The 70,366-nt window shown below is 32.2% G+C and overlaps 9 protein-coding genes across 13 annotated transcripts; 7 read left to right on the forward strand and 2 right to left on the reverse strand.

Annotated features, from left to right (window-relative positions):
* The first annotated feature begins 9,724 nt into the window (after positions 1 to 9,724).
* On the forward strand, positions 9,725 to 12,807 carry LOC107916908 (putative anthocyanidin reductase). 2 transcript variants are annotated; one of them, XM_016846280.2, is made up of 6 exons: positions 9,725 to 9,960; positions 11,121 to 11,288; positions 11,377 to 11,594; positions 11,701 to 11,860; positions 11,959 to 12,081; positions 12,255 to 12,807. In XM_016846280.2, the coding sequence occupies exons 1-6, from the start codon at positions 9,804 to 9,806 to the stop codon at positions 12,308 to 12,310; spliced, it is 882 nt and encodes a 293-aa protein (XP_016701769.1). In that variant the 5' UTR covers positions 9,725 to 9,803; the 3' UTR covers positions 12,311 to 12,807. The 2 variants fall into 2 exon arrangements, with proteins under 2 accessions (XP_016701769.1, XP_016701768.1); XM_016846279.2 differs by having other exon boundaries at positions 9,732 to 9,960; positions 11,959 to 12,169.
* A 1,694-nt stretch (positions 12,808 to 14,501) lies between these two features.
* On the reverse strand, positions 14,502 to 16,918 carry LOC107917940 (uncharacterized). Of its 4 annotated transcripts, none has more exons than XM_016847369.2 (3): positions 16,774 to 16,918; positions 15,777 to 16,637; positions 14,502 to 15,366 (listed from the first exon to the last, which is right to left on the reverse strand). In XM_016847369.2, the coding sequence occupies exons 2-3, from the start codon at positions 16,438 to 16,440 to the stop codon at positions 14,735 to 14,737; spliced, it is 1,296 nt and encodes a 431-aa protein (XP_016702858.1). In that variant the 5' UTR covers positions 16,441 to 16,637; positions 16,774 to 16,918; the 3' UTR covers positions 14,502 to 14,734. The 4 variants fall into 4 exon arrangements, with proteins under 4 accessions (XP_016702858.1, XP_016702860.1, XP_016702856.1 ...); XM_016847371.2 differs by having other exon boundaries at positions 15,777 to 16,668; positions 16,774 to 16,907; XM_016847367.2 differs by having other exon boundaries at positions 16,749 to 16,907.
* Positions 16,919 to 24,221: 7,303 nt separating this feature from the next.
* Positions 24,222 to 25,289, forward strand: LOC107917270 (uncharacterized). Its single transcript, XM_016846638.2, has 3 exons — positions 24,222 to 24,622; positions 24,710 to 24,876; positions 24,992 to 25,289. The coding sequence occupies exons 1-3, from the start codon at positions 24,527 to 24,529 to the stop codon at positions 25,185 to 25,187; spliced, it is 459 nt and encodes a 152-aa protein (XP_016702127.1). The 5' UTR covers positions 24,222 to 24,526; the 3' UTR covers positions 25,188 to 25,289.
* A 2,996-nt stretch (positions 25,290 to 28,285) lies between these two features.
* On the forward strand, positions 28,286 to 29,293 carry LOC107917271 (uncharacterized). The gene is made up of 2 exons (XM_016846639.1): positions 28,286 to 28,500; positions 28,843 to 29,293. Exons 1-2 carry the CDS (start codon positions 28,286 to 28,288, stop codon positions 29,291 to 29,293), a joined length of 666 nt encoding a protein of 221 aa, XP_016702128.1.
* Positions 29,294 to 34,505: 5,212 nt separating this feature from the next.
* On the forward strand, positions 34,506 to 35,084 carry LOC107917272 (secreted RxLR effector protein 161-like). The gene is made up of 2 exons (XM_016846641.1): positions 34,506 to 34,556; positions 34,617 to 35,084. The coding sequence occupies exons 1-2, from the start codon at positions 34,506 to 34,508 to the stop codon at positions 35,082 to 35,084; spliced, it is 519 nt and encodes a 172-aa protein (XP_016702130.1).
* A 6,039-nt stretch (positions 35,085 to 41,123) lies between these two features.
* Positions 41,124 to 42,278, forward strand: LOC107917627 (21.7 kDa class VI heat shock protein). The gene is made up of 2 exons (XM_016846939.2): positions 41,124 to 41,804; positions 41,902 to 42,278. Exons 1-2 carry the CDS (start codon positions 41,492 to 41,494, stop codon positions 42,183 to 42,185), a joined length of 597 nt encoding a protein of 198 aa, XP_016702428.2. The 5' UTR covers positions 41,124 to 41,491; the 3' UTR covers positions 42,186 to 42,278.
* A 4,248-nt stretch (positions 42,279 to 46,526) lies between these two features.
* On the forward strand, positions 46,527 to 52,164 carry LOC107916744 (kinesin-like protein KIN-14N). Its single transcript, XM_016846111.2, has 17 exons — positions 46,527 to 46,892; positions 47,539 to 47,790; positions 47,871 to 48,015; positions 48,105 to 48,214; positions 48,342 to 48,461; positions 48,563 to 48,766; positions 49,182 to 49,358; positions 49,442 to 49,516; positions 49,599 to 49,745; positions 49,821 to 49,959; positions 50,079 to 50,188; positions 50,304 to 50,465; positions 50,567 to 50,775; positions 50,995 to 51,076; positions 51,196 to 51,300; positions 51,389 to 51,493; positions 51,736 to 52,164. The coding sequence occupies exons 1-17, from the start codon at positions 46,806 to 46,808 to the stop codon at positions 51,913 to 51,915; spliced, it is 2,409 nt and encodes an 802-aa protein (XP_016701600.2). The 5' UTR covers positions 46,527 to 46,805; the 3' UTR covers positions 51,916 to 52,164.
* A 10,238-nt stretch (positions 52,165 to 62,402) lies between these two features.
* Positions 62,403 to 63,152, forward strand: LOC107917273 (uncharacterized mitochondrial protein AtMg00860-like). The gene is made up of 2 exons (XM_016846642.1): positions 62,403 to 62,694; positions 63,013 to 63,152. Exons 1-2 carry the CDS (start codon positions 62,403 to 62,405, stop codon positions 63,150 to 63,152), a joined length of 432 nt encoding a protein of 143 aa, XP_016702131.1.
* A 5,098-nt stretch (positions 63,153 to 68,250) lies between these two features.
* On the reverse strand, positions 68,251 to 69,233 carry LOC107916934 (uncharacterized). The gene is made up of 3 exons (XM_016846308.2): positions 69,063 to 69,233; positions 68,891 to 68,983; positions 68,251 to 68,621 (listed from the first exon to the last, which is right to left on the reverse strand). Exons 2-3 carry the CDS (start codon positions 68,966 to 68,968, stop codon positions 68,373 to 68,375), a joined length of 327 nt encoding a protein of 108 aa, XP_016701797.1. The 5' UTR covers positions 68,969 to 68,983; positions 69,063 to 69,233; the 3' UTR covers positions 68,251 to 68,372.
* Positions 69,234 to 70,366: the final 1,133 nt, after the last annotated feature.

A 70,366-nucleotide genomic window follows, 5' to 3' on the forward strand; every position in this document is an offset into this window, starting at 1 on the left:
CAACCATGGTCTTATCTATCAATTCGTCATTGGTCACGGATGATCTTACTCTATCCCGTGTCTTGCTCAATTTGAACTTTCGATCCGATTTTTATATTTTACAATATTTATAATTCAATAACTAAAATATGAAATAACACATTATATCATTCCTAAATTAACAATTAAACATGAAAATTCAACCATATAAACTTAGCTGGGTCAATTTGTAGAAGTTGTAGGAATTCAAGGACTAATAGACAATTTTCTCTTTTTCATGTTTATCTTCAGATTCTCGATCTATAATGTAAAATTTTCCATTCATTAGCATATAATTCAATTCTAATTCACTTCACAATTTATGCCCTTCAATATTTTTAAATGACACTTTACCCCAAATTTTATAATTTTTACAATTTAGTCCCTTCTTAATTTGCTCATAAATTGAGCTAAATTTTCTCAATTAACACTTTATCTAATTATTTTAAGCTACTATACAGCCTTTGGTACACAAAATTTCAACACCAAACCCTAATTCACAACTTTTTCACAATTAGGTCCTAAAATCATTTTCTATTAAAATCACTTAATAAAATCATCATATAATGAAATTAAAGCTTCAAATCCATGTTAATTCATCATAAAATTCCAGCACACATACATGGTAACTTTCAAAATCACTCATGGAGCCTAAAACAAATGAATTTAATAATTGGACCTAATTGTAAAAGTCACAACAACATAAAAATTTTAAAGAAAAAGCAAGAATTGAACTCACATGATGAAAAAATATAAAAAAACCTGCTTGTGAACTCTCCTATGGCATTTTGGCTAATGAAAGATGAAAAAAAATCTAGATTTTTCAATTTAATCTTTGTTTTATTTGATAAATTTACAAAATTTCTATTTTACCCTTATTTCACATTGATTTCTTGCTTATTTTCTTGTCCATACCGTCTAGCCCATATAATTTGGGTTTATTTTCCTTTTAAATCCTTCCATTTTAGACACTTAAGCTATTTAATCACTTTAGCAAGTTTTGCACCTTTTACAATTTAGTTCTTTTTAATTAATTAACTATCAAAACGTTAAAATTTCCTAACGAAACTTTAATACTAACTCATTAGCACTCCATTAATATTTCTAAAATTATTTATGACTCGATTTATGAATTCGAGGTCTCGATACCTCGTTTTCGACCCAATTTATCTTATAAATTCTTTTAAATCACAAAATTACTAATTCAAAAATACTTCTAATGCCATACTTAACTCAGAAATGTTAATTATTAAATTCTTCAAACTCACTCGTCGGATTTAGTGATCTCAAATCATTATTTCCGACATCACTGAAAATTAGGCTGTTAAATATGGGATGAGTGTTCGCCAAAGGTTTAGGACGCTTGATTTGTATGGAATATTGTGCTGGTTAGACTTTAAGTAATCTGGTTAGAAACCAACTGTATAGTTTAGCCTAATAAGTTTGATAAAGGAAACCTATTTATATTTTACTCGAAAACTGTAGGCTAATAAGAAGGCAAGTTCAGATACGTATGACACTTGTTAAATTCCACTAAGCAAGATGAGTCATATTTATATGTGAGAATGTGTTTTGAAAGGGGTTCTTCTTTCTTCTTTTTACCTCTTCTTTAAGTAGTATCTATTAAAACCTTCCTTAAATCTGAATGTATCCTACCTCGATGATTTAGAGGCTAAGGTTCTTTTATAACTAGTAGTTACTTTGAATCAGGGTACGTATTTCAGCTCTGCATGTTAAGTTCTAAATATGGAAATCTACATTTGGTAACTGAACAGTGAGATTGTAAGTATAAAGTTTCTGCATGGGATTGGCAACGATTGAAATAATAAGCAACTTGTATGTATAAGAGTAATGATGATATTCCTATGTTTTATAAATAGTGGTTGTTACGGTCTCACGATGGAAGTTTGAATTTGGAGTTCAAGCTATTGTACGTTGGTATCATGTGAGTGTTTACTCTATCTCTTGCATGAATACTATTCATACTGAAGTAGGCTGATAAAAAAGTGATCGAACTAGGAATCCTAAACCATGAAATATATAGTATGTACAAGATAGGAAGTATGTATATGTTTGAAAAATATGTTATGAGATATGTAAGTGTTCTGATTGGGTATAAGTTACTGATGTAAAAGGTCGAATCTAGATTATGTAAATGCATGAAGAGTCTATGTTTGTTCGCTGCGGTGTGTCTAATAGAGCCCGTCAAGACTAAAAACATGAATTCTGATATAAACTCTGAAGGAAAAATCTGTAGTTATGACGTCCTCTAAATAAGAATTAAGGAATGACGATTATCCAATGAGGTTTTCTTCATGTCCCAAGATGATGATGGGAAAACCTCACATAATGTGAGTTTAGACAAATCCATATAGTAAAAATGACAATTAAGAATAGCCTTTATGGTGAATTATGAAAAGAATATACTTTGTGGCGAACTCCGAAAAGAATAGCCTCTGTGGCGAACCATGAAAAGAATAGCCTATGTACCGAACTGTAAAAATAATAGCCTGTGAGGCAAACTCTGAAAAGAATAGCTTGTGTGGCGAACTCTGAAAGGGATGCCTTTGTGGCAAATTCTAAATGGATCGCCCTAGTAAAATGTTTTATTTGATTGTTTGTATGGTGTATTCTGCTCAGTCTATGTGGCGTGAACTGTCAAGAATATCTGGTAAGCTATGAATCTGAATGTTTGTTTCTATGGTAAGATATGAGTAAGTTCTAGTAGTTCTGTAACAAGTATAACCAAGATAAGGTATTGATATACTCTGGAATAAGAGTTGAAGAAAGTTTCAAGGGTTTTCCATGAAAAAGATATGTGTATTGGTTTGTCAAAAAGGGTATATATTCTGATGATCTATAAGTATAAAAAGTAAGAGGGTATCACATCTTCTTCTAAATTATTTTAAATCTGAGTTAATATAATTTTGAATTATGAAATTATGTTAAAGCATGATACAGAGTTCATCTGGATGTTATACGCAGTGAATTATCACTATGGATATGTGTACAGAACTAGATCAAGATATGTCTGAGTGTGAATCATTAGTAGGAATTTTCTTTGAATTTTGGGATGCGACACGGTCTGCACTCACCACGATAATTCACAGGCTGTTAGTGTTATAAGTAGATACATGGTTAGACCCAAAATATTACACTGGGAAGTAGTTAAGTGGATTCTCAAGTATTTGAGGGGCACATCCAATATTTGTTTGGAATTCGAGAGAAGTTCAGAGGGTTTAGTTTGTAACGCCCTCAACCCGACCCGATATTCCGGGTCTAAATCTTGAGTGTTTTTACACAATTCACTTAACAAAATTACTAAACATCCTTCTTATACTTTTAACTCAAGACATTTTCCTTAATATTTACCATAATTCATTATTAAAGAAACAAGGAAACATTTTTAAACATCATACATCATATCTATAAAAATTTATCACAATACATAAGTTTAATAAAATAGACTCATATGGCATAATCCTACAATATGCCACTTGTCCAAAAGGTCCGCTATATGCATAGTATTCCTCGTTTGCCATTTTTCTGGCATACTTCTAACTTATCCCTCTCGGTGAACAAACTTAAATAGCAACACCTGAAATATAAACTGTAACACCCCAAATCCAGCCTAGATGTTATGGTTAAATATGGAGAAGTTACATTAACTCGGTTAAAAAACTAAAAATCTAGCTTACAAATCTTGTGATCTGAAATCTTAATTTAGCTAAGCTCATACGAGTTTCAGGAAATTTTCAAGTTTGAAAACACCTATTTCACAGCATGATCTCTTAAACATTTACTTATAAAAATAACAGAAACTTTTAGAAATTTCACTCTAACTTTAGCAAAAAAATGATTTGAAAATATTAACTTTTGGCAAAACTTTTACATTGTGATTTAGAAAAAAAAAACCTCATAAGCAGAATTTACTCATTTTACAAAAAAACATTTAGTTTGATGCATAATTTTGCAGCGGTTATTTTAAGAGATTTTAAGTTTTGAAAACTGAATTCCAATTTTTCAAATTCATATAATTTTACAGTTTTATATTTAAGAACACCCAAAAAACGACGAACAAATCAAAACCCAAAAACAAAACCAAATCTAAAATTTAGTCCAAAAATCAAAAGTCCAAAAGTTTTAATTAAAATAACTCGAACCATCTGATGTGGAAAGCCAATCCAAGCTCCCGCAAGTCGTCTGATCCTAAGTATGAAGATCACCTGAAATGTATTAAACAAATGAGTGAGCTAGAAGCTCAATGTGTGACTCAGCCCATAAACAAAATTTTTATTTATAACATGCACATATACGAATATCATATCAGAATGTCATATTACCAGAAACATATATCATATCAAAATGTCGTATTTCCAGAAACATATGCTAGATTAGAATGTCATATTTTCATAAACATATATTTGATCAGAATGTCATATCAAATCAAAACAAATCCTACCTCCATCCACTACACACCAACTCCGTCAAACCAATCACACCAAATAGGACTACAAGAGTCCATCCATCCAATCACATTGGGTCTTGGTGGTATACCACTCATAATGGTGTTGCTGAGCTACCAAACAAATATTGGGGTTTAACCACTAGAATTGCAGTAATACTGCCAGAAAACACTTCCTCCATCATATCAACCCACCTAATGCACATGCATAATCGTAATAACATACATAAATATCACATTAAAGGTATGACATGCATACCTAAACATACTTTTTTACATATCATAACATATCATATTGCTTATACTAACAATTATTTTACATATAGGTGTCATTAATGTTCTTACACATAATTATGCTTTCAAAGTTATCAGAACATAGATCGTACATAAGTTTTTCACCTACCTTAACTACATCACAAATTGACACATATTGACAAATGTTACATTTCGAGTCTTATTGAAGTTAAATGGACCCCACGAATAGTCTAATTACAAATAGACTTGATCATGGGTCGGGCCGCCCGGCCCAACCCGAAGGCCCGTCCAAAATTTGGGAGGGTTTGGGCAAAATTATAGGCCCAAAAAATGGGCTTGGGCAAAAAAATAAGATCCGTTTAAAAAATGAGCCAGGCCTCGGGTAAGGCTTTTTTGGCCCGAGCCCAGCCCGGCCCGACCCGAATACACTAAAAGAAAAAATCTTCTTTTTTTAATATTATTTTCTTGTTGTTTTCTCCCTATTTTGCTACCATTTTACAATTATGTTGCTACCATTTTTAATAAAATTTATTTTATTGTTAATTTTGTTATTATTTTAAAGACATTTGTTAATTTTGTTATTATTTTAGATACATTTGATTGTTAAATTGCATCTATCTTAGTGTTATTTAAGTATATATTTTTTTAAATTTATTTTCAATTTGTTGGAAAATATTTATTTTGATATTTTAGTATTTTTGATGCATTATATATATTTTAAATTATATAAAAAATAGTATAAAAATTAATATGGGTGAACTCGGTCAGGCTTGGGCAAAATTTTATGCCCATTTTTTAGGTCGGGCTGAGCTAGGCCCGGGCCTAGAAAACAGGCCTAAAATTTTAGTTGAGCCCGGCCCGACTCGGTCCATACTCACCTTTAATTATAAATTTTAATGTCAAACGGGCCTAGGTGAAATTTCCCACACTGCCCAACAAGCTAGCCCGTATGGCCTATACGGCATGACAAGCCAACCTATGTTGCCCACAAGACCTATTTATTCAGACTGTTTAATCACATACGTCTGTGTACTCCACACAGCCTACCTAAATTGCCCGTGTAATCACACACGCCCATGTGATCCACATGACTGACCACATGCTCTTGTGGTGTACACGGACTGTCACATGGCCAGCCACACGGTCGTTTGACGTAATACAATTTTGAAACAACCATTATTTTTCAGTTTTTTTCGAGTTCTAGACGAGTTTTCGGGTTAGTTTCACACATCTGATGATAATTCTGATAACCCACAGAAATCGCACACCCCAAATCCTACATACGACATTAAATCACATCGATTAAAAACTAAGTATCAATATCGAAATAAGTATTTGACACAAAAGTAATTAATGAATAGCCCTCAACTTTGATGTTTGGTCACTTACTCTTGCAAATAAAAGTAGTTCTAAACCATACTTAGCTCGCTGACAAATTCTTAGCTCCATAATAGTCGCCTAACAAATTCATAGAAACTTATCAGAACCAATTCAATCCAAATAGTCAACTCTCCCTCTTACCTCATCACGAAAAGAGAACAATACCAAATCTTTACTAAACGAATACTAACACTTAGCTAAAATAGAACAGCAAATCGATGAAGAATTGACAACACGAATAGACAGAGAGGACCGTAAAGAAAACAAAAATCAATAGAAGGGTGACAACAAATAATAGAGGTGATTAGTAAAGATGTAAGAAAAATCTAAAAGAAAACAATAGGGGAAAAATTGGAAGAGAGGGAAAAAGGAAAAACTATGGCAACAAAAGAAAAAAATGGAAAACGTGAAAGCTATGGGGAAAATGGACGACAAAATTGGGAAAAAGAGAGAAAGAGAGTGGGAGAAATTTTAGGAGATAATCTCTCCTATACTTTGGTTTTAAAAACTACCCATTAACTTCCTCTAAGTCCTATAATTATCCAAATCAGATTATTTTATTTAGAGTTTAAAACAAAAATAAACTCCATAGAAGGAGAGCAAATATATAATGAGAAAAAAAGGGGAAATAATTGAGTGAAGAGATGAGAAGAGAAGAGAGAAAAAAGAGGTGGTAAAAGGTGATAGAGACGGTGGCTTTAAAAGGTGGTAGTGGCTAAGAGGGGCGGTGCAAGGGTGGTTCAAAGGTGGAGGAGTGGCGTATGGTGGTGGTATAGATGATGGACATACAACATAAAAGAAAAGAAGCAAAAAAGTGGTAGAGAACAACCAAATAGGGGCAACACAAAGTGGATGATAGGGAGGAGAAAAGAGAGAAAATATAGAGTTTTACAAAATGAAAACAAAAAAAAAAGTACATAGGCTACAAGAATTGGACGGGCTAGCTTACAATTGGAAAGAAAGGGAGACAAGGGAGTGAAAAGTGGATCAATGAGGGGGACAAAAGAAGTGGAAAAAGAAATAATAAGGGAAAGTGGATCAATATAAGGGAGGAAAGAATCTTCCTTATAATGCAACTAGGAAGGGACAATAATGGGGTGTTTGACCAAGAATTTAATTGCAAAAATCTGTAAAAAAAAATAAGGTGGAGTGTGAAATTAAACTTGGTCCACTTGGAAACTTAACTTCTTTTTCAAGCACTAGACTAAAATGCTCGCTTGATCAAGAATTGTCAATAATTAAATTTAAATTGGGTGTGACAACTCTACAGTCTTTAAAATAATTTTGTCCTTAAAATTTACATGATCAGAATAGATGGGGATATTGTCGACAAATTGAGTATTCAGGTTCCCAAGTATCTTCTTTAGTTCCATTATTTTTCCATAACATTTTTTCCATTAGAATCTATTTTTCCTTAATACCTTAACCTTATGATCCAAGATTTGGACTGGCTCCTCATCAAACGATAAATCTCGTCTCACCTCGATCTTCTCAATTGAAACCAACGAGATGATCAGATCGGTATTGCCTCAGTATAGAAACAGGGTACACGTAATGGATACAGTCCAGTTTCGGAGGTAACTCCAACTTATGGTCCAATACTCTTAAGGATTCTATAAGGTCCAATAAATATTGGCCTTAACTTGCCCTTCCGACCAAGTCTCTAAACCTTCTTTCACGATGATACCTTAAGGATTACCTGATCCCTAACACTGAACTCTATATATTTCCTCCTCAAATTAACGTAGGATTTTGTCGATCCGATGCCGCTCTCAATCTATCCTGAATCAACTTAACAATACTTTCAATCTCTTGAAGTAAATTTAGACTGAACACTTTTCTATCACCTAACTTGGTCCAACAAAGAGGTGTCCTACACCTATGACCATAAAATGCCTCATAAGGTGTCATTTGAATGCTCGATTGAAAGCTAGTATTATATGCAAACTCTAATAACGACAAATGCTCCTCCCAATTGTAACACCCCAAAATAGGGCATAGGAGTTTTATGCGTATTTTAGAAATATTAGCTTATATATGCTCGAAATTTTGTAAAGTTAGTATTCGATAATGTTTTCGACAATGGCTATTAGGAAATTAAGTCAATTTTTGAAAATGAGTTTTAAATACCTTTAATTTTGAAAATAGGACTGTGTAAAAGAGTTAAAATTGAGAGCTTTTTTGAAGCAATTTACCCAGAATTTTAAAATCAATCTAAAAACCATCCATTCTCCAAACTAGTTCATGATAGAAACTTTCCCCCATTGTGTTCTTGTCGTCCCTTTGTTTCCTTTACCCTCCCAATCAATTTTTACTTCCAAATCCAAATTACTTTTGATTTCCAATATCATTTGAAGTAAAAATCTCCATTGAAACCAAGAAAACATCCAAAAATCTATTTAATTTCATCATCTTCTTCAAGAATGGATTTTCCAGAATTTCGCCAAAGTTCGTTTTTCTTGCATTGAAGTTAACCAATCATCTTCCTAATAGTTTTAAATGTTATCTAGACTTTTAATTGCATTTCTAGCCATTAAAATGCATGTTTCAGATAAAAGCAAAAAATTGGGTTGTTAATAGTGAATTTCGGGTTTGTAGATTGAAACTTGGTTTTAAAGTGTTTTTCAACATATTTTAACATAATTAGAAGGTTTTTAAAGTTACTTTGAAGTTTCATTAAGAGTTTACCGTGTTTTTATTGAATTTTCATTATTATGGTTAAAACTTGTCGAGAAATTTAGATACCTTGAAAAGTGTAGTTTTGTGTAGTTTAAAGATTGGGAATTAGTCGTAGATGAATGTAACTCTTTTCTTACTAAAAGATTAAATGTAGACTGAGTTATTCGAATTTTAAGTTTGTCATGCTAAATGTTTCAGTTAGAAGAGAATGTAGCTTAAGGTTTATGTTTGTGATTGTTTAGGGTAAGTTATTAACATATTGTTAATTGAATATTTGTATGGTTTGTCTTGTTGAAGTGTTGGAGTCAATAAAACATTCGACGAGTAGAAACAAAGGGAAAGAAAAAAAAGCTTGCCTAAGCTTTCGGTTTTTAATGAGAGCTGATTTTCAATTAATGTTTTGGAAGAGTTGCTCATAGATAATTTATTAGGTAATTAAGAATTTAGAGGTAGCCTAAACCTCAAAACTTTTATTAAAAACCCATGTTTTGGTCCATTATTGAGTGACACGTCGAATACAAGCCTCGAAATTCAACTTTATTTCTCTTAGAGCTTCACCTTACAATTAGTGGTCCAAATCAAAATTGAATCCATCATTTTTCTATCGCAAGTTATTTTGGAATTCTGTTCTTCCCGTTTTGGAAAAGTCCATTATCGCAAGTACTTTTTCCCCAGTGCTAACCTTTTAGGTTAAAAAGTAACGAAAAACTCACATGCATGCTATTTTCAAGTAAAGAAAAAAAATAATTATTTGTATTATTTTGTTATTAAATAGTCATTTAGAGTTTTGCATCAATCAAGAAATATTTAAATACACGATGCTTTGTGAGTTTCTATACAGAAAAGGCACCACATTATGGCGATTTAATATAATAAACACATGGCAAGTTGTTACATTAACTCTTAATTATTATTTTAATATAAAGTCAAAGAAACAAAATAAAAATTTATAATTTTCCATAAATTGGTTTTCAGTGGGGGATGTTGGCTTTGATATAGAGGGAGGATGGAGGGTTATTTTAGTGCTCCGGCGGAGGAGAAGACGGAAGTGGCGGCGTCTCCTACGTGTTGCGTCACCGGCGCCACCGGTTACATCGGGTCATGGTTGGTGAAGCTTCTTCTTGAAAGAGGTTATAAAGTTCATGCCACAGTGAGAAATCCAGGTTTCTTACATCTTATTTCTTCAATATTTACATGCAATATTAAGAATTAAATCGAAGGCTATAAGAGAGAATTAAATTATTTGGAGAAAAATCTTAAACATGCATGCATGTTTATTTGTTATGAATCACTTTAAATATACATATAATTAGTAATCAAGTTATGTTATATATTTGTTTCCATTTAATGTAACAATAATTCACTTTCCAAGGTTTCATTTGGAATTGGATTTGAGCAATCTCTTATTACTCTTCAACTTGCTGGAGTAGTTTTTTTTTTTTTTTTTTATAAAAAAAAAGATATAAGTAAAAATTTAGACCCCTTAGTCTCCTAGTATGAACAGATCTAGCAAGCTAGTCAGCAATTAAGTTTTCTAATATACTGTATTTTGACTGCTCTATCTTCCTCAAGATAAGATGAATTTTCCTAATTAAGGAAGAGTTAGAACTCCCTGAAGAATCCTCCAAGATAACATTAATAGCTTCAATACTATCGGTTTGGATTAGGATTTTTTCAAAACGTCTATCCAGAATAAGGCTCAGCCCATCAAGGATTCCCCAAAGCTCTGCCTCCAAAACGGTACAATTGCCCAAATATATAGCAAATCTAATGATCCACTCACTATTATGGTCTCTTACACAACCACCATCAGCAGCGAAGCTTTCATCAAACCTCTCCGAACAATCTATGCTCAAATTCACCCAACTGTTAGGTTAAGGCCAACTGTAAAAATGGCTTCCTGCTTTATGAGATGAGATCCTCAAAGTGGAGGAATACTGCCCAATTGAATGAGATTTTGATAATCTCATCAACACTTCATGTGATGCCTTGAAAAATGAACAGATTCCGATTCTTCGATTAAGTCTGTTTATGCATGATTTTGTACTTTATTATTTTTTGAGTTACTTAAGTGTATCAAGACTTGATAAATTAAGCTATCCGAGTTTCACTTGACAAAAACTAAGATGATTTTAAGTATTTTTCTCTTTTTTTTTAATTTAACTTGAATAGATTATGAGCACAATTTTTTATTTTTTTTAAGACTTCTAAATCATCCATTACACCCCCAAAAAAAATGTAGTAATAGGATTAAATCAGAACCTGGCTTGTTTTGTTGATTGGTTTATAGTAAAACCTAAAATGAAGCCTAATTAAATCTCAGAAAAGGCTTTACATCTATTACAACTATGGAATGGAGGTGACCGACTGAGATTATTCAAAGCTGATTTGCTCGAAGAAGGGAGCTTTGATGAAGCTGTCAAGGGCTGCAACGGTGTATTTCATGTGGCAGCTTCAATGGAATTCGATGCCAATACAAACGAAAATATTGGTAAATTCTGCATTACCTTCAAGCATCATGTAACTTATATCAGTTATTTCAAAGCATTTTCATTCACAATTTTACTTGATTTTTGAAGAATCATACGTTAGATCAAACATTATTGACCCTGCAATCAAAGGCACTGAAAACCTCCTCAAATCTTGCTTGAAATCCAAGACAGTGAAAAGGGTTGTTTTCACATCCTCCATAAGTACTATCACTGCCAAAGACAGCAATGGAAATTGGAGATCTGTTGTGGATGAATCTTGCCAGACCACAATTGATCATGTCTTGAATGCAAAAGCAAGTGGATGGGTACAAAGCATTCTGCTTCATCTTCTATTCTACCTATGCTCCAACCAATTAGTTCGTTTTGCAATGGAACTTAAATATGTATATATATATTCCTGGTATTCAACAGGTTTATGTGCTCTCCAAGCTTTTGACTGAAGAAGCAGCATTCAAGTTTGCAAACGAGAATGCTATTGACCTTGTTTCAGTGATAACCACGACTGTAGCCGGTCCTTTCCTCACAACCACCATTCCCTCAAGCATTCAAGTGCTCTTGTCACCAATCACAGGTTACCAGCAAAATGCTAGCATATAGGCGACCTAAAATGTCATATCATATAGGTTATCTACACTTTGGTTTATTAGCTAAATGTTTGTTTTCATATAGGTGATCCCAAGTACTTGTCAATAGTGTCTGCTGTAAACGCAAGAATGGGGTCGATAGCTTTAGTCCACATTGAAGATATATGCAGTGCCCACATTTTTCTAATGGAGCATGACAAAGCAGAAGGTAAATATATATGCTGTGCCTGCAGCTCTCCCATGTATGAACTGATTAATCACCTTGCTCAAGAGAATCCGAGCTTAGATATTCAGAGGTAAGGTTGTACATGAAGGTATATTGGGTTGTTCTGAAATTCGGTAATCTGATTGGTTTCCCCTTTGGTTTTTCTATGTTCCTAGGTTGGAGGCTGGGGAAAAAAGTACAAAACTTCCAGAGATTTCTTCAAGGAAGTTAAAAGATTTAGGCTTCACTTACAAGAATGGAATAGAAGATATAATTCATCAAACAATCACCACATGTGTAGATTATGGGTTTCTGAAGATCTAGAGGCATATGTTTTGTTCCTACTTTCCTAGCATCCTAGTAATCAAAGTTCATAGCATTTATTAATGAAAGTGACAATGCAGACCTAGTTTACTGAAACATGACCGTGTCATGCGGCATTAAACAGATCGAACGGCGTCTATTGCGGCACCAAACTTGCCCTGTATTCTTATACCAGATTTAGTCTAACTTATTGTCAAAATGGCAATTAATTGAGATGCAAAGAAATCATACACATGGACTGATGAAGGCTAAGTAGTCTAAAACACAAATTTCTGAGGGAACTTGAGACTTGGGCCCCAAAAAATAAATATAGGGACATGTATTTGCTTCTTGGTACCATTCAACTTTCCATTGGATTGGAAATTGTTGCAGAATGTATACATAATCTACATATTTAATGCAAAAGCTAATTCTTCAACTAACTCAACCAACTTCTTTCCATTAATGGTCCAGGGTTGGTTATAAGATTATTCTATCCCACTTTGCTTGATTTGGGACCATTTCTAGGCTAACTTCAATTTTCTTACCAATGACAAAAGTAGCTTCAAGGGATCACATTTGTATCCAAATGGTATTATGAACTCAAAACACCCAGCTTGCCATAAAATGAACTCTAAAGTTGTGCATTTTTTTTAATCCTGTTGAGCCAATAACTAGCCATGCCATTGCAGTCAAACAAAAGAACGGCCACCTTTTAACATGGTTAGTTGATTCCTGGAAGCAGAAGCTAAGGGAGTAGTAATTAAACCTATGTAGCTTCGACTCTTTATCGATACTCATAATATTCGGATATGTATACAAGGATATAATCTTCTAATGATCCTGCAAATACATAGCATAACTTATTCTAAGTTTAAATGTTCATAGACTAAACTTGATTCTAGTAGGGCTATTTGGATTTTTCTTGAGTGATGATTTCAAAGTAGTTTTTCTAATAATTACTCCTGAAACAGAAAATATTGACAGTACAAAATCTGAATGAATAATAAATTTTAGTTTAACCTATCAAAAAATATTGACTTCAACTGCGAATAGCTCAGGAAGGTGACAGCCCACATGATGATGAAGAGTCTAAATCAGTTCTGGAATTGGAGTTCAATTTTAAAATGGAGGAAATAAATATCTTCCATTTGTTTTCATCTGCTTCCAAACTACCCCCAATCCAATATTTAAGACATTATTTAATGGAATTCGATGTCTAGAATTTATGTTCTTTCTCTTCTTTTCTTTTTTTAAGAGAAGAGAGAAGAGGGTTTGCATTCATTTATGAGATGCATGTGCCAGAGAGCTTTTAAAAGCTGTACTGATGTTGCAGTAAGAAGATGACATAATTAAAATCCATACTCATATAGAAGCTGTAAAAAAATGCTTCCAAGTAACCAGTAAAATTTATAGTTTCAAATTCAAGAGAGGGAAACAAAGAAGGGTGTTTATTTTTTTACAGACGGTGACATTCAAATCTTAAAACCAATGTAATTAAAATTAGGATTGCAAGACCATGTCTAAGATGCAGTCTTTTCAAGGTATTTGTCCTGTTGGAATGGATTAAAAAATTATTTGAGCCTTACCTTGTCCAGCCAGGACCACATGTCTATTCGTGTTTTGATGGTAGCTAGTGGACATTAACATTCATTATTATTTTTTGTTCATTGTTTTTCCTAAGAGAGCCATACCAGAAAACACTAAAACATGCTTAGAAGAGTTCCATGTTCTTAAATCACTAATTTCCATTGAGTTTGAATCTAAACATGGTCCATGCTTCATTAATTAATAAACTTGTCCCTTACATGTTTCTTGAGTGGATTTACAACTTTATAAAATGAAATCAACAAGACAACAATTTAACTTTATCTCTAACCCCTATGATATACACACACAGACATATGTAAGCAATCATGTAACTGGTTGGAATGCTTAATCAATAATCAAATTATTGTACCTTTTTCAAAAGAGAGGGAAAACAAAAAGATTCCATTGATTACAGAATTATATCTATCTTTCAAATCCTGGATTTGTCTCTATATATGTCCATATCTGGATCTCTTATCCAAAAGGCTGACAAAGGTATCATTAAGTGCATATATTTGAAAAAACTGTAATGAAGCTTGAAATATTCAATCATGGTTGATGAAATATAAATTTTTCCACACATTTTTCATCTACAATACAGTTCCTAAACACAAAAGAAGCAATATAATTGCATGAAAAACCAGAACATATCAGCAATTAACAAGAATATTGCAAGAAGAATGAGAATTCTTTCCAAAAAAGAAAAACTCTACCAAGGAAAAAGGGATTCACATAACTTTCATAAAGTCACAACTTGTGTCTTCTAAGGTTTGCAGATTACCACAAAACAAGGAAGTAGAGCTCTGGGATTGAGCAGATAAAGTTCTTCGATGTTCGAATACAGACCGACTTTCCCGGCCAATGAATCAAACCCGGTTTGGCCTGCCATTTCTTGTATATTCTCCAAAGGTCTATGAACTCGTCCAGCTATTACTCTGCAAACTATTAAAGCTTTCCTTATAGATGGATCGTCTTCGAGAATTTGAATGGACTCGAAAGCTCGTCCACTTGTGGAAGTTGTAAAAACACCAAGTCCTTCCTTGAGCTCTTTCTTGGCAGAGAAGCCATTCCTAATAATTCGACATACACAACATTTTTCGGATATACAAAGACTTGAGGAGCCATTTAGACCAAGAGAACATGCCACGGTTGTGCCATAGAACCTCAAGAGCTCATTTCCATCAGCAATGCACCGAGGATGTTTCTTGGGAAGTTTGCTTGCTTTAATCTTCACCATTTCTCTATAATCTTCGAATCGAGCCAGAGTCTTTTGCATGTTGTGGACCTTCAAAACCCTTTCAATCCGGCCACAATGGTTCTCAGACTTTAACCAACTTGTTCGGCATATGATTTCAACAATCTTCCTAGATGAGTCGCCTTCCACAAGTTCAGTAACTGCCAAAGATGGAGAATGTTTAACAACTGATAATGAAAAGTTAATTATGAAAACAAAACCCCACACTGGATCTTATCTGCTTGAATTTTTTTTGAAGAAAGTATGGCCATATCCAATCAAATTACCAACAACAAAAAAAGGGCATTTAAACTTGGATCTTGTAACCAAAATATGTGCAGAAAATTTAAACTATATCTGGGTTTTTCTCCAGGTTTGGATAAGTCTACAAACATGGCTAGAAAAATAAAGCTAGGATGTGTGGTCAGAGGAAAGTGGATGATAAAAAGTACCAAGAAGATAAGAAAACAATGGAGGAAAAGCAAAGAAGAGATTTTACGATAAATGGAAAGGTTGCATCTTTGAAGAAATTGAGAGAAAAAACAAAAATGGAATCCAAAAAAGAAATTACCAGCATGCTTAGATAGATGGTGAGTTTCAGCAGCTTCCCATTTGTTGAATTGTTCTCCACATTTGTGACAAGTGACTGTAGAACTTCCATTAGAGTCTGCGTCAAGTGGAACTCTATTGCTTGAATGCCCATTTCCACCACTACCTTTCCTTTCTGATACAAGGAAAGGTGATTTCCTTGGAGGAGTAGTAGTGGAAGAATTCCTAAAAGAAGGGTTAAAATAATGCATTGTTGGGTGACCTCCAGGCCCTGGTGTTCCAGGCCTTAAAGTACCAACAAAAGTTGAGCCACCACCGCTCCCCCCGCCGCCGCCGCCGCCATTAGCATCCATGTTACCTCCATTAGTGAGACTATCTTGGAAGCCTCCAAAACCAGTGATTTTGAGCTCACACCTAGAGTTGCTAAGAATAACTTCATGGGTAATAGGGTTAAGGAACTCACTGCTCCCAATGGATCTAGGACTACAACTGGGTGGCTTCTCTAAATGTCTCTTGCTTCCATGAATGACATCCTTGAGGTTTGCTATAGACCTTGAACAACCAGACCTCCCTGCTTTCCTTGTCAATATTGTACTCAATTGCTTCCTGGTTTCTGGGTCATGAACATCTGATGGCTCTGATTTGCAGTGTAAAGATCTCTTCAATGAAAACCAAACTGTTGGCATTTTTTTTCTTTTTTTGTTCCCTCTTCCTCCTTCTTCTTCTTCTTCAAAAAAAAAAATCAACCTTTCTTCTTTAGCAATCCACCTTTACTTTTGGCCATGAAAACTTAGGTTTCTTCTAGCTTTGTATTTTTACTCGCATTGACAGCAATTTCATTACCATATTTGGAACCAAATAAACTCAACAGCTGAGAAATGTCCTGTGGAAGAAAAGCATCATCAAAAATAGAACTGCAAAACAACACCCAGATTAAATAATAAAAACAAGAATAAATAAATAAATCAATCAATCAATCGAACACTTAATGTACCATGCTGTTGTATGGTAGTTCTTACATGAAAGCTTAGCTCATCACTAACCATCATTCCATGAAAATATGTTTTTCAGCTTTTTCTGATTAATTGGTTGTCCATGTAAGAAGAGGAAAACAAGATAAAAAATAAAAATAAAAATAAAAACAATGAGCATTAGGCCAAGGATTAATAATATATTTATATATATATATAATCACACACTAAAAAGAAAAATTAAACAAATTCTATCTTTTAATGTTGAAATTTCCAAGTTGTATTTTTTTATATAATTACAATTATAAATGAAATTAAAATAAATTATTAAAATGCAAAAAAAAATACAATTAAATTTGGTCCAAATACACATGGACATGTTAAATTAAAATTAAAGTGGTTAGTGAATGGTTTTCAATCAAATTGTAGTTCTTCTTACGCTTACAACTAACAATCTAAAATATTTAGAGCTATTATGTTCACATTGTTTATCTAGAGTTGACATTATTTCTTAATGTATTATAATTATCATATATTTATAAATTAAGAAAACTAAAATAAGGTAGAGTAGTATAATTTCAATGGAAGCGGCCAATTTGAAAATTTCAAGGTTTCCAATCCAAGTCAGTGGCCCCTAATTTAATTGTAAGTGCATTGGGTATTCACTTCTACTATACATCTCGTGACTCATTTCAATTTATTTTATTAATCATTTTTTTAATAAAATCAGAATATACTTCTTTTTAACTAATCTAAATATTCCACACTATAAATAAGATAAAATTTAGGGGAATTTTTGCAATATTACATTTTTAATAATTTTTTAAAAATATTTAAAGTAGTTTTGAGATTATTTCTTTAAAATATGCTTTTTTGTAAAAGTTATTCAAATCTATCTCAATTTTAAATACTCAATTTTTTGAGGTTAAATTTTTTTTTAAAAAATTTAACTATATTTTAATCCCATGAATATCGAGGTCTATATAAAAAAAACTAATTTAATTTATTTTTGGCATATGAACTTGGCACTTCCTCCTAGATGATATTTAAGGGGAATTTGGTTCGTCGAATGTAACATTACAATCCATAATATTACATTCTAAAATGAGATTATAGTGTTTGAATTGCCATCATTCCAATCATCCTTTAATCTCAGATTACGGGATAGTGTCAAAATATTGTAATATAAGGTGTGATCACATTATGACTCATTTTTTTTAAGGTTATATTAGATTAGAGATGTAATCTTAAATTTTAGACCAATTTTTCCTTTGTTTTTATTATTTTAATCAATTTAAGTTTTTTTTCTTAAATAAAATTTAAGACTACTTAAATATTTTATTAAATAGTGAACTAGTAAATGCCATACATTACAATTACAATTACTATATTTTATTTGCACCAGTTAGCCCAACCTATTGTCATTTTCATGCCCCTCCTACTAAACCCAAATGCGATGAATTGGATACATCCACAGTTAAATTTGGTCCATGGATAAGCTTTCAAAAGTTTGCACCTTCTACATCTCAAGTATCGACTTCAACAATGTTTAATCTTGTCAAACCTTTGGCTTCACAAAGTTTTCCCAATGATTTGATTGGAGAGAAAGCATGAGGTTCAAAGTTTTGTCTACTCACTGAAAGCTGGAAATAATATAACAAAAGGTGGGAGAAAAGTTACATTTTCTTAAACAATTAGATTGTAATACGAAAACCCTTCGACTTCGTTTATAATAGTCAAGAGAGTATGTGTTTTGCAGTTGCGAAACTAGAATAATATTTTAGGGGTGGAATTAAATTTTAATTTTTTATAGTCTATATTTTTATAATTTTTAAAAAATTAAATTAAATTTTTATAATTTTAAAGAGATCAAAGTATAATTTTATTTTTATTTATTTAAAATTTTAAAAAGTTCAAATAGTAAATTTTTATTTTATGAAGGCTGAGGCTCCTGCCAGCCCTTAAATTCGTTTGTGTTTCCCCTAAACTAATGGTAGAGTAGTACAACTACCTTTTGCTTCACCTTCAATGCCTTATTGGATGAAAAAAAAAACAATCTTAGACTAAGGGTGGGTTTGGATGGGCGATTAGGTGCGGTGCGGTGCGTTTAGCTTACTTTTTGTCTCACGCTACAGTATCGCTACAGTATCTAATCTCACCGCCACCGCTATTTTTACACTAACCGCAGGTAAACGCACCGCCCATCCAAACTCACCCTAAGTTGCAGCCCAAATTAGAATACTTCTACGATATATTTGTAATAGTGCATGTATGCGAACTATTACATTTACAAATTTCCTAAATATTTTTCTTCTTTAAATATGAAGTTCGAAGTTGTCACACAAATTTATACATTTCCCCATAAATAATCAATGTAGATTCAATGGTTTTGTAATCTATTGACTTTCAATGTTTCAATCCTTGATTTTTCTAGCTATAACCTTTTTTGATGTATTCAACTGGAAGGAAACTGAAATCCAACATTTCATGGGCATATTCGAGAAATTCATGTCCTTGAGTCATATTAATATCGATGATTTGGTAACATATTGACGATTGCTATGTAAGAAGATAGTGCTTTAATGGGAGTGGATCGAATGCCCTTCCCCCCAAATCAATGTCATCTTTAGCTCAGCTTCAACGTCGGCTTCGACTTTAGGTAATTTAGTGAAATCTTTTATTTCTTCAACTTCATCATCATGACATTTCACAGAATGAATCAAATGGAGAGTACATCTTACCTGAAGTAGACGACTCGATTTTATTTTGGACTTACTTTATGGAAGACTATCTCTTACCAGAAGTTATAGGCATATTTGATGATACGCTACAACCAATTAAAATTTGCTCAATAGTGATGAATCCATCATCATCATAACTCCTGTAATACAAGCATAATCTATTCTTAAATATTAACCTCAGAAAAGATTGAGGGAATCTGTATCTAATATTGAATCATCAGGATTATTGATCGCTTGAACAATAATAAAGAAAATCCACATCCATCGTACATCTTCAAACTCCACTAATAGTTCAACTGCAAGATCACCACTTTGCCAGCGTTCAAATACCATTGTCACGACATCATCATTATTAAGAGCCACTGCATATACTAAACACCTTTTTCTACTGAACCTCACAATTTATACTTCATATTGGATGTCCTATTAGTATTTTCATTTTGGATTTTCCTGAGAAGCCTCCTTTATATGTCCACTAATGTGACATCATTCCCAAGTGTCATGTTAAAATAATCTATCCATCTGAATGAATTAAGTTGATAAATTAGATAGTTATATTATTAAACTATAACAAAATGATACTAATGTACTAAAATGACAAAAAGATTATATATATCTTTTTTATTTTTAAAATTTTTGAAAGTTGAATAAACAAAAATCAAAATTTTAATATAATAATAATAAGTAGTTAGGTGCAATGATAATACAATTACATCATTAAGGGGAGAAATTCAAACCTTCGAGATAACGTTATTGGGGGACAATTATAAACTTTAAACATAAATAGTAATAATAATAATAATGATGGGCATGCTTAGGAATGAGTATATATAATATAAGGTTATATTTGACGGAATATAACCAAGTTTTGTTATGGATTCATTTTTCATTGGAAGTAAGTAATAATATTTAGAAATATTTGGGTACATGAGAAGTAAGTCTTATCCAATTTATCTTATTATGAAAGCAATTATTTTTTTATAGTAATTATTACTTTTGCATTATAAGTTGATAAGCAGTATAGTAATTTATAGTTGGAAACTTGAAATATAATTTAACATAACATATTTCTTAACCAATTAGAGAGAACGACAGGTGACCCCAAATATGATTTTTTTTCTATTTCAAGTTGGGATTTGTTTTAATTGTTAATTAATTCATTTATCCATTTTAATAATAATTATAGGGTATATTAAATGTGATTGTGATTATAAATTTTTTTATTTGAGAATTTTGTTTTAAAAAAAAATATATTTTTAATTAAGCAGCATAATCATAAAAGAATATTAATTAATGAATAGCGTATGGAAACATTTTATCGCTCCTTTTTAGCAAATTATATTTATAATCAAATAAAAACTTTAAAACATTTATGATACATACATTCAAAATTTTATATGTATTCTATAGTCATACTATATTACTATATCAAAAAGTAATTATATAATACTGGTAATTATGAATTTTAAACGATGGACTTACTTGTAAAAAAAAAAAAAAAACTTTGGGGCTGGAAGTGAGAACTCTGAGTCCTATTGATTGAATGATTTTATGGTGACTGGTAATTAATGCTATGATGATCAAAACTATTATAAATAGGTAATTGGCTTTAGAACCATAAGAAGATGAATGTTAGATGAATACTGGTGCAATCTTAGTTGCTAATGACGCATAGTTTAGAATAATATTAATTTTATTTTAAAGGGATTTGATTTATTTTTATCTATAAATGTATAGTTTCGTTTAAGTTAGCTTTTTATTGAATAAATAAATTTAGCTATATTAAATGTTGACCCATTTTTCCTTTTTTTTTTTTGGTGTTAATTTACCTTTCTAGAAACTTTTTGTTACAGAAATCTAGAAACTTCTTTATGATAATTACTATTTACATAAAATAAAAAAAAACTACCGTTTTAGCATAATAAACATTGAAACACTTTAACTAATATAAATACAACGGTTTGGTATTGGTAATAACATTAAATTTATAAAGATTCCATTAGAATTAACAACTGTAATAATATTCATAAAAGAAAGGAAATTAAGTTGATGAATGAAATGGAGGGAGCAAAAGCAAAAGCAAATGCAGTGTTTAGAAAAGAGAGTAACTCATAATTACCTTTGGACACTAATCTCTATGCAACTTTTCGATTCCAAAACAAAAAGTTGTGAAAAAGACGCACTAAATACGAGTTTCCTTTCTACTTTTTTGGCTTTCTCACCTTCCTCTTCTATCAAACACTCCATTTCTTTTTCCTTTTTCTTTTTTAAATGAGTTTCTTTTGTTATTATTATTTTTTAAATATTACAAAAGTGTGAGGCAATTGGGAAATGCCATGGGCGTTCAAAGGGAAGTCAATGGTTAAGCGGTCGGTCTGTGTTTATGAACCCAATTTAATGCTGGCACGTGCCATTACCGTGCTTCAATTTTGCCCTACCATTGTAAACATATCAATTTTATATTATTTATGTCATCTTCCATTTTTATAAAACATTATTTTTGTTTTATGTTAAATTTGTGTTCTTTTTGTTAAATTAAATTATATGAAAATTTTTAATTTTTTAAATTATTCAAGTGAATGACATGTCACATCAATATTTAATTAATTTTTAAAATTTAAAAAATTTAAAAATATTTTAAAAGTTAAAGTCATTAAAATTATTAATAATTAATTAAATGTTGATATATCATCTATATCATGTCACGCCAACAAAGTTAACAAATATTAATTTGTCCATCAAGTTTAGGGTGATTTGACAAAAATTGTAAATTTAAAAACTAAAAAAAGACGAAAAAAATTAAATAAAAGACTAAAATACATATTTTGTAAATTGAAAGGTCAAATAATTTATTATACCTTTTTTAATTACAACATTGACTCACCATAAATTACAAATTCAAATGTAAGTATTTAAGGGCTGAATTAAGAAAAGAAAAAAGATAGTAGTCAGTAACCATAAAAATATAATAGCCTGAATCAAATTCAAATGATTAAAAAATATATTAGAATAAAACTGAAATGAAAAGTTAAAGGCAGCAGCCCCAAATACAAATCAGATTTATTATTGTCAGGGACTGTCCATGATTCTGTTTTAATTCCATTCAGTTAATTAAATGTAAATGATTCAACCAAAAAGGCCCATAATTAAAGACTTAAACCCAATTTCATTCTTCAAAATTGGGTTCTATCTTGTTTGAATTCAGGCCCAACATTTTAGAGAAAAAAAAAAGGTATTTTAGTTTGTGTAAATAATAATATGTTAAAAATAAGTTAACTAATGAGCATGAAAAAAAAAGCAATTAGATGTTCATTTTTATATTTCCATAAGTGTTTTTGATAAAAAAAAAAAAGAGAGACAGTTACAATTAACATTATTTTCCATCAATAAGTTTTATTTCTTATTTAATTTTTTAATTTTATAATTTGAAAAGGTTTATAAAATGTTTATTTAAAACACTTCCAATTTTCAATTTCTTTTTAAAATTTTTTTATTCTTATAAAATTACATACCATTTTTATTTTATAAAATATTTTATTTTATGAAATAATATCATTTAAAAAATATTTTTGAATTAAAATTATTCACAAGAATATAAAAAGATAATGTATTTTGTAAATATGTCTTTTACTCTTAAACTTGTGGTATTAATCAAATCATCCCCAAATGGATGGAAAAGATTAGCATCTATTAACTTTGCTGATCCACATGGATTGCCATGTGAATGTCACATCATCAATTAGTTAATTTTAAAAAAATTAAAATTATTAAAAAAATTATAAGAATTATAAAGAATATTTTTAATTTAAAAAAATTAATTAATTGCTAACGGGCATACACATAGATTACCATGTGGATGTTACGTCAGTAAAGTTAACAAACATTAACTTTTTCATTCATTTTGGGGTGATTTGACAAATATTGTAAATTTAAGGGCTAAAAGAAATGGAAAATTAAATGAATAGCTAAAATAACTTTTGTTTTATAAAATTGAAAGGTCAAATAAATTATTGTAACATTTATAAATGATAAATATCATAATATTCATGAACAAAAAATATATTATATTAATTAATGAATTTTACTTTTAATTTTATTTGCAAATCTATACTTAATCCATTTGACTTTTGTATTAAAATATTTTTTTTTGAAGAGTTAGTTTACATGTTCACTCATGAGTTATGATTGCTATAAAATCTGTTTATAATTTTTTTTAATTATGTTAAAATAAGTTATTAATCCTTTGAGATTTAATCTCTATACTTAAAAAGTTAAAAAAATAAATCCTATTTTTTTATTTAAAAGTATCAATTTAGGCATTAAAATAATAATAATAATTTTTGTTAAAATTTGTCAAATTTGGAATTTTGATTAGACTATTCTCATAATATAGGACATAGTATATGATTGACAAAAAATAAACATGTTAAATTGATAGTTTTAATAGAAACTACTAATGACAAGAATGAATAGACTAAGATTTTTAAATTAAAAAAATAAGATAATTAAATTTTTATCTTTTAAAGTATAGACACCAAATCTCAAAATTCTATACAAGTATAGGGGCTAATAACATAAACAATTTTAGTAGTGATCTATTAAATAAGCATTTATTCATATTTTAAACACTCATTACATTACCAGGAAAAATAGGATGTGATGACTGAAGTCACATGTGTGAGACGACTGTTTCCGGATTTAAAAAGCAGAGTTGATACATATCAAGGTCCAAATTTACATGTGCCGAAGAGTCTTAAAGTCCAAACAAATTCGGACAATCAGTGACAGAAATTTTCTCAGCGTCCAAAAATTATAACGACCAAACAATGAACAAGTGCAAGGTCATAAATTCAATAGTTCAAAGAAGAGGATATATACTATAATGTTGGAAATTCGGTATTTTTTTGTCGTCTCTTAAGTCTACTTTCATGCAGAGAAAGGGAAATTAAGCACTTTACCATTCTAAGCTCCCCTTTTTACATGTGAACTCGTTCATTCAAAATTTTCTATAAAGGCCTTCTGATATCCTCATTGCTCTTTGGTTAATTAGATGTGGGAAAATGGCAAAAGCTGGTGCTTTTATTTGTCTGCTGATTGTTACTCTAGATTTTGCTGCTGGTTTTCTCAGCATCCAAGCACACATTACCAAAGACAAGGTACATACATGCATATGCATTTCTTTGATATTTGATTTCATCACAATTTACTAAATGTTTTAACGGATGAGATTCGAGTGTGAACAGCCAAATAATAAAGCCTTCAAGCTTGGGTTGATAGCAGTTGTTCTACTAGCTTCATCCCATATCTTCACAAAATTGCTTGGTGGCTGTATGTGTATGTGCTGCACTGAAAAGCTTGAGAAGTCATCTGCTAACAGGAAATTCTGGTTCGGCTGTCTCGTTCTTTCCTGGTATGTTTTTTTTTTGTTTAAGCTTTTGGACTGCCATTAAAATGCTTGGTTGGTATTCTCATGTCTATTTAGAGTATCCCATTATTAAATGTGGGTTCTGGCGGTGATTTATCAGGATTGTAGTAGCAGTCGGATTTCCATCACTGGTAATAGGAATGATGGAGAATGCCAAATTAAAAGGGTCATGCCTGGTTTTGCATCACTATTTTCTATTTGTTGGAGGGATACTGTGCTTTGTTCATGGAATTTTAAGTGTTGGATTATATATTTCTGCAAATGTAAGCTTTCAAAATGAAGTAGCCGTCGGCTAGAAGGATATGTTCAATATATATTAAAGCTCGGATCATTGTACTCGTATGAGAGCGATTTTATGTTATTTTTGTATGGAGCTGCAAACTCAAACTGGGGCTCCCATTGATGACGGAACTCCAAACCTTTTGTCTTTTTAAAAAAAAAAATTGTTTCCTGTCTCTGGAAATCGCGTAAGGTGTTAACCAGTGAAACTAGGGTTTGAAAAAGTATTCAGATTTCAGACAAAGCCACAGACATAGACGAGATAACGTTGTAACTTCCTTTGCTTTGGTAATGAGAGAAAAAAAGCGCAAAATCAAAACTGGCAAAGGCAATTAGTTTCAATGGGAAAATTTCCTGTCATGTCTAAATATATCAATCTTCAATTTTTGTTGTTTAAAAAGGAGATTAATTTATCCCCAAATTGATCACATTTTGGGTAATTATTTTCGTATCTCGAGTGTAATAAAGTTGCATAAAAGTTTCTAATAGAGTCACCAACATTATTTATCAAACCTAAGGAATCAAGATAAAAAAAACTTTCTTTTGGAATCATATTGAGTTAACCCCAGTAGTATTTTCATTGACTATAACAGTAATATCAACTAACTGCAATTATTGATTGGAATAACTTTTTTGTTGCAGACCCAATTGATTCACATTTTTAATATGATTGAAATTCTAATTAAAGTTCTAACAATCCTACCTTCCCATCTTTTATTATTTAAAAAGATCTTTGCTATTGAAATATATATATATTTATATATTATCAGTATGATTAGTTTTGATTTAAATTTGGGCTTATCCAACAAAGTTTAAGTGTTGTCTTAGTATGTTTGAGAGATTGATAATAAAAAAAACCTACTAAAACTCTTCTTTTTCAAAGTATGTTTCGGTGCTCTATAGGTTGTTTTGACTATCAGAGGTGGGGTGCGACTAGAGTGGTTGGTAGGTTTTCTTTTTTTAATTTTTTATTGTCTTTGTTTCTTCTCCTCTCTCTCTCTCTCTGTCTATGGCAGATCATGACATGGGAAGGTTGTTGGAGGAGGAGTTGGATTCTCTTGCAATGGAACCAATAGAAGTACTTTCGTAGGTTAAAGATGGTGAAGGGTTATTCCTCTTTTGTTTGGTATGGGTTCATAAAAAACTATCTTTGGGATGCCTTCAAAAATACTATAAAGAGACTTTGGAAGCTCAAAGGAAAATTTCCTTTTATTGATTTACAGTCGAACTTATATTCCCTATCAAGTTTGAGAAATGTGATGATAAAAACAAGGTGCTTAGAGGTTGTCCTTGGTTTTTTGAATGCCAAGTTGTGGTGTTGAAAGATATGTCTTTGGAGACTAACTTAGATAAAACTTCTTCTTCCCCGTTTCGCTATGCATATTGGGGCTACTATGGAGAGGTCCAATAACCTTTTTGGTGGAGCTTTAGAGTTGAAGATGAAAGTTGATGGCTTCCGACTTTAGGTCCTTTTGGATCTTTATAGACCTCATCGGTAGAGGTAGATATATTACGATAGATAGCAAGAACGAACAATGGGTCCTGTTAGAAACTTTGACAGATGAAGTTCGTTTCTGAATTTTTTATTATAATATCCAACGCAACCACTTTTCTGTAACAATTGAAGTGTTCTTATATTGACTGACCAGTCCACCCTGCCCGACTAAACCAAAACCCAAAAAATCGATTAGTGCACAACAGTAAGAAAGTAAAAAATTAGTTATGTGATATTTAAAATATTTAATATAATGATATATAAAATATAAAGTGTAAAAACATTTTAAGTAATTAATATAAATTATTTATAAAATTATTGATAAAAAAATATTTTAAAAATTAAATATAATAATAAATGAGATTTAAATAATTTAATATAATGATAAATTATATTTAAATAATTTCATTTAATCATATATGAAAATTTAAATAATTCAATATAATGGAATATAAAATATACATTAATCTAATTTTTATATAAATTTTAAATAGTTAATATAAATAAGGTATTTTAATAATTTTCTCTCCCAAATATTAAAGTCAAAAGCATTTAAATTTCAACTTTTGTTTTTGGGTGGAAAAATACTTCTTCAACTCACTCTTAATTCTAAAAGCCATGTGTTCTTCGTTACTTTTGCGATGGAAAAACACTTTTAACTTGAAAGTAATTTTAATTTTCCACCGCAAAAGAGAACTCATACTTAAGGCAGGGACAAAGCTAGGAAAAAATTTTAGGGGGGCCGGAATTAAATTGTCTATATCTTTATAGTTCTTAAATAATTAAATCAATTTTTCTTTATCATTTTTAAGAGGTTAAAGTGTAATTTTACCTTTATTAATTTAATTTTTTTTAAAATTTAAAGGGCCAAAATGGTAAAATTTCCATTTTAGGGGGGGTTGGGGCCCCTGCCAGCCCCCTAAATCCGCCTCTGGCTTAAGGCCCATTCGGGAATGCTTTTAGAAGTTTAAAAGCACTTTTAGATGATAAAAGCAATCTCTATTAACTGATGTGTTTAGAATTGCTATTTTTAGTGTTTGTTATTTTTATGTTTGCTATTTTTAAGTGTTTTGTTATTTGAATTTATGTTTGATGAGGAACATATTGTTAGTGGGTTGTTGTTTTCACTTAGTATAAATTGTGAACCTTGTTGAATAATATTCATCAATTCAGTTTTCTTTTCTTTTATCTTCATCAGTTCAGTTTTCTTTTCTTTTCTGATAAAATACCAACAGTTGGTATCAAAGCCTTTTTCTTAAGGGTCATATATTAGTGTTTCCTGCATTATGGAAACTAAATTAATTTATTTTCAATTATGCCACCTATTTTTTATGGAGATAATCATTAGATTTGCACAGTGCGAATGGAGACTTACCTGGAGGCTATAGATCTTTAGGAAGCAATGGAAGAAGACTACGAGATTCTACATTGCCTACCAACCCCACCGTGGCACAGATCAAAACATAAAAAGAAAAAAAGACAAAAAAATCAAATGCAAAAGCCTATTTGTTTGCTGCAGTTTCACCAACTATTTTCACACGAATTATGTCTCTAAAGTCAGCAAATGAGATATGACATTATCTTAAGACTGAGTACGAGGGAGATGAGAGAATTTGCGGGATGCAAGTGTTGAATATTGTACGTGATTTTGAGCTACAGAAGATGAAGGAGACTGAGATAATCAAGGAGTATTCTGAAGGGCTCCTTAACATAGCTAATAAGGTCATATTGCTAGGTATATCTCTAGCAAATTTAAGAATTGTGGAGAAAATCCTTGTAACAGCACCTGAAAAGTTTGAGGCTACCATCACCACCTTAGAGAACACGAAGGATATGTAAAAGATTACTTTGGTGGAACTTTTAAGTGTTTTACAAGCACAAAAGCAAAGGCGTGTAATAAGGCAATAATGGGCCGTTGAAGGTGCTCTACTAGTTAAGCATCAAGATGATGGAAATAACAGAAGGCTAAAGAATAAAAAGATTCACACTGCGAGTGGAGAAAGATTTGCATTTGGGAACAAAAGTAAAACTAGAAATAGAAGATTTATCCTCCATGTCAACATTGCGACAAGAAAGGTCACCTTCTTTTCAAGTGCTGGAAAAGACTAGATGCAAAGTGCAACAAGTGTAACCAAATGGGACATGAAGCTGTTATTTGTAAGTACAAAAATCTGCAGCAAGGAGATGAAGCACAAGTGGCAGATCAAGAAGAAGAAGATCAGTTTTTTTGTTGTAACTTGTTTCATTAGCCGTGAAATAGGTGAAAGCTGGCTCATTGATAGTGGTTGCACTAATCATATGACAAATGACAAAGATTTGTTCAAAGAACTGGAGAATACCGAGTCCAAGAATGTCAGAATTGAGAACGATGACTACATTGTAGTCAAAAGAAAGGGCACGTTTATAGCCATTACAAGTTGTTCACGTACCAAATTCATTACTGATGTTTTTTATGTACCTGATATTGATCAAAACCTGTCTAGTGTTGGTCAATTAGTAGAGAAGGGATTCAAAGTGAAGTTCATGGAAAAGGCATGTGTGATAGAGGATGCTACAAGACAGAAGGTGTTCGAAGTTAAGATGACAAGAAGGAGTTTTTCTCTTAATCCAATGCATGAGGAGCAATAAACTTTTCTAGTCAAAGAAAGCATCACAATGCTGTGGCGTAAAAGGCTCGAACACTATCACCATCAGGGGATACTATAGATGAAGTATAAAAGGATGAGAATTGATCTTCCGAAAATTGTTGATCACATACCGACATGTAAAGCTTGTTAATTTGGAAAACAAAATAGAAAACCATTTCCCAAGACAGCATGGAGAGCCACTTGTAAGTTGCAATTGATTCACACGGACATTTTTGGACCTCAAAGAACTTCTTTATTAGCAGGTAGCCGATATTATGCTGCTTTTATTGATGATTTTACAAAAATGTGTTCTATTTTCTTCTTAAAATTCAACTCAAAAGTGGTTGGAGTATTTTGGAAATTCAAGAAGACTGTGGAAAATCAAAGTCACAATCACATTCAAATATTAAGGTCTGATAATGGCAAGGAGTATACATCAAAAAATTTCAATGCATTTTGTGAAGAAGCTAGCATTGAGCATCAGTTAATAGCTCCCTATACTCCGCAACAGAATGGAGTTAGTGAGAGGGTGAAACAAATACATCTTAGACATGACTAGATGTATGTTGCATGAGAAAAATTTACCTAAAAAGTTCTAGGTAGAAGCAACTCATACCGCGGCTTTCTTGTAGAATAGACTACCCACTAATGTAACACCCTAACCCGCATCTGACGCTGGGACGGGGTTCTAGGTGTTACCTGACTTTTACTAACACTTTCATACTAAACAGGGCCATGAAATCTCAAATAATTAAAAACTTTTATTTTCACATACAATCTGTCCCATATATGTGCTTACGAGGCCCAAAACATACATCCGGAGTGGTTCGGGACCCAACCAAGAACTCATGAAAAACTTAGAAAATCTCTTGCAACAAGGCTTCATACACCCATGTGGGTATAGAGCACACGCCCGTGTCCCAAACTCGTGTCCAAAAACTTGGACAAATACAAGGCTATTTTCCAAGCCATTTTGTCACACTCACAATAGGTACACGCATACTTATACAATAACATACAACATGGCAAAATTAGGCACTTAAACCTTCCTAACATGACATGACCATGGTAATTTCACATGCAACCATTATAATAAGTTTTTCTTTCATCTTTACCATATTAATGCTATAGCTATCAACATGTCATCAAACCTCATGTCCATCACAAAGCATACATAATCAAAATAGATTTACAACCCCATGATCAAAATAGGCCAACACATATGGTTAAAGCCATATCACATACTCTAATATTTAAACTTCAATACATGTCATAGGCTCAAAGTACTTGAAATCACTACACCAATAGCGTTAGCTTGACAGTGTGATAATATCTCTAACGGCCTCTAACCTGAGCTAACCTGGAAACTCTAGAAAACATGGGAAAGAAGAGGGGGGTAAGCTTTCGCTTAGTAAGTTCATATGAAAACAATAAGCAACTCATTAACTTGTTTTATCAATGTTTACAACATATTCTCAAGTTCACTACAAGCTATCTTTCTGACCAACAGTCACTAAATTATTTATATCTGGAGCTACGAATCTTCGAATTAAGTTCCGTTAATTTTCCATGAAACTAGACTTATTTTCCTTTCTTCCATAAAATTTCCAGAATTTTTGGTTAAGCCAAATAGTACAGTTTATTCCTCAAAGTTACCCCTGATTCACTGTCTGACAGTTCCAACCCTTATGTAATAAAGTTCGATTATATCATAGTACAAGACTCGAATAATGTTATCATATATTTATCTTGAAACTAGACTCATATGTCTACTTACTAATTTTTTTCTAGAATTTTTGGTTGGGCCAATTAGTACAGTTTATTAGTTAAAGTCTCCCCTATTTCAGGGTATGACCACTCTGACCCCTGTGCACTACAAACCGAATTTTTCCCTGTAAAAAATTCCAACGACCATGCCGTTTATTTCTCCTAAAAATAAACTCAATAAGGAATCCATGCATGTAAGGTATGACTCTTAATAATTTTTTTACAATTTTTGGTGAATTTCTAAAGTCAGAATAGGGGATCTCGAATTCATTCAGACCCTGTTTCACAAGAATTTAAATATCACACAATATGGAATTCTTTTTCTTCCCCTGTTTCTTTCATGTGAAAATAGACTCATTAAGCTTTAATCCCATATTTTATTCTGCCTCTAACTCATTTTCCACTATTTTTAGTGTATTTTCAAAGTTACACTACTGCAGTAACTCAAATCTGTCAAGGCTAAATTACTCATTCATGATCATTGTTCACAAAATTAATACAACATCGTTTGTATAATCATCACCGAGACATTCATATCACATTTTCATTTACCATCTTACCATATTGTTGTTATGTCGAGTTTTCAACCCGAGGGTTAAGTACATACCTGTTCAAAGTATTCATTTCACAACATTTACCAATACGTCCCTTTCATCTCGAGTATTCCTCCATTTGAGTAGAATTTTACCCGTTGAACACATCGGAATATAATTCGGATACATGGAAAGTTTGCACATAAGTGCCACATATGTAGCCAAGCTACCATGTAACCCACCCATAAGTGAACTCGGACTCAACTCAACGAGCTCGGGCGTTCGCATCCATAAGTGAACTCGGACTCAACTCAACGAGCTCGGATGCCTAGTTACATCTCACGAACTCGGACTCAACTCAACGAGTTCGAACATTCGCATCCATAAGTGAACTCGGACTCAACTCAACGAGTTCGGATACTCAACCATCCTAGTGACATGTCACTTGTATCCTAATCTATTCCTAAGGTTCAAACGGGATTTTCCTTGAACACATATCCTTGCCATCTTCTGTAAAATACCGAAACCAATACTCGGTAGCACTTTATATTTAACAGATAATACACATAACTTGCATTTTATTCGAAAATAACCACAAAGCATATATTTCATGATAAAAATCAGCATATCATATATTTAACATCAATAACTTAAAAATAACAATTATACTACATTATTTACACATGAACTTACTTTGATACCACAAAGGTGAAAAAAAAGACGTAATTATCCCTTAATCGATTTCTTTCCGTTCTAAGTCCAAATCTCGATTTTCATCATCTAAAATATCACATTCAACTTATTAAAACAATGTACTGATCAAATTAGTCCATTGACACACTTGGGAAATTTTTACAATTTTGCCCCTATATTTTGCCAAAATTACCAAATTACCCCTAGGCTCGTAAAATAATTTTTATCACATTTCTTTACTCCTTGAGTCTAGATGAACCATTTTCATAACTATAGCAACTCATAATTTCAACTATTTCACACATTTATAACTCATTTTACAACTTAGCAATCTAGCCCTTTTTAAGGTGTTTTCATGCAATTTCTTTCACAAAAGTTGTTTATTAGACAACTAGGACTCATAATCTTCCATAAAAACACAACAAACAACACATTTACTCTCATGGAAAAACCCTAGACTCTTCATCATTTTGCAAAATAGACCCCTCATATGAAAGCTCATGCTTTAGGGGTTCCAAAAATGTAAAAATCATCAAGCAAAGATATTAAAATCACTTTCAAGCAAGGGAAATATGTTGCTGAAATTTTCCAGCTTCAAAGCCCTTTCTTTGCTGCATATTTCGGTGAAGGAGAAGAGAAAAATGATAGCTTTTTCTTTTTGATTTGTTAATAATAAAACTAGTCAAAATTGGTGACCAAATTTTATCTAATTTTGACATTTCAACAATTTTGTCTCCCATGGCCGGCCATCACACTTTCAATGGCCTAATTTCACTTTAAATACCCCCAATTTAAGATACAAGGCAATTTAACACCTTTAGGTATTAAAACACAACTTTTACCTTTTACACAATTTAGTCCTTTTTCGAAATTGGACTAGAAATTGCTAAAATTAACTTACCAAAATTTACATGCACTTATAAAATTATATTATAACACATAAAATAATACTAAAATAATTTTCTCTAGCCTCAAAATAGTGGTCCAGAAACCACTGTTTCAACTAGGCCCAAAATCGGGCTATTACAACTAAAGCAGTTAAGGATTAAACACCGTATGGGGCTTGGTATAGTCATAAACCATCTTTTAATTTTCTCAAAATTTTTGGTTGTTTGTATTTCACTCACGTTCCACAGATCAAGAGAGACAAGTTAGACAAAAAGGCACTTCTAAGAGTCTTTATCGGCTATAGCACTGTTGCAAAAGCTTATAAATTTTTCCAACCGTAGTCTGGGAAAATTGTTACAAGCAGAGATGTTCATTTCGTGGAAGATGAATAGTGGAACTGGGATGAGAAAAGTGGCCAAAGCACAGCAGATCTAAAGCTTAAATTTCCTGTTTCAACTACAAATAAAGATGAAAATTAGCTGAGTGAGTTGGTGGATGATGCTCCAATAAGGTATACTAGGTTACTCACTGACATTTATGCAAGATGTAATATAGCTAATGTGAACCTGCAGACTTTGTCGCGAAAGTGAAGGACATAAAATGGGTGGCTGCAACGAAGAAGGAGCTGTTCATGATTGAGAAAAACAAAACATGAGAGTTGGTTGACTGACCCCATGATAGGAAGGTGATTGGAGTCAAGTGAGTGTACAGAACCAAGCTTAATGTTGATGGCTCAGTCAATAAGCACAAAGCAAGACTTGTGGTCAAAGGTTATGCACAATTTTTTGGTGTGGACTATTTAGACATCTTCGCACCAGTTGTTCATTTGGACACCATAAGACTTTTAAGTGTATCAGCTTGATGTAAAATTAGTTTTTTTAAATGGCACTTTGTAGGAAGAAATTTATGTTGAATAGCCTAAAGGTTTTACGAAGAAAATGAGAAGAAGACAAGCTGTTTCTTCTTAATAAGGCTCTTTATGGGCTGAAACAAGCTCCAAGGAGCTTGGTACCAGTTGTTCATTTGGACACCATAAGACTTTTAAGTGTATCAGCTTGATGTAAAATTAGCTTTTTTAAATGGCACTTTGTAGGAAGAAATTTATGTTGAGTAGCCTAAAGGTTTTACGAAGAAAATGAGAGGAAGACAAGTTGTTTCTTCTTAATAAGGCTCTTTATGGGCTGAAACAAGCTCCAAGAGCTTGGTACAGTAAGATAGATAATCATTTGCTGAGCTTGGGTTTTGAAAAAAATATGTCTGACCACTCTTTATGTCAAATGTAAGAATAATGATATTTTGATAGTCTCTCTTTATGTTGATGATCTCTTACTGATGGGAAATGATGCATGGTTGCTTGAGGAATTCAAGCAGGAGATGATGAAGGTTTTTTAAATGACAAATCTCAGATTGATGTCATTTTTTATCCAAATGGAAATTTAACAGGCTGAGCATGAAGTATTCATCTACCAGAAGAAGTATGCCAAAGAAATCTTGAAGAAATTCAAACTTGAAGAATGCAAAGAAGTGAGTACTCCTATGAATCAAAAGGAGAAGCTGTGTAAAGAAGATAGAGCTGATAAAGTTGATGAGGGATATTTTAGAAGTTTGATTGATTGCTTAATATATCTTACAGCAACACATTCTAATATTTTAAATGCTATAAGTATTTTGTCACGATTTATGCATTGTGCTAGTGAATTGCATCTCAGGGTTGCTAAGAGACTAGTTTGTTATATTAAAGGCACGAGTAGTTTTGGTGTTAAATTCACAAGAAGCACAGAGTTCAAGCTTGTTGGCTTCTTTGATAGTAATTGGGGAGGTTCCATTGATGACATAAGGAGTACATTAGGTTATTTTTTACTTTTGGATCTGGTGTGTTATCATGGAACTCAAAGAAGCAAGAAACTGTGACTCAATCCATTGCAGAAGTAGAATTTTTTGCTGCAGCAGCTGCTGTTAATCAAGCTTTGTGGTTGAGATTTTGTTGATAATCAAGCTGCCATTGCAATTTCTCACAATCCAGTATTTCTTGGGAAGACTAAGCATTTCAACATTAAACATTTCTTTTTAAGGGAAATACAAAAAGAAGGTAACATTATATTGGTTCATTATAAAACAGAGAGCAAGTTGCAAATATCTTCACCAAGCCACTCCCAATAAGCAAATTTGAAGTTTTGAGAATAACACTTGGTGTTTGCAGCTCCTAAAGCAAGGAGGAGTGTTAGTTGATGTGTTTAGGACTCCTATTTTTAGTGTTTGCTATTTTTAGGTGTTTTGTTATTTGAATTTATGTTTGATGCTTAAGTTTAGAAACATATTGCTAGTGGATTGTTGTCTTCACTTAGTATAAATTGTGAACCTTAATATTAGTCTAGTTTTCTTCATCTATTCAGTTTTCTTTTCTGATAGAATACCAACAATCTCAAATAGATTTCTTTTTGAACTAAAAGCACTTTCAAGAATTGCTTATCCAACCAAATAGAGAAGTTAGTAATTGGTGCAGTGAGAAGATATAATTTTATCTTTATTAATTCACTCTTATCTACCCAAGTACAAAGTAAAATAATGTAAGTCTTCATTAAAGATAGCTTTGGGTTGTATTTAGCTAATGCGATGCCATTTTTCAATAAAAAATTGTATAGCAAATTCTTGCAGGTATATGTGTAATTGGGTTATTTTTTTGGTTTTTAATCATATTAAAGTAAGGTATAATCTATTTTTTAAAATTATTCTTGTAGTATTTTACTATTTTGTAGTTGACGCCTATATGCTGCAGATTTGAGTTTGTGTTCTGTTTCTAATGAAATGAATTTTCTTATTTAGAATTAAGTTTTTATTAGTTTTGTTTAATGCTGGTAATTTGGAATTGCCGGCATCAAAGGCTTTGCCTTTCAACTGGCCTACATATATATATATATTGTTATTGGTTTTGTGATATTGCCGGGCTATTGATTTTTCAGCTTACACGTGGGCTTATGAATCCATGATTTAGTTTTTGTGATTTATTAAATAATACTTTGCTTTTAAGTTTATTATAAGATATTTACTAATTACATAAGTAAGTATTTTTTATTTTGAAATATCTTGTTAATAATTTTGATTATGAAATCTGAAAAGTTAAGTCAATTATATAGTCTTGAAAATAAAAATATAGAGGCTAAATTCTAAATTTATAAAGTATATATAGATTTATAATATATTTTAATTTTTTTTTGTTGACTTAGATTTTCATAATTCAACTACAGTCAAGGACTACATCAACATAATAACGATTAACTATGAAAATTGTTAATTAAAAAAATTAATTGACGAGTTTTAAGTTTAATTATTTTTATAATTTCTTTTCAATATTTGGGGTTTTGGAAATCTTCAACACCAAAAGTTTGAAATAATAATAATTTTAAAAAAATCCAAAAATCTATGAACAAATCTCATGAGACTATTACCACTTAGAGGGACTCTTTGCTTGGAGTTGAAGTCAGCCACCGTGCCTGATCATGATGCTACCACCATGTTCTTTTATCTTTTCACTCAAGAAAAGAATAATGACCAAGATTCTTCTCACAGAAACAAAAGTGCTTGACCTTCTATGCTCTCTAATATTCTTCTCTAACAATCTAAGCCTATTTCTTACTGTTTATGCTTAACCACATCTTATTTTCTCTAACTTTTATCAGAATTATTAAGTGGAAGACTCAGACTACCACATTCAAGAATAGATTGTTCTACATAAGATTCTCTGCAATAAACTGTTGGAATATTTTCAAATATTTATAGTATCCCAATAACTATAAATGAATGGGTGTAATTAATCAAAAGATAAAACTTTTGGTCATTGGTCAAAAGTTATATCATTTGATTTTTTAAAAAAGAATTATAACTATTCAAAAAATATTATTTGAATAGTTACAAAATTAAATGAATAATTATTATTATTTATTTATTCATAAAAACACCTATTGAAAGATGTCTCTATGAAGAGACATGAAAATTCCTATAAATAGGAATGGGATTTCATTTGGAAATCATATCAACAAATTCTAATATTATTTCTTCTCTTCCTTCATTTTCTAATATTATTAGATTATTCTATAAAGTATTGCTGCAGAAATCCTTTGTAGAAATTGAGTTTTTGTTATACATTACTCAGTGCATAGTGGACTATTCTCGTCAGTGCAAAACGCAAATAGTCATTGGCTTCATTGTATCCTCGAGGTTAATTTGCTTGGAACTCGTTTGCACACTGAAGATAAGTGGGGGTGAATATAACCTTAAAGATAGTGGCTTGATACACGCCTTGGAGCCTGTCCTATTTCTTCTTTTTCTTTTCGAGTTCCGATCGTGTGTTCGAGATTTTTCCTTACCGGAGTTTTGTACTAACAATTTTAAGGTTATATTTCATGATGACTACCACAACACATGAAAGTGGAACACTAAGGGAGTTGGCTTCCAACTTTGTTAAACTTGATCGTTTTGATGGTGGCAATTTTCGACGATGGCAGAAAAAGATGCACTTTTTGTTATCAACTTTGAAGATTGCTTATGTTTTGGATACTCCAAGACCTGAAGAGAATGAAAATGAATCTGTTGCTGCAACCCGAGAAAGACAAAAATGGAACAATGCTGATTACATGTGCATGGGCCACATATTGAATGGTTTATCTGATGGTTTGTTCGACACCTACCAAAACGACGTCACCGCTAAAGAATTATGGGACAAATTGGAGGCAAGATACATGACCGAAGATGTTACAAGTAAGAAATTTCTTGTCAGTCGTTTCAATAATTATCAAATGGTTGATGGTCGTTCTGTTATGGAACAATTTCGTGATATTGAAAAGATGCTGAATCAATTTAAGCAATATGATATGAAAATGGATGAAATGATTGTGGTATCCTCCATAATAGACAAACTTCCTCCATCTTGGAAAGACTTTAAAAGAAGTCTAAAACATAAGAAAGAGGAAATATCTCTTGAGGCTTTGGCAAATCATCTTGGTGAAAGAGGAATTGAATGCATATTTATAGGTTATGCACATAATAGCAAGGCATATAGGTTCATAGTAATTGAACCAAATGATTCAATTTCAATTAATACGGTTATGGAATCAAGAGATGCTATTTTTGATGAAAATAGATTTAATTCTATATCAAGACAATTACAACCACAACAATTGATTCATTCTTCAAATGAGAATGAGATTCCATTGAAACAAATTGATAATAATGATGAATCTTATCAAGAATTAAGAAGAAGTAAGAGGATTAAAAAGGTCAAAGATTTTGGACCAGATTTCATTATGTTTCTTGTAGAATGAAAAGGTGAAAGTATATGCAATAAGATACCTTATTGTTATAATACCGAATCTGATCCTATTACATTTGAAGAAGCAGTGAAATCTTAAAACTCTGCTTTTTGGAAAGAAGCAATAAATGATGAAATGGATTCAATAATGGGAAATCAAACTTGGATCTTAGTTGATCTTCCACCAGGTTCCAAACCAATAGGTTGTAAATGGATCTTCAAAAAGAAAATGAAGGTCGATGGAACCATTGATAAATTTAAAGCAAGGTTGGTAGCAAAAGGTTTTACACAAAGACAAGGTATTGATTACTTTGATACCTATGCTCCATTAGCAAGAATTGCTACAATTAGACTATTAATATCACTTACCTCTATATATAATTTGGTTGTTCACCAAATGGATGTTAAAACTGCATTTTTAAATGGCGAATTGGAAGAAGAAGTGTACATGGAGCAACCGGAAGGATTTGTTGTTCCAGGACAAGAGCATAAGGTATGTAAGCTTGTTAAATCTTTATATGGGCTTAAACAAGCACCAAAACAATGGCACCAAAAGTTTGACAAGGTTGTTTTAGCTAATGGCTATAAAATAAATGAATCCGATAAGTGCATATATAGTAAATTTGATAATGGAAAGGGTGTTATAATTTACTTATATGTAGATGACATGCTCATTTTTGGCACGGATTTGGAACAAATAGAAAACACAAAGAAATTCTTGTCAAACAACTTTGCTATGAAGGATATGCGTGTAGCAGATGTTATTCTTGGGATTAAAATAACCCGAGATGAAAGCACTATAGCTTTATCACAATCACATTACATTGAAAATGTGCTTAAAAAGTTTGATCTTTTCAACTGTATACCAGCATCTACACCCATGGATCCTCAATTAAAATTAGTATCTAATGCTGGTAGGAAAATTGATCAATTGAAATATGCAAGTCTAATTGGTTGTCTTATGTACATAATGACTTGTACAAGACCAGATATTGCATATGCTATTGGAAAATTGAGTAGATACACAAGTAATCCAAGTAGTTTGCATTGGCAAGCTTTAAATAGAGTACTTAGGTACTTAAAGAAAACTATTAACTATGGATTGTGTTATAATGGATATCCTCCAGTTTTAGAAGGGTATTCGGATGCTAGTTGGATTACAAGTTTGGAAGATCATGCATCTACTAGTGGGTGGATCTTCATTCTTGGTGGAGGAGTCATTTCTTGGGGTTCCAAGAAACAAACATGTATTACTGATTCCACCATGGCAGCAGAATTTATTGCATTAGCCGCTGCATCTAAAGAAGTAGAATGGTTAAGAAATTTGCTTTATGATGTACCTTTATGGCTTAAGCCAATTTCACCTATTTCTATCCGTTGTGATAGTGAGGCTACTCTAGCAAAGGCATATAGCCAAGTATATAATGGAAAGTCTAGACACATTGGATTAAGACATAGTTATGTCCGACAATTAATCTCTGATGGAGTGATCACTATTAATTATGTGAGGTCAAGTGAAAATTTGGCAGATCCTTTGACAAAAAGTCTTGCTAGAGATGCAGTAAAAAGGACCTCAAAAGGGATGGGACTCAAGCCTATTAATTAGAGTCACCCATGATGGAAACTCGACTCAACGCTTGGTATAACGTCAAGTCTTGAGTTCAATGAGACAAAGTACATCATTAGTATGTGACTGTTAGCACTATAAATAAATCCATCCTAAGATTAAAGTGCTAGGTACCCGTAATGATAAGGGAAGGATGAGTAATGTACTCTTAATGGACCCATAACATAAATATGTTAGAGTGTTATAATTACGGGAACACTTTTGATGGGATCTACCTATGTGAGTGGAAGTGTGGCCGCTTCTAGGAGCTTAAGGGCTTGGCTCTGACAGCACTCATGAAAAGAGGACATAGACACATGGCTATAATAGTGTCCCTAGATACTATGCATTGACTGATGTTGAAATCATTGTGTGAGATGTGTTCAGTTAATCAAATGGAATAGTTGGTTCAAAGCTTAGTCTACCATACAATTTCGATTAACTTTAACATGTTTTCACTAAGTGAAGGTTCAATCGTAAGACACCTTTATTTATGCAAATTGATTTCCAAGAATATCAAAATCTAAATATTTTGAAAATGGGGGGAGATTGTTGGAATATTTTCAAATATTTATAGTATCCCAATAACTATAAATGAATGGGTGTAATTAATCAAAAGATAAAACTTTTGGTCATTGGTCAAAAGTTATATCATTTGATTTTTTAAAAAAGAATTATAACTATTCAAAAATATTATTTGAATAGTTACAAAATTAAATGAATAATTATTATTATTTATTTATTCATAAAAACACCTATTGAAAGATGTCTCTATGAAGAGACATGAAAATTCCTATAAATAGGAATGAGATTTCATTTGGAAATCATATCAACAAATTCTAATATTATTTCTTCTCTTCCTTCATTTTCTAATATTATTAGATTATTCTATAAAGTATTGCTGCAGAAATCCTTTGTAGAAATTGAGTTTTTGTTATACATTACTCAGTGCATAGTGGACTATTCTCGTCAGTGCAAAACGCAAATAGTCATTGGCTTCATTGTATCCTCGAGGTTAATTTGCTTGGAACTCGTTTGCACACTGAAGATAAGTGGGGGCGAATATAACCTTAAAGATAGTGGCTTGATACACGCCTTAGAGCCTGTCCTATTTCTTCTTTTTCTTTTCGAGTTCCGATCGTGTGTTCGAGATTTTTCCTTACTAGAGTTTTGTACTAACATAAACATCATAATTTTACCACATCTTCTATAGTGGATCATCAGAAAAGCATCAAATTCAGTCCTCAAGAGAATGATTCCACTTCTTTTTTTAAAAAAATAAAAAATCTTTACACTCTTCAAAATATTCCCAGGGAATTTGTTCACTCCCTCCTCTAACACACTATAAGGTGCCAAACTCCCCAGGAAACTTTTTTCCCACAAAAGTCTCAAATCATTACATTTTCTATGAGTAGTTGCATTAAACTTGAAGTTCAAACAGATGATCAAACTCCTCAGAAATGGTGCATTTCGTTACATGAAGATGTGTTGAAGAGGTTACTGTCCCAGCAGGGTAGTCCAATTACAATGCATAAGGTGTTTGGAGAAGGGTCATTATTTAGTCCCTTGTTGTTTGGGAAATTCTTTGATCCATCAGACGCCTTTCCCCTGTGGGATTTTGATTCAGACGCCTTGTTATATAATTTAAGGAACTCCGGCAAGACCACAGTTGATTGGTTTCACACAGACCAGGCTTATGTACTTAAAGCACCACTTCCAGGTAAGTCCTTTGGAACACTTTGATGCTACAACATATATATGTATGTATGAATATGGCATATTTTGATCAAAGACTGATGAATGGTGATTAAAAGCAGGAGTGGGGAAAACTAACATACAAATCCATGTTGAGAAAGGGAAAATTATGGAAATTAGTGGACAAGTAAAGCAGCAAAGGGAAGGCAAGACAAAGGATTGGAGAACCTGCAATTGGTGGTTATATGGATACGTAAGGAGGCTTGAGCTGCCAGAAGATGCAGATTGCAGAAAAATAGAGGCTTTCCTCACTAATGGTGTGGTTTTAGAGATTAGAATTCCCAGAAATCCTTTGTATTTTGGTACCCCTGAGATGAAAATCCAGCAGCCAAAAATTTCGGAATGAATATGTGAAACAAATTACCCACACTGCTAAGCTAACATGACCATATAAATGGAAACTTTTATGTGATTATATATATATATATATATTTGTATTCTTGTTTTGGTCATCTAATTTTAAAAATTTTAAGTATATTTGTGTTCTTGTTTTGGTCATCCCATTTTAAAAAATTTAATTTAGGTACTATCATCTGAAATCATTCATGTTTTGATCACCCACTCCTAATTGATAATGGAAAGCCTTTTTTTAATTGATATAATAACACATTTAGTTTTCAATACTTATATATTCTATTAATTTGGTCTTAATTCCAAATAATTCAATAAATTAAACCCTTTATATTTACGAATTCTATTAATTTGATTCTCAAATTTCCTAACCAAAGCTTTCAGGTTTTAAAATATAGGTATCTCACTTCTATAGATTTGTAAACCCCCAAAAAAGAGAAATAAAACAAATGGTTAGGATATAGTGCAACTTATATTTTAATTTAATAATAATTAAAATATTTTTATAACTAATTAAATTTTTATTATTTTTAATTGAATTTTATTGAATATAAAGTTTGAGGAGAATAAAAATAAATAGAATAATAATTAATTAATAAATGGTAAAATTGTTATTTTATTTAAAACTCATTCGATAAATATATCTTTGAGGCTAGTGAATTTTTCATTAAACCTAAGGAGAGTGATTGAATATTTTTCAAATCACAAGAGGTAATTGGAATTTTTTATTAAACTATTTTAGTACTTTTTCCTATATATTTGTTTATATTCAGTAGTATACTGATAATACATAATTTCATCAATTATTAATGAATCAAATTATGAAAAAATTAAGTGATTGTAATTTAATTTATATTTAAAAATATTAAATGATTTATTATCATATACATAAATTATACCATCAATACATCAAACCATATATATCATAATTATTTTTCTTTAAAGATTAAAACCAAAGGCAAATATAAATCCATTAAACTCAAAATCAAAATCAGGAAGCTTTAGACCTAAAATTTAAGTGTCATATATCCAACATATATCATAGTTTTTTTTTTTTGAGTTTTACAATTTTATATTTGTAAAATGCCTCTATTTTAAAAGTTGAAAGCTTTAGTTAAATAGTTTGAGGGTCAAATTGATAAAATATGTAAGTATTAAGGACTAAATGTATTATTATATCAATTAAAATAAGACGAATATTTACACATGTTTGTGTATATTTAAAGATTAAATAAATATAAGGCTGAGACACCCAGAGAATAAATTTGAGGAAGCAATAAATATAAGGATGTTTTAACAACTCTACCAAAAGGGGAATGCACACGTAACCTTAATTTGCCAACCAATACTTCACTTAATGACAAATTTAAGAGCAACAAACTTAAAAAACAAGTTATCTTAAAGCTCAAAAATGTTACGAGAACCTTTTAATATATATTCACAACGCAATCCTTAAGTAATCGATATGGGATCATTTAATTCCCCAGATCAAGGTATGAATTGTGCTTTCCAAGAGCTAGCCGGATTCAGAATAAGTTTTGACAAATAACAGTATTATTCATACATAAAAGAAGGGTGCTTTTTAGAAAAAACGAAACCATCTTTACTTCCGAAACAAACAATACAACCAAATCCATACGTAAGATTAGAAATGCAGGAGAATTTGGCATTTTCCCATACATTTCAGATGACTTCACACCATCCAAAGTTCATGATGAGATTTAGCAATAAGGTTACTTTCAGTGTCTTATTCTTATACCTTGAAAAAAAAACATTCTTTCATATATATATATATTTTCCCCGCAGGCCTTCCATTATTTTTATCCAACATTTTTGGTCTAAGACCTTGGATTAACTTACTAAACATATTTATTTTTATATATCAGTCAAACTAATAGTCTGAACCGGCCATTTAATTAAATTAAACCAAATTAGATTAGGATCTAATAGCTTTAATAATCTGCCATGTGCTTAAAGAGGGCATCTCACACACATTTGCCAAATATAACATCCAATATTAAGATCTCATCTCCCGGATTAACCAATAAAAATGGAGTTTCACTTGGACAATTCCTTTTTCTTTTTAATTAATAATCATTTTTTGTGGGATAAATTATTGATTAAGCAAAACTACTAACTGGCAAGAAGCTTATATGGAAGACAAAGAGGAAAAAGTTTTGTTAGCAATACAGAACATAGATCCCATCAATTGTTATTATAACAATTAAACTTGAAATTTATATTAAAAGAATTCAATAATTTGAGGATTTTTTTTAATAAATAAAAAATAGTTTTTTTTTAAATTTGCATGGTGAATTTTAATTTCTAAGTGCACCAAACTTTATATTATTTGTCAATTGTATATTAATTTTTCATACCTAACAGCTTAATTTAATTAATATTTTTCAGCATGCAATTTAATCAAGAATTTCAAGAGAGAAAAAAAAAAGGAAAAAGGGAAGATTTTTCCAAAGCTTAATACCTTGCATCATCTTCAAGTTAAAGCGGAGAAATATGAGAGGACAGATTTTGCTTGAGAAAGAGGCAATTGGATCCCTTAAAGTCAAAATTCCACCTAAAATTAATATTGGTTTATCAACTTTGCTCACATGCAAACCCTAGCTTTGTTGCTCTTTATTTCAGTTCATATGCACATTATCAAACTTAATCCATGGTTTTATATCGAAATTACAATTTCATCATTGATTATGAAATCAGATGCAACTGATGGACAAAAACATAATTACGATATTAAATAGGATTAAAAAAAAACATGAATCGAACCAAGGAGCATCAAACCAAATTGTAAGAGAAAGATGGGTAGTCTTATTTTTTATTAGGTAAACAAAATTCATCAATGTTTGGGGTATAAATTAAAGGTGAAAAGTGACCCAACAGCACAATCCCATGAGATTAATGCAACACGCTTGGGATAAAAAAAAAAAAAAGACATGGGTGAAGAAGAAGCCTCTCTTAGGCAGACAGAGAAGTTGAAAGGACCACTTGAATGACCCTCTCTCTCTATTATACCAAATGACTAAAGGGATTTGCCAACCATCTTTTTCCCCCATACATGATGGAAACTTTTATATATTCTTGTTTCACATATATGTATCGGCAAAGAGAGATTATTTTTGTTGTTAAACCAGTAAAATTGTAAGACCTATTTAGAATTTCGAAACGATAAACATAAACAAATGAGGTAATGCGCAGTAAAGTAAGACCAAGACGATGGGGAAAACAAATATACATCTCTAACTTCAATCACATTATTTTATATATTGAGACCACCCCAACCATTATTATTTTCTTATACATCATTCTCTTATCTATATACAAGTATATTATTGTTACATTATTATACCTAATCATTAATAGTATAAATATAAATGAATCAATAATGTTGGTTGGTAATTTCTTTTTTTTTTTCCTTATTTTATGCGGTCGTTGAAAAGCTTTAAGCTTAGTTTTTGGTTGATATATACATAGTTTGGTCTATCTTACAACTAATTTGTACATACCTTCCTTTTTTGCTTATAATTTAGGTTTTCTAGGAGCATATTTTAATCAACTGACAAATTTATTAATATTCTAAATTGATTTATACAAAATTTTTATAGTGTCGATTGAGTCTTAACTCGATTGGCATTGATATTATTACCAATGCAAAATGACTTAAGTTGAGAGGTGCTATGGATAGTTTTAGGCATTTTATAAAAAAAAAATAATAACCTGTAATGAGATAATTATTAAAAAAAGCAAATATAAAATTTAATTTTTAAAAAACTCTTATCTAGGAGAAATTATTGTATGGATCCTTATCATCATATCATCTATGATCTCGTCCAATTAAAAAAGGATATATCATTTTTGATTTGGAAGTTTAGCTCAAATGTACATATGATATGAAAAAAAAATTATATGTCCTCTTTTAATTAGACAAAACCATGACTAATGTGGTGAAAAAATCTATAAAACAATTTCTACTTACCTCGTATTAAAAATAATTTCTCTAATCTAATATGTATTTAGGATATTATTCTTTTATGAAAATGTAATTTCAATTTTATAAAGTATATATATTTTTTGAAAGTTTCAATTTTAAAATATTAAGGGGAGCAAAAGCTGTCAACATCGCAATATGATTAGACAATTTTAACCTCAACAAAATGGCAATCTTTCATGCAGAATAGAGGGGTAGACTTGTCATACCAAGCCAAAAAGAGATTCCTTCAAGCCTTCAAACACTGTACAAAATTCCGCGAGATCCCTACTTTTAAAAAATTCAAATCCCAACGGTAATAAAAGTCCAAAACTAACTCTTATTTTGAAACCAAAAACAATTTTTTACCAACAAAATCAAAAGCTTTGACATCACATTTTTAAATTTCTTTTAGAAGAGATTAAATTAAAGAAATTTTTTATTGATTTCATTTTGTCTTTTTGTTTCATCATATAATCATCATCTTCATCATATCCTTGGTGGTAAAAGCAACGGCTGCGATGCACGATTGGTAGCTTTGAATGCAATTCATGGCCCTATTTGCTAGACCCAAAAATTTACTGCCTCCAACATCTTACAGCTTCTCATTCTCTCTCTTTTTCTTCTTCAAAAATGGGTTCAAAGAGCCAGAACAAACCTCCATTTCAACATAACACTACTCTCACAACTATTTCCACTATCACCCCGAGCTCTTTAAAAGTAAGTTCCTTTCTGTTTTTGTTTCTTTCAAGTACTTGTCTATGGCTGAAATACTGAGGGTTGTTTGCCTTTCACAATGTTTTCTATAAAGATTCAATCTTCATGTTCTTCTTGTTAATGGGTATGTTCTGTTTTTCAATTTGGATTGGAAATTTGCTTTAACCCCTTTTTGGGGGTTGGTTACATTATTTTACCGTGTATTTGGTTATGTTGGAATGGAAGACCTCTTCTTGTTTTTTCCCCATTTCTTGTTAAAGATTCAATATTCATGATTTTCTTGTTTTTGGGTACCTTTTTCCTTTTTCATTTTGGGATTTAATATTAATTTGAAGTTTTTTTCATCTATTTATTTTTCATTTTCTGGATAGGACTGAATTTACATGGTCTGTTTGTTAGTAAGTACCTTTTAGTCATATGGAGGTTTAGATTGGCTTTTTGTCCCAAAATTTGGGGCGAAGCTTCAATTGTGTAGCTCAATTACTTCCTGCTATTTTTGGATATTTTCCTTTTTCTGGATGTAAAGTTCCAATCTTTAGCTATTCTCATTAATGGGTAAATTTTGTTTTTTACTATTCTTTTGGGAATAAAGAATAGAGGCTGATTTTGCCTTCCCATTTTGTGGGTGAAATGTTTATTGGATTTGCAGAAGAAATACATTGCTGATGTGGTGAGTGAAGATAAGGGACAAAGGCTTGGATTTGAAAAAATGGTTGGGACTGCAAATAATGGTAGGCTCAGACTAGCTTTCTCACTTGTAAATGGCTCCCAAGATCTTGACCTCAGTAGTGCACCTGCGAGTAATGCGGGTTCAGAATGTGGCGGCATTGAGTTCACTAGAGAGGATGTAGAAGCATTAGTGAATGAGAAAATGAAGTACAAGAATAAATTTAACTATAAGGTGAGTGTGTTTTTCATTGTACTTCCAGTGGTTCAGTTCGAATTAGTGTTGATCTTCGCTTAATTCGGTTGGTTATTCAGGAGAGATGTGAGAATATGATGGAGTATATAAAGAGACTTAGGCTATGCATTAAGTGGTTCCAAGAACTTGAGGGAGAGTATGCATTTGAGCAAGAGAAATTAAGGAATGCTTTGGAATTGACTGAGAGAAGATGCTCTGAAATGGGTATGTTCCATTTATTCTCTTTGTTTTATATGATTTGTAATTGTATTGGTTAATTCTCTTTTGATATAAAATAACATATTTTCCTGTAGAGGTGGCTCTAAACAACAAGGAGGAAGAACTTAATTTGATTATTTTGGAGCTTAGAAAAAGCTTGGCTTCCTTACAAGATAAGCTCGCAAAAGAAGAATCAGAGAAGAATGTAAGGAGCCCTATATATGTAAATAGTCATAGAATTTTTGTTGTTGTTGTTTTACACACATGTATATATTTATTTTTGTGTGTTTGGAAAATGGAAAGTGATCAGTTATTTTGAATGTGACAATCAGGCTGCAGTAGATTCACTTACTAAAGAAAAAGAAGCTCGAACTAATATTGAAAGGTCACAAGCTTCTCTTTCAGAAGAGCTCGAGAAAGTTCAAGGCGAGCTTGATGGTGCCAATCAAAGGGTAAAATATAAGACTGAAAATTTAGTCTTATCAAAGTTCTTGAACGCTGCATTTGCATTTAGCTCACTTTTGTTAGCTCATACAATTCTTGAACGCTGCAGATAGCATCAATTAATGATATGTACAAGCTACTACAAGAGTACAACTCGAGTTTACAGTTATACAACAGTAAACTCCAGACTGATCTTGATACAGCCCATGAAACCATTAAGCGTGGAGAGAAAGAGAGATCAGCCATAGTGGAGAATCTTCACACCTTAAGGGGTCAACATAAATCATTGCAAGATCAACTTATGTCATCTATAGTGAGTTTCCATGCACTGGAAAGCCATCTCTTATATGACATATTTTTATTGTGTCTAGTAATCTGACCTTTCTATTGCACGTTAAGCACGTAGTTAGGCCTTCACTAGTGAATTTTCTAGCCATAACTTATCTACATTTTATTTTTATCAACTCATCAAAAAATAAAATTCTTATCATAGTTGAGAATTTTGTTTCAAGAAGATGTTTGATTTCTTTAAAGTTCTAAGATGCTGCAAGTTTCTTGGAAATGTTATAAATAGGTGATAAGCTTTGTTGAGTTGAATATATTGAAATGAAAATCATATGTTTGTTAAAAGATTTAAATTGGTGATTAATTAGGTAATTTACGGGTTAAAAGAAGCTCAAATATTGACATATTGGTTGCTGGTGCCTTTTCTTTTTTCTTCGTGTTAGGCTTCCCAAGATGAAGTTATGAAGCAGAAAGATGCTTTGCTGAATGAAGTTGCATGCCTTAGAATGGAGTTAAACCAGAGCCGAGAAGATCGTGAACACTATCAACAGCAAGTGCAAAGTCTAGCTGCTGAAGTATCGAAATACAAAGAGCTGGCTACCAATTCAAGTGAATTAGAGGTTACTTTCCTGTTCTTTTTTCTTTTTATTTTGCTTTTCCATTAGACATGAATATATTCTGATATGTCTTGGACCGTTTACAGGAAAAATGCTTGTCACAAGGCAATCAAATACAAATTTTGCACGACCAACTAGCAGTTGCAGAGAGGAAATTACAGGTTATTTCATCTATTTTTGAGAAAACTATTTACAGCATTTTATGTTTATCCTATCATAATCTTGCTTCTTTCCCAATTTTAGATGTCTGATATGTCCATATTCGAGACAAGAAATGAATTTGAAGGGCAAAAGAAACTCATTGAGGAGTTGCAGAATCGCTTGGAAGATGCAGAATTTAAGCTTATAGAAGGGGAAAAGCTGCGTAAGAAGTTGCATAATACTATATTGGTAATGTTCTAAACTATAACTTATGTTAACATTAGAACAAATATGTTTCCTAACTTACTGCTCTTATGATTCTAGGAATTGAAAGGGAACATCCGTGTATTTTGTAGAGTGCGGCCTCAATTGCCTGATGACAGTTCAAGTAATCAGGCGAAGGTTTTCTCTTATCCCACGTCAATGGAATATCTGGGACGTGGCATTGACATGACACAAAATGGTAGTGAACCAATTTACTTAAATTATAAAACTCTATCATAAAATGCTATTCGATTTCATTACCTATTTTTCAGTTCTGAACATCAAAAGCTCATTTGATGTTTGTTTATCATCTATCAGGGCAAAAGCATTCTTTCACTTTTGACAAAGTATTTATGCCTGATGCATCACAAGAGGAAGTTTTTGTAGAAATATCACAACTTGTCCAAAGTGCTCTTGATGGTTACAAGGTTATATTTACATTTGTTTATAAATATTGTAAGGCTTTCCTGGATACAATAATGTGATAGCAGCAGTAGTAGTATAGTAAATGCTTAATCATGCAACTGTTTTATCTTTCAACAGGTTTGCATTTTTGCCTATGGGCAAACAGGTTCGGGTAAAACCTATACCATGATGGGAAAACCAGGTCAACCAGATGAGAAGGGATTAATACCACGCTCATTAGAGCAAATATTTCAAACTAAGCAAGCACTTCAACCTCAAGGCTGGAGATATGAAATGCAGGTTTATTTCTTTTTCCTCCTTGGTTTGCTTTTTCTATAGTCTACTTTGTTCATATCTTCTCTGGATAATTAGTGAACTTTTCCTTCAACTAATGTCCACAGGTCTCCATGTTAGAAATATACAATGAAACCATTCGTGATTTGTTATCAACAAACAAGGATGCATCACGAATCGAAAATGGTGTTGCTGGAAAGCAATATACTATTAAACATGATGCAAATGGAAACACACAAGTTTCAGATCTTACTATTGTGGATGTTCAAAGTAGCAGAGAGGTCAAGTATCTTTTAGACCGAGCTGCTCATAGCAGGTAACATTTTAGAGTATGCGTTGTATTGTTTGTATCCAAACTCCGTTCTATTAAAAATTTCAGAAGAGAAATACGTACAAGTATGGACCACTCATATTTACACATAACTGTTTTCTATGGCATTTTTGAAAAATAAACAAATGAGATTTGTCTTTCCATGTTAGAATTCTTTCTAACAGTGACTCATGGACTGATGACGTTTTTGCTTGACTATTTCAGATCTGTTGGAAAAACTCAAATGAATGAACAATCATCAAGAAGTCATTTTGTTTTCACTATGCGAATAACTGGTGTTAATGAGGTACGAGTGTTGTTTTTGCTATAATCCATGCAGATATAAAGCTCCTTCAGTCTCAATCTTTTGTGCCATTAGCTAAGGCACCGTATTCTAGTTTTAACCATGCTCCTAATCTCCACCAGAGCACAGAACAACAAGTACAAGGTGTCTTGAATCTGATTGATCTTGCTGGAAGTGAGCGTCTTTCCAAGAGTGGCTCAACAGGGGACCGGTTAAAGGAGACTCAAGTATTTAACTATACTTATTATTTAATTTCATTATATATTCCTTGTTTCTTCTTCATTTTTTAACATTTTGTTTTTCGATTTTATTCAGGCAATTAATAAAAGTCTATCATCTTTAGCTGATGTTATATTTGCATTGGCAAAGAAGGAGGATCATGTACCGTTTAGAAACTCCAAGCTCACTTATCTTCTTCAGGTAAAACCTGTATACATAAAGTTCTTTGCCTACGAAAAACATGTTCATATGCTGATGATAAGGCCTAGTAAAGTGTATTAAAAATTGCCGCTGTCGAATCTTATTTGTTTATACTAACTATTTTCCTTTTTGGTAAAAATTATCAAGGAGACAAAATATTCTATATTTGGAAGTATCATTTCTGTTGTTCTATCTGATTCTTGCTCATTTCTGACCCTTTTTTCTAATTCCATGGACCACAGCCCTGTCTAGGTGGAGACTCAAAGACTTTGATGTTTGTAAATATATCTCCTGAACTCTCCTCGGTAGGTGAGTCCCTCTGCTCGTTGCGTTTTGCAGCCAGGGTAAATGCTTGCGAGATAGGTACTCCACGACGACAACTCAACATGAGGACTTCAGAATCTCGTTTGAGCTACGGCTGATTCTCTTTTTTTTTTGGTTTTTTTTTTTTGGGGGGGGGGCTTCTTTACTTTGTTTTAGTTACCTGAATCTATATTACCAATATTAGTAGATTGAGAAATGAGAGTGATTCTAACATAAAACCGCGGGTTGTAATTTGTATAGTTAGTCATTGCACTTGTATTTTTAGTTGTGCTGAGCTGATTTCTTCAGCTTTCCCATATATGGAATCGATACAATAATTAAATCACAGTATTTATTGTTCTTTCTCACTTTTATTTTTATGCTGAAATTGGTTACGACCACCTGCTTACAAATTCTGCAGATTTTGGCCATTTTACTGTTCCTAGTCAGCTTGTGCACCATTTCCTGCTATAAACCCCCACTGCAAAAATACTGGTCTACTCTCAAGCATCCTCTTAGCAACGGCAGGTCAAATCTCCCAAATCTATAAAAGTTGAACAAAATATTCAATTCAAAGCAACCTCACAACATTTGTTTGATTTTGTTGGGGCAATTCCATGACTCTTTTCACGTGCCAAGGTGGTTTTGAATGAGAATAAAAAAAATTGAAGAATCGCCTATTTAAACAAAGAGATGTGAAAGCAAATAACAAATAAAAATCTTGAGATAAAGAAAATTTAAATAACAAAAATTCAAAAATTACATATAAAGACACCACCTGACTTGGGAAAATGATCATGAAAAGCCTTTTGTGGAACGGCTTTGAGAATAGCATCAACAAGTTGACTTGCAACTGGAATGAGTACTTCAACGCTTAATGTGATTACGAATAAAATGAAAATCAACTACCAAATGCTCTATCGTGCTGTAAAGAATTGAATGATGGCACATAAAAGTAGCATCAAGATTCTATAAGACAAGTTTGGGAGCCTAAGCAAGAAGAATTTACAAGCCTTTGAAGAGATTCATGACCGACAAAGCTCAGCTGCAGTAATGGCAATAGCACGATATTCTGTTTCAATTATTGAGCCACTATTGATTGTTTCTTAGAGAACCAAACGACGAGATTGAAACCAAAATAAAGCAGATAATCAGCTGTAGACATGTCATTGTGATTTCCTGCCCAATTCGCATTGGAATAGACATAGAGATAGGGATCGTGATGACGCAAAATATGGAGACCATGATTAGCAGTGTGCTTTAAGTAACAAAGCACTCGTTTCACTGATTTCCAGTGCGTAATAGAGAAATTATGCATGAACCTAGAGAGTTTATTGATACTAGAACTTACATTCGGGCGAGTAAAAGACACAAACTGAAGTTTTCCTAACACTTGGACCAATTCAATGTTATTAGTGGGTCATCAACATAGAAAAAAAAGAAAGATAAGAGTAGAGTACCAAATTCATTGTAAATAAATAAAGATTCATCCTAGCATGATTGTTGGAACCCAAGTTGAAGAAGGAATTTAGTTATTCCTTGTACCTCTATTGTTGAGTTTGTTCAAGTGGCGATTTTTTGGGCTCAAATCCTGCTTAAGTGAGTCTATTTTCGGAAAATGAGAATTCTTAAAAGCAAAGCGGAAGTAAACTCAAAAGACAAAAAAAGCTATGAACGAACAAAAAAAAGCAGAAGTAGATGAGATTTTCAATATGTTCCACAAGTCGGGTCAGTTCAAGTAAATCAAATGAGCCACATATAATAAGTTGACCTCCATGAGACATTTTGTGCACAATGGTCACGGACTTTGATCTTCAACCCATGACATTCTCTCCACCCATTCTCGCGATGTCCTCTTCACGTCCTCAAAATGATACTGGTTTAACTCATCTCGGAACGGTCTCTCATCACATGTCCTACTAGAATTATAGGGAGGTGGGCGGGACACCACTATTTGGAACTAAGGCTGTCATCCATCACATGTTAGATGGGCTTGTTGGGCCATCTCACATATTAGGTACAATAAAATAATTGTATTTCATAAATATATTTCACAAAAGTTAAGAAAGCCAAAAGCATAGTTCCACAACAACCCAGATCAAGTCAAATAGCCTAAACTAAGTCAAACAAAACAAAACAAAAAACATAATAAAACAATCTTGAAATAGTAGCCAAATTTGTGTAGTACGTGAACAGTATCAAAAACACTGTAAAAAACCAAAAAAAATCTACAAACAACCCTCAAAACCTCTACCAATCGAACATCCAAAAACTAGGCTAAGATTGAACATAAAAGTTGGCGTTGGGGAAGAAAGTTGATGGCCAGATTGATGGCCAGATAATTCTTTACGTGCCTATACGCACGAACATATGAAGAAATGTTGCAATCATTCAAGTGGCATGTGAGCGTCATGCACAAGGTATGATACTCCCTTTTTTCCCCATTATTATGACAAACAAGTTTACCTCTCTTTTTGTTCCATATATGTTAATGTCTAAGAGATGTTTGACTGTGCCATGACGTACGAACGTCGAGCAGAGAATTAACCAAAAAATGTCAAAAATTAAAAGGGTTTGATTCCAAGTATGACAAGTCAGTTGTAATATTTTTAAGTGTTACTATAGAACATTTTGAATATTCCAAGGATCGAACCCAAGAGAGATCAGACAATAAGGTGACTAACAATGATAACACATGTAACTAAGAAGACTAGCTAGCTAATCACTAAGCATTATATTACAACAAATCATCATCAAAGATTAATTACACTAAACTACTCCTAAGAGGACTAAATTGAGAAATAGACAAAAGTGCAAAAATATCAATTCAATGAGATAAAGTGGTCAGTTGATATCTATGTTTCTAATTAATTCTTATTTAGGGATCTAAATTGCTCAAACTCCTAATTGCTCTAATTTTACCTTTCGGTCACTATTTTACCTAATTAGATTATTTAGTCCAGTTTATCTCTTGACCTTACTAAACTAAACCGAGATAATTAAATTGTTCCGCAATAGGCTCTCCTCTTGGTTTCACCTATCTAAATATTCACTTAGAGACACAATGCTAAGTTTTGAAGTCTATTTGATTTAGTCATTGACCTAAAAACTAGCCATGTAACATTCAGTCAACCAATCACCATAAGATTTTGTGCATATTCATCATCAACATACAAATATTAGACAAGTTCATACTTAAATGACTCATCAAAGAAAACATAAAAAGGCAAACTTGAGGATTTCTTAGGGACTCTTGGAGGAGTATTTGTTGAAGATGAAAGCAACACTAAAAGTGAGGAAAGCACAACCAAAGTGGAGATATTTAGACTTTTGAAAGTTTAAAAAGAGAAAATCTATTGAATACTTTAAGGAGAAATCAAAATAACAAGATAAAGTTTTGTATTTAGTTGTAAGAAAGTTAAAGTTATAGTAAAATTGAAGAACTAATAGCTACTAACAAACTAAGCTAAAAAAAGGAAAATCTGAAATCCTAAAAAATGGTGAAAGAAATAAAAGAGAGAACTAAAAATATGATAAATGAGACTCTTTTATGTTTGGCATCCAATAGCCTTTAATACAACAAATTCAATAGCCCTAACATTTGAAAAAAATGGCCTTTGGAGATAAAGAATTGACTTGAATCAATGTTGGACACAAAATTGCCCCTGCAATATTTTTCACCATGTCAAGCTTTAGTGTCGTGACACCCAAGCTTTGATGTTGTGACATCCTCGACAATAAGCACAATCATGGCTTGAGGGTTCTCTATGTCGCGTCACAAACTAACTAGTGTCGCGACATCCTCGATAGTGGCCTTAGAATCCTTCACTTCAATCATCAGTTTGGAGTCAAGATATTGAGGCTCAGTGTTGCGAAACAACATATCTACTGTCGTGACATTTTTGGCAAACTACTTCAGGTTGGTATTTTGTTGAAGTTTTTCTCCCTTGAGGTGATGGAGAGACGGTGTTGCAACACAAATGCATCATTGTCACGACACCCAAAGCAGTTGATGTTTTCCTCAAGGTTTAACCATAATCATTTCCCTACACACACTTAAATAAAACATTACTCTTCCAATGACATAATTTTGCCAATTTGGGTCTCAAAAATATTAAAAAAATGTAAGAAAAAACTATCATTAACACTAGAAACTAAAAATAAATAAAAAACATCGAAAAGACTCGTAAATTGTTTGAGAACAAAACTCATCAAATGTTCGAAAGAGTCTAATTTGACATATTAAATTACGATAAATCAATGTTTTGTTCAGTGTTGCAAATTATATTGAACATGCCTTATTCTCCATTTTAAAGTCACAAGAAGAAGAAGAACCCACATCTTTAACTTTAACAAAAATTTTAGAGTCATAGATTTTTTACCTTTATTAATGTAAACAAATCCTCTGTGGCATGGTTCAAATCTCCTAGAAGCTAAAATTTCATCAAGGTTCTCACTTTGGCCTCCAAACTTTTTCAAGACAACTTTTGAATCAACTAGCTTTTTCTTAATGGTTTTTAAATTATTGTCTTTCTCTTTAATCACTTTCTCGAGCTTTCCTTTTTCTCCCTTTAAAGTCCACACGTCTTCTCTCAAGCTATCATTCATCTAACATACAATTTCAAAATTTTTGATCATTTGGAAATATGCATCTTTAAGGGATCCAATGTCACAATATAATTCTTTAGATGCTTCACAAGCTATGTGGACAACTGTCTGAACAGGGCTTTGAACAACTGCAATAAATGTTACATAATTTCTTATCTCCTCATCAGAGTGAAAATTCAATTTCATCATCCTCATTATTCCAGGTAACAATTAAGGACTTCTACTTCTTCTTGGCTTTGGTACATTCATATTGAATAAGATCATAACTTTTGCATTTGAAACATTAAAATTTTTTTTCTTTAGATGCGAATTGTCCCCTTTATATAAGTCTTCATTGTCCCACCAAAACATGATTTTGTTCCCTTCTTAAAGGTTCTTTTCATGCTATTCGTGAGAAAGACTAATTTCTCCTTGATCTCATTAGTAGCCATCCCAATCTACTTTCCTATCTAAACAACAGTTGAACATTGAAGGCAATGTTCTTATTAGGTCTCGATTTATCATGTTTTCCTTCTTATAAATTTAGCTTAAAGCTATAAAGCGAACCTATCAACTTAGTCAATTTGAGAGTGGTGATATCCTAAGTTTCTTCTATTATTATATCTATAACGACCCAAATTTTAGTAATATCGGAATAGTGATTTGAGATCACTAAATCCGACATGTGAGTTTAGATATTAGTAAGTAAAAGTTAAGTGTAGTTTTAGAAATATTTTTTTTAGTAAAATTATGAATTAAAGGAAATTTGTAGATAAAATAAGACAAAAAACGAGGTACCGAGACCTCAAATTTATAAACTGAGGCATAAATATTTCTAAGTTAATAAGTTATTATTAAAGTTTCGTTAGGAAATTTTACCATTTTTGATAGTTAATTGAAGAAAAAGGACTAAATTGAATAAGATGTAAAACTGTGGGAAGTGATTAAATAGCTTAAATAATAAATAAGAGGGACTAAAAAAGCAAATTAGCCCAAAATAAAATGGGCTGGACGGTTAGGTGAGTATTAGCTGAGAAATGGTGTGAACTAAGGGTAAATTAGTAATTTAGTTAAAATTTAATAGTAAAAATTGAATTAAATTATGAAATCTAGAATTTTCTTTATGTTTCATCATCCTTTCCAACAAAAACACCATTGAAGGGTTTTCTTAAGCTTGTCTCTCATATTTTTACTACATGTAAGCTCAATTCTTGATTATTTCTTGTAATTTTTGTAATTTTGAGACTTTTACAACTAGGTCCTATTATCTAATCTATTAGTTTTTACTTTTATGAATGATTTAGAAAGTTTCAATGAGTAAGATCTAAAATTTTGTGATGATTTAGTAAGGAATTGGGGTTCTAATTTTATTATATGATGATTTTAGGAAGAGATTTTTAGGACTTAATTGTGAAAGTTGTTGTAATTAGGGTTTTATATTGAAACTTTGTGTGTCAAAGACTGTGAAATAGATTATAATGTTTAAATAAAGTGTTATTTGAGAGAAATTAGTTCAATTGATGAATAAATTGAGTAAGGACTAAACTGTAACAATTTAGAAAGTTTGGGGTAAAAGTGTAATTTCAAAAATTAAAGGGCATAAATTATGAAATAGAATAGAATTGAATTAGATGCTAATGAGGGAATGATTTTATAATTATAGATCAAGAAAACGAAGTGAATAGTGGAAAGAAGAAATTATAAGAAAATTCTACGACTTTTGCAAATCAGCCCAGGTAAGTTCATATGGCAAAGTTTAATGTTTTATTATGAAAATATTATGATTGCTAAGATATCTTATTGTAGATGAACACTATCAAATTGTCTTAATTACCAAATAATATTTAATATTTAACTAAAAGTGCAAATTAGTCGGAACAATGGTTTTGAGTACTTTCATTTAATGAACAGGATGAATTGATGGAATAGATGTGATATGTGTGCCCGTATAAGACCATAGCTGGGCTATGGCATCGGTGCATTATGATATGTGCATCCATATAAGACCATAGCTGGGCTATGGCATCGGTGCATTGTGATATGTACTCTCGTATAAGACCATGGCTGGGCTATGGCATCGGTATGATGTGATAATGTGCCTCCGTATAAGACCATATATAGGATATGGCATCGGTATGATATGTGATCCGTGTAAGACCATGATAGGGCTCTGGCTTCGGTGTGTGATATGTGACTATGTGCAAGTTCATGTTTTACTATGGCAATGTGATATAATGAAGCACTCAATTCCATTATTGTTCCCTAATTTAACTATGGAAGTAAATGAAAAATGGGCCTATAGGATTTAAATTTGTGAATAGCAACATGGAAATTATTCAAATGAGCTTATTAATGATTTTGTGATTTACAAGAAGAATTAGTTAAATTAAAAGTTATATGATTGTGTACAATGTTCGGTAAGATTTATGTTTTTATGCCTATGAGCTTACTAAGCTTCTGTAAGCTTACTTGTGTATGTTATTTGTTTTGTAGATTGACTTATATACATATAGAGGATCGGATCTACATCGAGGATCACACTATCCAGATTTATTCCGGTAGATTTTGTTAAACAACTTTTTGATTTATATGGCATGTATAGGGGTTGATTTGATAATGTAATTATATGAATGATTAAGTATATAAGTAAGTTGAATGTAATGTTTGTGTTTGAAAATGAAATATATATGTTTTGTCTTGAAATAATTGATTGGTTGGACTCTATTAGTGTATAAATGTGATTTAGTGCAGGTGATATCAAAAAGGGTGAGAAATGTGGCCTTAAATGGCCTATTTTCATCCACACGGGCAGACACATGAGCATGTGATAAGGCCACGTGTCCTTTGTAGCTTAAAAATGAGAAACAAAATGTCCAGGTTTAGGCACACGGCCTAGCACAGGGGCGTGTGGCTTGGCCGTTTGACTCATACGGGATCCAACATGGCCGTGTGATGCAGCCGTATGAAGTCTGCACCTTAATTGTGAAATTTAATTATCACACGGCCTAACAACACAGGCATGTGCTCAGGCCGTATGACTGAGTTTCTTCTTGAATGTAAGTCAGAGAACTCCACGGGCTTGGGACACGGGCATGTGTGACCACGCGGCCTATTCACACAAACGTGTCCCTATTCACACGGGCGTGTGGCCCTGTTTCAAGATAAAATTTTCTTAAGTTATCTCAGAACTCTTAAAGTTTTTGGTTTGGTTCCGGATTATCTCTAACGAATATTTTAGACCACGTAGACCTATATAAGGGACTTTAAGCATGCGTTTGAATAATATCTAATTTAGAATAAAGTTTCATGATCACAATTTGTGTATGTTTTATTGTGTTTAAGTCTGGTAATGCCTCGTACCCTGTTTCAACATTAATATGAGTAAAGAGTGTTACATTTAGTGGTATCAAAGCCTCGATTTAGTCGATTCTCGGAATATGTATGATGCGAAAAGTGTCTAGAATTACATGCCATATAAATCTGTGATAGTATGATGTGTATGATCCGATTTAATCCTTATTTTATTATAGATTATCTTCGATATGAAAAGATGTCAGATAGACTAGAACAAATTGAACAAGAAGAAGTTAACAGTAGAGTACAAACCTCTGAACAAGGAACAAGTAGTGAAGTTCCAATTTCATTGATGAGAGAACAAGAACTCAAAAATATGATTTATGGATTTATGAATCAATGGTATAATGAGAATGTGCAAGAAAGAAATCAGACTCAGCAACCTCCTCATTCTATTTCAACGTCAATAGTACCCCCGGTTGCTCCTCCACCTCCTCCGATAACTAAATCCAGTAAACGTTCTTTATTTGAAAAGCTCAGAAAACATAAGGCTGAAGAATTTTAGCGAAGAACAGATGATGACCTTGTCAAACTTGAGTATTGGTTGCAAAGTATAATGAAGGTTTTTAAGCAAATGGCGTGCTCATGAGATGATTACTTAATATGTGTTGTGTCATTATTAAAAGAAAAAGCTTATAATTGGTGGGAAATAATAGAACTTATGGCACCGGCTGAGAAAATCGCTTGGAAATTTTTTTCAAAATGAATTTAAGAATAAATATGTTGGTAGAAGATATTTGGATAAGAAGGAAAGAGAATTTCTCGACTTGCGATAGAGAAACAAGACAGTAGTTGAATATGAAAGAGAATTTGTTTATCTAAGCAAATATGCACGAGATATTGTAGCCACTGAGGAAGAAATGTGCATCAGATTCGAAGAAGGGCCAAATGATGAGATCAGAATGATGATAGGGGGCACTGAGATACGAGAATTCATTGTATTATCAGATCGTGCTCAGAAACTTGAAGAAGTATATAATAGAAAGATGCAACGAGATGGAATGAGCAAAAAACCTTTCAAAAGAAGTACATCTAAGTCATTTTCAGCTTTACCGGTGAAGAAATCTAAAGAGCAATTTAGTTGAGCCACTTCAGCATCGAAAAGATCGAAAAAGAGTAGACCAAGACAATCTGATTACAAGGCATCTGACAGACCTACTGGTAGCGTGGGTAGTGTACAAAATACCCAAAGGCCTAAATGCTAACATTGTGGAAGAAATCACTCCGGTGAATGTAGAACTAAATTAGGGGCTTGTTATAAATGTGAGGCCACTGATCACTTTATTCGTGATTGTCCCCAACTACAAGTAGAAAAAGTGGAATAGAAGGAGAAACAGAAAACTCCTCCTCAAAAAGGAAAACGCTCTGGTCAGAGCAGTGCTACAGAGGTTACTTGTTCGGGTATGAAAGATATTGCTAGTCGATCAGAAGCTAGAACCCCGACTCGTACTTATGCCATTCGAGCAAGAGAAGAAGCAACAGCACCGGATGTAATTGCTGGTACTTTCTATCTTTATGATGTTCTTGTGTATGCTTTAATAGACCCTGGGTCTACTCATTCATATATTTGTACTATGTTAGCATCCGAAAAGAATTTATTTGTTGAGCCTACTGATTATGATGTACAAGTTACAAATCCGTTAGGTCAAAGTGTGGTAATAAACTTAATATATCATAACTGTCCATTGAAAGTTAAGGGCTATGATTTCCCCACTGATTTGATGTTGCTACCCTTTCAGGAATTTGATATTATCTTGGGCATGGACTGATTAATGAAATATGATGCGGTAGTGAATTGTTGAGAAAAACGAATCATTTTGAAATGTCAGACAGGAGATATTGAGCTTGAGAATTTGGATGATACTGTTAGAATGATTTTATCTATTTCTGCTCAGAAATTGTTGCGTAAAGGAAATGAGGCATATTTAGCTTATATTCATGATACTCGGAGTTCTGAATTAAATTTAGAACAATTACCTGTTGTGGATGAATTCATGGATGTATTTCCTGAAGAATTACCAAGTTTACCACCCGGTAGAGAAGTTGAGTTTTTGATAGATGTGCTTCCGGGAACAGCTCTCATATCAGTGACACCGTATAGAATGGCTCCAGTAGAATTAAAACAGTTGAAGACACAGTTACAAGAGTTGTTGGACAAAGGGTTTATTAGACCGAGTATGTCGCCATGAGTTGCACCTGTCTTATTTGTGAAAAAGAAGGACGGTTCATTAAAGCTGTGTATAGATTACAAATAGTTGAATAAGGTAACGACTAAAAATAAATATCTTTTTCCTCGTATTAATGATTTATTCGATCAGTTGAAGGGTGCTGCGGTGTTTTCGAAAATAGATATCAGATCTGGGTATTATCAGTTAAAGGTAAAAGAATGTGATGTGTCAAAAATAACTTTCAGAACTCGGTATGGCCATTATGAGTTCTTAGTTATGCCATTCGGTTTGAAAAATGCTCTTGCTGCTTTTTAGACTTAATGAATTGAATTTTTTAGTCTTACCTGGATAGATTTGTAGTTGCGTTCATTGATGATATACTGATCTATTCAAAGACAGAATCTGAGCATGCTCAGTACTTGAGAGTTGTACTACAGATTTTGAGGGAAAAATAGTTATATGCAAAATTCAGCAAATGTGAATTTTGGCTTCATGAAATGGGATTTTTGGGTTACATTATGTCGGCTGATGGTATACGAGTAGATCCGAGCAAGGTGTCAGTAGTGATTAATTGGAAAACTCCAAAGAATATTACGGAAGTGCGAAGTTTTCTTGGATTAGACGGTTACTACCGTCGATTTGTGAAAGATTTTTCAATGATTGCTTTATCTATGACTCTGTTACTACAAAATAATGTTGAATTTGTATGGTCGGAAGAATGCCAACAAAGTTTTGATCAGTTAAAGAAAATGTTGACAGAGGCCCCAGTGTTGACTCAGCCTGAATTAGGTGTGCCATATGTAGTATATAGTAATGTGTCTTTGAATGGTTTAGGCTGTGTATTGATGCAGTCAAGAAAAGTTGTAGCATATGTTTCTCGGCAGTTGAAACCATATGAGAAGAACTACCCTACACATGATCTTGAGCTAGCTGCCATAATTTTTGCTTTAAAAATTTGGAGACATTACCTATATGGGGAGAAATGTTATTTGTATACAGACCATAAAATTTTGAAGTATTTAATGTCGCAGAAAGAGCTGAATTTGAGACAGAGAGGATGGTTAGAGCTATTGAAAGATTATGATCTTGTCATTGATTATTATTCAGAGAAGGTAAATGTAGTGGCAGATGTACTTAGTCAGAAATCGTCATTATTTACTTTTCAGGCGTTAAATGCTCATCTGTCTGTTAATGAAGATGGTTCGGTGTTAGCTGAATTAAATGCAAAACCAGTATTCTTCCAATGAATTTGGGAGTTACAAGATGAAGATCCGAAGTTGGTGTTGAAACTACAGATGGTTCAAGACAACTTGAACTTAGAGTACTCCATTGATGATAGTGGTTATACTATCGCAATAGAATTTGTGTCCCAAATAATCTAGGATTGAAAAATGATATCTTGTCAGAGGCTTCTAGTAGTATGTACTCGATTCATCCGGGCAGTACGTCTTAATTTGAAGAAAATGTATTGGTGGCCTAGTATGAAGCGAGAAATTTGTGAATTTGTAGCAAAATGCTTGATTTGTCAGCAGGTAAAGGCAGAACATCAAGTGCCTACGGGTTTGTTACAACCTGTAATGATTCCAAAATAGAAGTGGGAACATGTGACGATGGATTTTGTATTTGGGCTGCCTGCGACTCTGAAGAATAAAGATTGAATTTGGGTGATAGTAGATAGATTGACTAAGTCAGCGCATTTTATTTTGGTTAGAACAGATTTTTCGCTTGAAAAATTAGCGGAATTATATGTGTCAGAAATTGTGAGATTACATGGACTGCCAACATCTATTATTTCTGATTGAGATTCGAGGTTTACTTCAAGATTTTGAAGTAAACTACAAGAAGCTTTAGGTACTAAATTAAAATTTAGTACATCTTTTCATCCTCAGACTGACGGGCAATCAGAGCGAGTGATTTAGATTTTGAAAGATATGTTGAGGTGTTGTATACTCGATTTCGGTGGAAGCTGGGAAAAGTATTTTCCTTTAGCTAAATTTGCTTATAATAATAGTTATTAAGCTAGTATTAAAATGGGACCGTTTGAAGCTTTGTATGGAAGAAAATGTAAAACCCTGTTGTATTGGTCAGAATTAAGTGAACCGAAATTAGTGGGAGTGGATTTGATTCGGAAAACTGAAGAGAAAGTTTAGATTATTCGAGAAAGTTTGAAAGCTGATTCAGATCGTCAGAAGTCGTATGCAGATTTGAAAATGAGAGATATAGAGTTTAATGTGGGTGATCGTGTGTTCTTGAAAGTTTCCCCGTGAAAGAAAGTTTTACAGTTTGGTAGAAAGGGAAAGCTTAGTTTTACGGTTTGGTAGAAAGGGAAAGCTTAGTCCATGATTTATCGAGCTGTATAAGGTCATTGAGAGAATTGGTCCAGTAGCTTATAGATTGGCCTTGCCTCCGGAACTTGAGAAAATCCATAATATATTTCATGTATCTATGTTGAGACGGTATAGATAAGACCCTTCACATGTGATTCCTCATACTGAGATAGAGATACAATCAGATATGACTTATTCGGAGGAACCAGTAAAAATTCTAGCTCGAGAAGTTAAAGAGCTACGGAATAAACAAGTACCGTTAGTAAAGTGTCATCGCATCAACATGGATTGGAGGAGGCAACCTGGGAAACGGAGGAATAAATGAGATCACAATATCCGCATTTATTTTCAGGTATGAAATTTCGAGGGCGAAATTTCCTAATGGGGGAAGAGTTGTAACGGCCCAAATTTTAGTGATATCGGAATAGTGATTTGAGATCACTAAATTCGACATGTAAGTTTATATATTAATAAGCAAAAGTTAAGTGTAGTTTTAAAAATATTTTTTTAGTGAAATTATGAATTAAAGGAAATTTGTAGATAAAATAAAATTAAAAAACGAGGTACCGAGACCTCAAATTTATAAACCGAGCCATAAATATTTCTAAAAATATTTCTGGAGTGTTAATAAGTTGGTATTAAAGTTCCGTTAGAAAATTTTACCATTTTGATAGTTAATTGAAGAAAAATGACTAAATTGAATAAGATGTAAAACTGTGGGAAGTGATTAAATAGCTTAAATAATAAATAAGAGGGACTCAAAGAGCAAATTGGCCTAAAATAAAATGGGCTGGATGGTTAGGTGAGTATTAGCTGAGAAATGGTGTGAACTAAGGGTAAATTGGTAATTTAGTTAAAATTTAATAGTTAAAAATTGAATTAAATTATGAAATCTAGAATTTTCTTTATGTTTCATCATATTCTCCAGTAAAAACACCATTGAAGGGTTTTCTTAAGCTGGTCTCTCATATTTTTACTACATGTAAGCTCAATTCTTGATTATTTCTTGTAATTTTGAGACTTTTACAACTAGGTCCTATTATCTAATCCATTAGTTTGATCTTTTATGAATGATTTAGAAAGCTGCCATGAGTAAGAGCTGAAAGTTTATGATGATTTATTAAGGAATTGAGGTTCTAATTTTATTATATGATGATTTTAGGAAGAGATTTTTATAAGAATTGATTTTTAGGACCTAATTGTGAAAGTTGTTGTAATTAGGGTTTTATGTTGAAAATTTGTGTGTCAAAGACTGTGAAATAGATTATAATGTTTAAATAAAGTGTTATTTGAGAGAAATTAGTTCAATTGATGAATAAATTGAGTAGGGACTAAATTGTAACAATTTAGAAAGTTTAGGGTAAAAGTGTAATTTCAAAAATTAAAGGGAATAAATTGTTAAATAGAATAGAATTGAATTAGATGCTAATGAGGGAATGATTTTGTAATTATAAATCAAGAAAACAAAGTGAATCGTTGAAAGGAGAAATTACAAGAATAATCCCTGAAAATTCTACGACTTTTACAAATCAACCCAGGTAAGTTCATATGGCAAATTTTAATGTTTTATTATGAAACTATTATGATTGCGAAGGTATCTTATTGTAGATGAACACTATCAAATGTATTAATTACCAAATGATATTTAACTAAAAGTGCAAATTAGTTGGAACAATGGTTTTGAGTGCTTTCATTTAATGAACAGGATGAATTGACGAAGTAGATGTGATATGTGCACCCTTATAAGACCATAGCTGAGCTTTGGCATTGGTACATTGTGATATGTGCGCCCGTATAAGACCATAGCTGGGCTATGGCATCGGTGCATTGTGATATATATTCCTGTATAAGACCATGGTTGGGCTATGGCTTCAGTATGATGTGATAATGTGCCTCCGTATAAGACCATATCTGGGATATGGCATCGGTATGATATGTGATCTGTGTAAGACCATGATAGGGCTTTGGTTTCGGTGTGTGATATGCAACTATGTGAAAGTCCATGTTTTACTATAGCAATGTGATAATGAAGCACTCAATTCCATTGTTGTTCCCTAATTTAACTATGGAAGTAAATGACAAATGGGCCCATAAGAGTTAAATTCGTGAATAGCAACATAGAAATTATTCAAATGAGCTTATTAATGATTTTGTGATTTACAAGAAGAATTAGTTAAATTAAAAGTTATATGATTGTGTACAATGTTCGGTAAGGTTTATGTTTTTATGCCTATAAGCTTACTAAGCTTCTATAAGCTTACTTGTGTATGTTATTTGTTTTGTAAATTGACAAATATACATACGGAGGATCAGATCTACATCGAGGATCACACTATCCAGATTTATTCTGGTAGATTTTGTTAAACAACTTTTTTATTTATATGGCATGTATAGGGGTTGATTTGATAATGTAATTATATGAATGATTAAGTATATAAGTAAGTTGAATGTAATGTTTGTGTTTGAAAATGAAATATACATGTTTTGTCTTGAAATAATTGATTGGTTAGACTCTATTAGTGTATAAATGTGATTTAGTGCAGGTGATATCAAAAAGGGTGAGAAATGTGGCCTTAAATAACCTATTTTAGTCCATATGGGTAGATACACGGGTGTGTGTCTCGGCCGTGTGTCTAGGTCGTGTGTCCCCTGCAGCTTAAAAATGAGAAACAGAATGTCGAAGTTTGGGTACACGGCCTAGCACACGGGCGTATGGCTTGGCCGTGTGACTCACATGGGATCCAACATGGCCGTGTGATGCAGCCGTGTGAAGTCTGCACCTTAATTGTGAAATTTAATTATCACACGGCCTAGCAACACAGGCATGTGCACAGGCCGTGTGAAACGAGTTTCTTGTTGAATGTAAGTCAAAGAGCTCCACGGGCTTGGAACACGGGCATGCGTGACCACACGGTCTATTCACATGGGCGTGTCCTTATTCACACGGGCGTGTGGCCTTGTTTCAAGATAAAATTTTCTTAAGTTATCTCGGAACTCTTAAAGTTTTCAGTTTGGTCCCGGATTATCCCTAATGAATATTTTAGGCCTTGTAGGCCTATATAAGGGACTTTAAGCATACGTTTGAATAATATCTAATTTGGAATGAAGTTTTATGATCATGGTTTATGTATGTTTTATTGTGTTTAAGTCTGGTAATGCCTCGTACCCTATTCCGGCATTAAATATGGGTAAGGGGTGTTACAATATCTTTGATAGCAAAACATTTTAACAATGACTTAATAGCTTTTCTCAGTAGTTTTACCTCAGAAATTGTTCACCAAGACAAAATGTCTCATTAGATATGTCACATTATCTAATGTAGAAATTTGAAATAGTTTTATCTTCATTCATTTTCAAATATTCAAATTTGGTAGTCAAAATTAGTAATTTGGACATTCTTAATAAGTACACTCTCTTCATGTTGGTTTTGCAAAATAGTAGATACTTCTTTTGCTGACTCACAAGTGGAAATCATCTTCAATTGTTCCATATCAAGTCCACTGAATATAACATTTAGAGCTTGTGAGTTTCCTTGAGTAACCTTTTTTCTTTAACAATGTTTTGCTTCTATCCCACTCTCAACACCACCTATTATTGGAGACGGATGTGTAGCATTTTCGACTTTCAATCGAACAACCTTCTCCTCTATCTTAGTATCCCAAATTGCGCCAAGTGTGAGATCAAACAACATGAACCAAACACAGAACAAGGAACGCTTTCAATAAGGAAGTAATTATCTTAAATAGAAACCAGTAGAAATTGTAATTCCCAGAAAATATAATTTATTCTTAGAAAATAAATTCTCATTACTTTCTAGCATAATAACAACATCTGAAACTTCTGTGTAAAAGCTTGTGCCAACTAGTATCATCTATTTATAAGTAGAGATAAGAGAATATTGGTCGAATAAGTATAACACTAATAATATTCATTTAATAGAGGGGGTGATACACCTTTGTAATTAACCCATTTTGCCCGGGCCTATTTAAATTATTTACAGAAAATAAATAAATTGAACTAAAAAACCAAATAAAGTCCATAGATTATAGGTCCAAAGTTTATTTACAATTCAGCCCAAATATTAAAACACAGATCTAATCTATGTACAAAACTTTAGGCCTAAATTAAATCCAAATTCATTTACAAAATTTTGGGCCCCAAATTTGAGACTAAAAGCCTAGCCCGGAAAAGGCCCAATCTAAAAACCCCAGTTGACTGACCAGCGCTGCAGCAGTAGCCCTCCCTCGTAGCCATTCGAGGTAAACCCATAGAGCCCAGGCCAGAAATTTCTGGAATACACGAGAGTAGCAGCAGAATGGGGCTCCCACGAGTGGTTCCCACGCACAGCCTCCACGGCCTTTTCCCCGTACAGCTTTGCATCTGTAGAACCTGCAAAGGAATATACGAGAAGAAAAGCAGGCTAACAGAATACAGCAAAATAATAGCGAGAAAATACACTTTTATTTTTCTTTATTTCTTTGTAAATTCAGGCTATAAAAAGCCTCACTTGTACCCCATGTATTTTTATGAACGAAAGCACGCACGCATATTGAATACCAGAGAGTAGAAAAATTGCCAAAAGGTGATTTCCCACACATATATTTTTTTTTCTTTTGATTAGCTTGTAATTTCGGTATAGAAATGCAAAGAGAAGATACCTGAATTGACACTGATGAAAGCCTAAACCTCATATATGGATACGTGCGAGGGTCGAACATTGTTGAATTCGGGTTCATTTTTTTAATTTCGTTCTGTTTTTTTCAAAAAAAAGAACAATATTGGTTCAAAAGTTTTGTAAAAAAAGAAAAAGAAAAAGGAAAAGTAGCTTACTGCATTTTCATGGGTGTGAAATGGATCTAGTTACTGTGGCATATCGTCGATTACCAAACGAAATGGTGAATCCGGCGGATGCTAAGAACCCTAGCAATTTTAATTTTAGGGCTATGGTTCTTTGTTTGAAAGGTTGGCAGCATTTGAGGAAGAAGAATGGAAAAAGGTTTTAAATCCATTGTTTAAAAAACGGCGCCGTTTCAAGCTTTGAGGATCCGCGCGTCGACCCGCTTGGATATCCGGATCCACGCCTTTTCCCTTTAAATGGTCGATTTGCACGTTAGGTCCTTCACCTCACGCGAACCTACAATTGCATCCCATTTGCTTACTTTGTTTTTTTTTTTAAATTTGGCTCTGTAATTTGTGCGTTGTTTTATTTTGGTACGCGCTTCAGTGCGGCGTTTTGGGCTCGGGGTATTTCCAATTCCAGTCCTCGCATATTTGTGCACATGGCACATTGCTCCTATTTTGCAATTATCTTATTTGTAGATTGTTTCTCTTGTTTCAATTTTGTTTCAATTAAGTCTTTTACTGCACATACATTTTTTTTTACATGCTTAATTATTGGTTGTGATATTTAGTGTTGTTTTGGTAATTAAATTTTATTTTTAAAAAGAACATTATTATAATCTTTTCTCTTTTGTTCTATCATTTTAATAATTGGTGTATTATTTGTAATAAAATTCATTTTAGTATGCTATTAATTTATGATATTTTATAATTTCTTTTGAATTCATTCACATATTGTAATGTTTGTATTCGTTTTAGAGAAATTCACCTATTTTATGTGTCATTTAAGTTATTATTAAGCATATATTTAGTACCTATATTTAACTTACATTCGTTATTAAAACTATGTTATTTTTACATATATAGCTTTTTAGTAAATATGTATCTAATTGCTATTTATATTTATTACATGTATATTTTACGATAAAATTAAGTTAATTTTATAATTCATATTTTAACTTCATGTTATTTTAATACACAATTATTTCTAAAGTGTCTTCACATGTATATAACCCATATTAAATTATTTTACTATAGTACATGCCATTGATTTTATATAATTCTATGTAAATATTTTTCTATGTATATATTTTCCTCTAAAGTTACTTATGTGTATAATTTATTTCTTTTAAGGATTATATTAAAATTGTACAATTTACTTATTTCACATACTTCCATATCTTATTATTTTTGTGCATATATCATCAATGCGTATCATTAATCCAAAATTGATTTATTTCATATAAATTTATGTTATACATTGCTTATTTCAAAATTCTTTTTACATATACATA

Source organism: Gossypium hirsutum, chromosome A01, assembly GCF_007990345.1.
Source record: "Gossypium hirsutum isolate 1008001.06 chromosome A01, Gossypium_hirsutum_v2.1, whole genome shotgun sequence".
NCBI classification, from domain to species: domain Eukaryota; kingdom Viridiplantae; phylum Streptophyta; class Magnoliopsida; order Malvales; family Malvaceae; genus Gossypium; species Gossypium hirsutum.

What these genes read in the sequence shown, in the direction of transcription:
- LOC107916908 (XM_016846279.2), top strand. Translation starts at nt 9,804, where the DNA reads ATGGAGGGTTATTTTAGTGCTCCGGCGGAGGAGAAGACGGAAGTGGCG. An exon ending in CAATACAAACGAAAATATTG is followed by an intron (nt 11,289 to 11,376) that starts GTAAATTCTGCA and finishes TGATTTTTGAAG; the next exon opens with AATCATACGTTAGATCAAAC. An exon ending in CCGAGCTTAGATATTCAGAG is followed by an intron (nt 12,170 to 12,254) that starts GTAAGGTTGTAC and finishes CTATGTTCCTAG; the next exon opens with GTTGGAGGCTGGGGAAAAAA.
- LOC107917940 (XM_016847369.2), bottom strand. Translation starts at nt 16,440, where the DNA reads ATGCCAACAGTTTGGTTTTCATTGAAGAGATCTTTACACTGCAAATCA. An exon ending in CCATCTATCTAAGCATGCTG is followed by an intron (nt 15,367 to 15,776) that starts GTAATTTCTTTT and finishes CATCTTTGGCAG; the next exon opens with TTACTGAACTTGTGGAAGGC.
- LOC107917270 (XM_016846638.2), top strand. Translation starts at nt 24,527, where the DNA reads ATGGCAAAAGCTGGTGCTTTTATTTGTCTGCTGATTGTTACTCTAGAT. An exon ending in CACACATTACCAAAGACAAG is followed by an intron (nt 24,623 to 24,709) that starts GTACATACATGC and finishes GAGTGTGAACAG; the next exon opens with CCAAATAATAAAGCCTTCAA. An exon ending in GGCTGTCTCGTTCTTTCCTG is followed by an intron (nt 24,877 to 24,991) that starts GTATGTTTTTTT and finishes GTGATTTATCAG; the next exon opens with GATTGTAGTAGCAGTCGGAT.
- LOC107917271 (XM_016846639.1), top strand. Translation starts at nt 28,286, where the DNA reads ATGCAAGTGTTGAATATTGTACGTGATTTTGAGCTACAGAAGATGAAG. An exon ending in TTAGAGAACACGAAGGATAT is followed by an intron (nt 28,501 to 28,842) that starts GTAAAAGATTAC and finishes AAAAATCTGCAG; the next exon opens with CAAGGAGATGAAGCACAAGT.
- LOC107917272 (XM_016846641.1), top strand. Translation starts at nt 34,506, where the DNA reads ATGGGAAATGATGCATGGTTGCTTGAGGAATTCAAGCAGGAGATGATG. An exon ending in TCAAGCAGGAGATGATGAAG is followed by an intron (nt 34,557 to 34,616) that starts GTTTTTTAAATG and finishes GAAATTTAACAG; the next exon opens with GCTGAGCATGAAGTATTCAT.
- LOC107917627 (XM_016846939.2), top strand. Translation starts at nt 41,492, where the DNA reads ATGAGTAGTTGCATTAAACTTGAAGTTCAAACAGATGATCAAACTCCT. An exon ending in ACTTAAAGCACCACTTCCAG is followed by an intron (nt 41,805 to 41,901) that starts GTAAGTCCTTTG and finishes GATTAAAAGCAG; the next exon opens with GAGTGGGGAAAACTAACATA.
- LOC107916744 (XM_016846111.2), top strand. Translation starts at nt 46,806, where the DNA reads ATGGGTTCAAAGAGCCAGAACAAACCTCCATTTCAACATAACACTACT. An exon ending in AGTTGCATAATACTATATTG is followed by an intron (nt 49,746 to 49,820) that starts GTAATGTTCTAA and finishes TTATGATTCTAG; the next exon opens with GAATTGAAAGGGAACATCCG. An exon ending in GTGCTCTTGATGGTTACAAG is followed by an intron (nt 50,189 to 50,303) that starts GTTATATTTACA and finishes ATCTTTCAACAG; the next exon opens with GTTTGCATTTTTGCCTATGG.
- LOC107917273 (XM_016846642.1), top strand. Translation starts at nt 62,403, where the DNA reads ATGGGATTTTTGGGTTACATTATGTCGGCTGATGGTATACGAGTAGAT. An exon ending in GTTGACTCAGCCTGAATTAG is followed by an intron (nt 62,695 to 63,012) that starts GTGTGCCATATG and finishes ATTATTATTCAG; the next exon opens with AGAAGGTAAATGTAGTGGCA.
- LOC107916934 (XM_016846308.2), bottom strand. Translation starts at nt 68,968, where the DNA reads ATGAACCCGAATTCAACAATGTTCGACCCTCGCACGTATCCATATATG. An exon ending in TTTCATCAGTGTCAATTCAG is followed by an intron (nt 68,622 to 68,890) that starts GTATCTTCTCTT and finishes ATTCCTTTGCAG; the next exon opens with GTTCTACAGATGCAAAGCTG.